Source organism: Hesperophylax consimilis, chromosome 27 (genome assembly GCF_061612785.1).
Source record: "Hesperophylax consimilis isolate HC1 chromosome 27, BYU_Hcon_1.0, whole genome shotgun sequence".
Taxonomy (NCBI): Eukaryota; Metazoa; Arthropoda; class Insecta; order Trichoptera; family Limnephilidae; genus Hesperophylax; species Hesperophylax consimilis.
Window position 1 is genome coordinate 21,418,045 of NC_142862.1, and position 67,353 is coordinate 21,485,397.

General features: G+C 33.6%; 2 protein-coding genes across 2 annotated transcripts; both read right to left on the minus strand.

Moving 5' to 3' along the window:
* Positions 1 to 16,676: 16,676 nt before the first annotated feature.
* On the minus strand, positions 16,677 to 27,022 carry LOC149410755 (carboxypeptidase B1-like). The gene is made up of 4 exons (XM_089648331.1): positions 27,000 to 27,022; positions 21,235 to 21,274; positions 18,582 to 18,881; positions 16,677 to 17,743 (listed from the first exon to the last, which is right to left on the minus strand). The coding sequence occupies exons 1-4, from the start codon at positions 27,020 to 27,022 to the stop codon at positions 17,165 to 17,167; spliced, it is 942 nt and encodes a 313-aa protein (XP_089504457.1). The 3' UTR covers positions 16,677 to 17,164.
* An 8,221-nt stretch (positions 27,023 to 35,243) lies between these two features.
* LOC149410756 (uncharacterized) lies at positions 35,244 to 40,739 on the minus strand. The gene is made up of 2 exons (XM_089647952.1): positions 40,680 to 40,739; positions 35,244 to 36,299 (listed from the first exon to the last, which is right to left on the minus strand). Exons 1-2 carry the CDS (start codon positions 40,692 to 40,694, stop codon positions 35,415 to 35,417), a joined length of 900 nt encoding a protein of 299 aa, XP_089504078.1. The 5' UTR covers positions 40,695 to 40,739; the 3' UTR covers positions 35,244 to 35,414.
* Between the last annotated feature and the right edge of the window lie 26,614 nt (positions 40,740 to 67,353).

Below are 67,353 nucleotides of genomic sequence, written 5' to 3' on the forward strand. Positions count from 1 at the left end.
CACTTGAATTATTAAATTCATTTTCGCCCGATGGTTCGGCGGCAATGTGCAACATTGAATGGTGTTTTTTATTACAAACCTGGCATGTAAATTTTGATACACAATCTTTTACATGGTGCTGTTTTAAACAATTGAAACAACGGTTTAAAGTTTTAATTTTGTCCCTCCTTTGATGGGGACTTAAAGATGTAAAAGAATGACATTTGTAAAGAAAATGTGCACCTTTACATAATGGACAATGAAGGTTATTATCATTCTTATTGGCAGATAACAACGTTTTAAACGAACCTTTTTTCTCTTTTGTAGTATGTGGAGATAACATTTCTAAAATACGCGTTTGATTTCTCAGAAACTCGAAAATTGAATCCAATTCTGGAATCTCTTCACCGGGCAATTTGGATTCAAATTGACGTTTAGTTGTCAGATCCATCGATCGTATCATAATATGACCAACAAATTTATCAAAGATATTTTCTATCTTCATCGCCTTTATAGCGGCGCAATTCTCTTGAAACGTACTGAGTAACCGCGCTATACCTGACGCAGACTCGTTTTGTAATATTTTGAAATTAAGAATTTCATCAACATAATGCGTGAAAAGAATTCTAGAATTTTGGTATTGATTTACCAGAATATTCCAGGCAATGTCATAATTCTCTTCGATAAGAGGCAATGATTGTATAAGTGCCAGTGCCGGCCCTGTAATTACCGATAAAAGATAATGGTATTTTTCTACATTAGTGTATGCATTGCTGTCATGTATAAGACTTTTAAATAATGAATTAAATGAGCACCAACTTTTAATGTTACTATCAAAAGTGGGCAGCTTTATCACTGGTGCACGAATCACCGAATTACTTGCCGTTTTTGGAATTGAATTTTCATTATTACTAGTGATAACGCTTTTTATTTGCATGATCTCGAAATACATTGAATCAACATTATTTGCAATGTTTCCTAGTTCTGACATTTCTGTAATCTTGTCTAATGACAGTAATTGTTCCTCAATCTCGTTTTGAACTGATTCAAATTCTTGTAACCAATCTTTTAACTTTTCACATCTAGCAAGAAACGTATCTTTTTTCTTACTATCATCATAAGTGCTCGCTATGAGCTCTTGCGTAATACGAATACGAGATACTATTCGCTCACGTCGGGATTGCAACAAAAGTACTTTTTTCTCAGCCATTGTATTGAGAAATTAATCTGCACAAAAATGCCGAGTGAATACAACAATTTATGTTAAATATTAACAAATTTGTCACCAGTTAAGTATTTTTTACTACCTACAGGCAATTTTCGCGAACAGCACGGCTGACGCGAATTTTACACATAGATCAACTTTTATGAACAATTTAACCTTGAAATAATTAAATTAACCACAATTTTTTCAATTAATATAAATTATCAGGCTCGAATGACCAATGTTGGGGACGGATATAGCACCGTCGCAACGCGGAACAATAGGATTGGAAAAGGTTCGGAATGCCGACTTACCCTTTTCTATTCTTCCACGGTTTTCACTTCTTCTTTGCGCTGGTTCACAACAATTCACAAATTTCACCATGCGCGAGCTCACGATGGCTTTGATTTCGACACGGTCGATAAAGGGGGCTCCGTAATCAAACGATGTTGACAGGACGAATATTTTTACTCAACTAAAGTCGGCATAGGAGAGGAGAGGAGGGGAGAGGTCGATAGGCCACAATAATTTTACAAAGGATATAAAGGTAAGTAGCACGATGCTAGGTGCCAACAATTGTATTCAACCATTATTTAACGTAAGTAAAATGTGGTAAAATGCATAAAATATTCGACCACAGATAAAGTCAGTCTACATAGAAGTTGGTCTGCGGCAGGACAACAAGTGTAAATATTAGTTTTTTCCATAGACTATATAGACTAGAAATTAAAGGTGAAGGGTAAAATCAACTGTTGAAGAACGAAGGGGGTAAAGCTGACTGTGATTCGTCAATAAATCAATCTGACAGTACATAGGCATCTCGCATTTTAATATCACCATTTAGTTCTTAAAAGTAAAATCTGCTTTTGAATGAATAGACATTTTTACATGGGAGCGCAAATTACTCGCCACGTTATGAACAAATTTGCGAAGTCCAAATTCGGCAAAAAAATTTTCTTCTATTTTCAGAGTCGAATATTTTGTTTACGTATTTAGTTAAGACACTTTTATAAGTGTTCATAATTTACTTCCCAGTAACAACGATGCGCACACTTGAGAATCGCTACATTCGACCAGATGTATATCGATGTAATAGTATATGTTTCTACAACTGATTCATATTATACGATGTGAATAAGCTTAAAATGATGCTAACATATGGAATGTAATATGACGATTGGGTTTATTCTCTTTTTCACATATATTTTTACAAGTTTTCATACCACAAGCCACTATTTTGCCGTGTTATTTCGTAAAATGAACCGATGATGCCTCGACCATAGTTCGCACAAGAATGATGACGTCACGTTTTCAAATTTCACTTGAGGCCATACGCGAGCACAGCCGGCTCCAATGGAACCGGTATGGGGAGTGGGGATAATACGCTTTTAATCACTTAGGGCAGGTCTACTAATATTCATATGTCTATGGTTTTTTCAAAATCTTAAGTATTCGAAAGTTCTTCACCGATTACTTTGAAATTTTTACGCGTGTGTTTTTATATATTATAAAGATTTCATATGTGATTGATTAAATAGTGGTTTATGAGTTATTTGTTTTATTTAAATAAAATTGCTATTATTGCGAAAAAATGAAATTGCGATTATGTAAGAAATAAAATAGTATTTATTTCTTCTAGGAATGTTGCATAAAGCCTTGTATCAAAGCAGGTATTTAAGTAACTCATTGGAAGGAGTAATTTGTTTTAACGGTTTTGTTGCAAAAGTTGGAATTTTTGGTTTCCAAGGTAACAAAGCTGAAGGAAGATTTCGAAAAACATTAATAATGTCAATGTCGTAATTATGGCTACGAATTAACGAAATGTTATTTTTTTTTGTTGGTTGAAGAAAATTTATTATTATCAATAAAGTATTTCTCATCTGCCTTCATCGAGGTCAATGAACTGTTAATATTACAAAACCGGTGAATAGAATTTAAAGCTTGTCTAGAAAAATTAAAAACTGTCTATTTTGCCTTATAACATAGTTTGCTGGGGATCATGTCGTGGGGATCATATTATGGAGATCATGTTGAACCAACTAGTCCAATCTTCTCGTCTCGTCTCCTATCGACTTTCTTATAACACAGTATGCTGGTGATCATGTCATGGGGATCATATTATGGGGATCATGTTGAACCAACTAGTCTAATCTTCTCATCTTGTCTCGTCTCAACTTTCTTATAACATCGTATGCTGGGGATCATGTCATGGGGATCATATCATGGGGATCATGTTGAACCACTGTCTATTTGCCTTAGTCCAATCTCGACTTTCTTGTTACATAGTATGCTGGGGATCATGTCATGGGGATCATATCATGGGGATCATATCACGGGGATCACGTTGAACCACTGTCTATTTGCTTTAGTCCAATCTTGACTTTCTTATTACATAGTATGCTGGGGACCATATTGTTTAGAGTCCAATGTTGCAATATCACAAAATATTACTCGAAAATTGATCCTTAAAGCTATGTACAAAAAAAATCTGCTATCCATCCAACCTGCTTTAAGGAATGTAATGTTATGTGTATAAAACAGCTATATGTCACTCAAATACTTGATGAAAGAACACAACAAACGCGTGAAACTAGAATTGGCTCTACATTGAACTTTGTGGCGGTACATACTAAAACTTATTTTAGTCAAAGAAACTATTTATTTCACGCGCCACTTATGTTTAATATTCTTCCAAATCATACTAAGGACGGGTTGTTTCGGAGAATTTGAACAATTCATCAAATTTCAACGTTCATTTCCGGGTTCTGTGAAAGTCCTATTCAAGTTCTGTTATTATATCATTATAGGCTTGACAAAACTGAAATAAAACAGAACTTGAAAAAATATTTCACAGAACTTGAAAATGAACTTTTAAATTTGATGAATTGTTCAAATTCTCGGAAACAACCCGTCCTTAGTCTACCAATTCCTTAGTTAAATTTAAAAAAAAGTTAATTAAGGTGTTTGTACTGATAGGCGGTTGTCTTAATATTTTTTCATCCTTGTCCTTTCTTAAATAATACGATTTTATACAAGTCCCATTTGCTAAAAAATGAATGTCACCCTAGCTGTCTTTATTATCTACTTGTTTCTTCTTGGGAATAATGATCAATAAGTTGTTATGGTTCAAATATTGTAACAATATACTGTCAAATTACCCATCTGGTAACTCATCAAATACACATTTTTTTCTTTCTGTTTGAAATATTTTGTGTTTAATAACTTTATGTTTGTGATTACCACATGTTTGCTTCACTCAAATGTAAATTGTTAACCTCGAAACAGGCTCAGTCCTAGTGAGGTTGATTATTATGAGAAAAAACGTGATTTATCTATGGTGAGATGCAATAAATAAATAAAAACGTTATTAAGACAAGACAATATCCTAAAACATAGCCAGAATTAGTGAAGCAGCCGTGTACAAAAATATGCGACGCGCGGCCGTGGTGTATTGGATAGACCTGCGATTGAATGTGCCCAATCAAATCTCTAAAATAAAGTGGGAATTTTAACGACATAAGTGATGAAGTCGCGTAGAAACGATATTCGGCGTGCGGCCCGGCGTAATGGACGCACCTACGGTCGAATTTGTCCTAGCAGACCTAGAAAATCGATCTTTCTGTGGGGTTTATTATAATATTTTCTGATGAATGTATTACTAAAATAGTAATATAATGTAGTACTAAAATATCAAATGGTTCTAGAGGGATCCCTCGTGATGTTACTAATTCATCGTCTAGAAAAAGTAAAATCTGGTGCTTACCGAAAATTTTTTAGTTAAAAAACCTTTTGTAAAATATAAATAACTTAAGCACGTAGGGATCCCTCTCAGAAATAATAATCAGAAATAATTCAAATGTGAGCGTCGAGCAAACCCGCGGCATTAGAGTCTAATGTCGCTTTAAGTGAAGTCCCTCGTGAAGTTGCTACCTAATTCATGATGATGGACACTGCAATGCTGTCCGAAACGTTGGCTAAAGAAGGAGTTAGCGCAACACGGCATAACACCCCAAAAACAAATAACAAAAATACTTTTGGCCGTGAAAATCTTAAATCATATTTTACTAATTCATCGCCTAGAAAAAGTAAAATCTGGTGCTAACCGCAAATTTTATAGTTGAAAAATGTTTTATAAAATATAAATAACTTACATCCGTAAGAATCCCTTTAGAAACATTTGAGATTTTAGTAAAATGTTCAACAACCCGCGACATTAGTCTTTTGTCGCTTTACTCTCAGCATTGGGCCTGGTGACAAACCAATATTCAGAATCGATACATTGCTCGTAATGTTTGAATTCCCACAGAAAAAATATTTTAAATCTTTCAAGTTTTCGATGTACAAAAACTTTATTCAAACAACATTTTATTTAATCTAAAAAAAACTTATCTGAATATTCACTCCACAGCGAAACAAAAACAGTCAATCATCTCAAACGATAAGCCAAAATGGTTCAACAAAATGGTTGGACATTTCAACAACCTTTAAAAAGCGATGTAAAGTCATTAAAAATATGAACAAAAAAACTAACCTATATGTAACCTATTTAATCTATTTTTTGTTTCATCACTTTTCATGACTTCACATCACTTTTTAAAGGTTTTGATTTGTCTTTGTATATGATCTGACGGCTCACTAGCAAACACCGCCACCAAAAACTGCGGTTTATATATGAAAATCTGAGGATCCGGCATCGAGATGTACTCCAGGTCTTACGGGGGTCGATGTTAGTAAAGCTAGTGGGCCTGACGAAATACCTATCCTGGTACTGCAGAAATAGTTCCAATTTTGACGAAGCTTTTCAAAATGACCATGAAGTCTGGCTCTATACCCTCTTTATGGAGCAAAAGCGGTCATTCACCGTATTCCAAAGAAGGGTGACTGCTCCAACCCGGCCAACTACCACCCCGTAGTGTGCACAGCTATTCTATTAAAGGTGATGGGACGTGTGATCAACGATAAACTGCTCATATACCTTGAGAAGAGCAAAATTTTAACAACCGTTTATACGGATTTTGGCGGAACCGCTCGTGTGGTGATCTTCTCGCGTATGTAACGCATATTTGGGTGGCAGTGCATGGAATTTTACGGTGAGATCCAAACAGTTGCACTTGACATTTCCAAGGCCCTTTTACCGGGTTTGGCACCGACGACTTGCCAACATACTGCCGTCTTACGGATGATTTCACCTCTTCCTCACACTCAATAAATGCTGACGTCCCACAGGGATCGGTTCTATCTGCGTCTTTGTTTTTGTTGCACATCTATGACATTTTGTCGTGTACATCAATTCCCTGCTACGCGGATGGCAGACAGTCCATGAATTTGTTAACAAGCTTCTTAAGGATACAAAGCTCGGAGGATTTTGAAGGAGAGAATGGACGGTTACCTAGAGAGTTTCCTTTTGGGGTAAAAATAACTAATCATGTCTGATTACGTCTAAAAGGCATATAAATGCTAACCTTGCCTTCTTCAACGGAAGCAATCTTCCCAACAAGCATTTAAATGCTTAGTGTAACTCTAAGTGACTAGCCAGAGTCATGTTAGCCTCATGGGAACTGGGTATACTGTACAGGGTCCACAGATACTTTAATAGTACAGAAAGCTAGAAATATACCTACCATATACAGGTTGTATTGGCACGTACCCGACAAACTTTAACCAGCTATTCCTTAGCACATTTGGAGTAAAAAATGTTATGGGTACTTTGCTGTCCGGTAACATTTAAAAAAAAAAATTATCATTCATATTTTTACCACAATACATGTCACCACTGTTTTATCCTTTGTCACAGTTTGAAAACCCATCTGGCAATATTTTATTCGAGTTTCGTTGAATAATATACGTACGTACCTACATTGGCGCGCTTTTACAATCACAACGAAATGGCATGGCACCATTCGTCTCATTTTTAACTATTATTATTTAGTGTGTATGAAAGAGCGAAGACGCTTTTTGACACACTTGCTAATAACAGCTGTTGAACACGAGAAACGACGCCAATGACAGTGACGGAGAGTGGATTTTTTTATAATTTTTTGTTTTTAATTGAAAAAAAATGTTACCGGACAGCAAAGTGCCCATAACATTTTTTACTCCAAATGTGCTAAGGAATAGCTGGTTAAAGTTTGTCGGGTACTTGCCGATACACCCTGTATATAAACACACTATCCAGATGGCACTCCCAGCAGGAAAATGTTGTACGGTGGGCAAGTACATACTCCCAGCCGATATATTTCAGGAGTAAGGCGAGGAGGGTATATGTCTCCCATCCTATTTAATGTATACATGGACGAGTTGTCAAGTCGCCTGGAGGGATTCCTCAAGGGATTGAGATTACTTCTAAACATTTGTGAAGAATATGGAAAACAGCATAATATGATGTATAACCCGAAGAAGACGGAATTGATTGCGTTCCACCACGGAAAAAATCCAGATATAAGTAAGATGCTCCCCGTATACCTTAACGAGGCAAGAATAAATACATGTTCAAACGTAAAATACTTGGGGCACATTATTAATCAAGACCTATCGGACGATGGCGATATTGAACGACAAAGGAGAAGCCTAAGCATAGTGTCTAATATGATTGCCCGTAGATTTTGCAAATGCAGCAATACCGTTAAAAAAATACTATTCAACGCATTCTGTACTGGCCTGTATACGTGTGAGACATGGTTTCACTACCGAACTTGCTCGATGGAACGACTCCGAATTCAATATAATGACGCCTGTATAATCATATTTGGATACCGAAGATACAGCAACGCAACGACAATGTTCACAGAATTAGGACTAAATGGATTTGCCGGCCTGACACCGGGTCACTGGAGCCAGGATGCGGCTAATGGCCTCCTCCAACACGTTAATGACCGCACCTACCAGCACCAAACGCCACTCTTGAGTGAGCGCTGGGCTCAAGCTCACTCAAGACAACGCCCTGCATAGTTGTACTCTCTTGTTAATTTATTCTTCTTCATATATTTTTTTTCATTTTTCACATAACTGTTGTACAAAAAATATGTATATATATATGGGACGTGTGGTATTTCACTAACCTCCCCACATCATCATATTATTATTATTATAATTGATGACCCTGTACAAATCACAAGTGCACCCCACTCGTGAATTTGGCACTCCAGAAATGGCCCCTGATACTGTCCCACAATATTCTATTACCTTTGGTCCCACGTAATGTATTTTCCAATTTAGTGTTTTAAAAATGGGTTAAAAAAGGTGTGTGTTTTTCTTTAATACTTATATCATAATATTATTTTTATTCTTTTAAATTTAATTTACTTCTCAAATATGTGATAAACAGTGTTTTCATTCGCAGAGCATTGTTAGATAATCGACTTATTTTGGGCATTGGCTATTAAAAAAACCCACTCAAACTTGATTATGCAAAGCGATAACGACATACCATAGTCAAAAGTGTTTTCTGCTTCTGGAATGTGGGAACGTTAACTCTTGACAGGCCAAGATGCCAAACCAAACGTTTCTAACCAAGTGGGTCTTCCGACGACCCCATGCAGTTTTCTGTCTTATTTATGGACTTTTAAACCATAGAAGTCCCAATTCTTACTAACTAACCATCACGCCGTTTCCCCGCAGGGGTAGGCAGAGAGAACGGACCGCCAAACAACTCGGTCTTGGCACACAGTCCTTGCCTCATTCACATTCATACATCGTCTCATACATACTCTTATTTTGTTCTGACTCTTGACATGGCCCGACTCAAGTATTTGATTCACTTGGTCGTGCCATGTCTTCCTCGGGCGTCCCCAACTTCTGCTACCATTCACATTTACATCGTATATTCTCCTTACACTCCTTTCTTCGCTCATTCGCTCTATATGCCCAAACCATCTAAGCGTCCCTTTCTTGATCTTACTCATTACGCTTACATCAGCCTTGCACTCTTTGCGGATCTCCACATTCCTCACACGATTATACATGGTTTTACCACACATACGCCTCAGGGATCTCATTTCAACAGCATTCAATCTACTTTCATCCTTTCTTTGCCAGTTCCATGCCTCACTTCCATACATCAGGGTAGGTACCAGCACTCCATTGTGGACTGCTAACGTCGCTTCTTTGGACAGTTTTTTGTTAGCGCCAACGTTCAGTCCTCCATTAATGGAGTAACCTGCATTTACTTTTCTTTCAATATCTCTGTCAGCCTTCCCATCTCTCGTAAACATGCTTCCTAAATACACAAACTCATCCACCTGCTCTAAGTATTCCTCATTCACAGCTATATTGCACACTGTTTTCGTACTCTCTCTTTCAAACACCATTACTTTAGACTTACTTACATTCATCATTAACTCATTCTTCATGCATACTTCGTTCATCCTAGACACGAGAGACTGCTGATCATTCATACTATTAGCAATCAGCACTGCATCATCAGCATACAAGAGGCAACATACGAGTACTTTCAAATTACTCAAATTTGTGCCCAATCCCACCTCTTTCAATTCTTGCATACAATTATCCATGTAGAGATTGAATAACCATGGTGACAATTCTTCAGTCAATTATAAATGGTATCTTATGTATTTGCGTAGGAATACGTAAAATACTAAAATGATATGTCAAGTATTTAAGCTAATATAAGGAGGATAGTAATTTTGGGTACTACCTATTCCCCCACTTGGCTGCGGGATAGTTAATGCAACCCCACGCTTCCCATAAAGATTTTAAAACATACATTTGTACAAATATTAGCAGTGAACATGTCCAGAAATAGTACTAATTATACAATATGCAATATACAGGGTGTTAAGGGACGCACTTGACTTATTTTAACCAGTGATTCCTGACGTTATTTGGAGTTTAAAATTAAATTGAAATTTTTTAATCTGGTGATATTTTTTTAATGATTTTTTTCAAGATAACATATATAAAAGCAGTACTTATTTTGGTTAGTTGGTTACTAGGCTGATGACCAGTGACGACGTGTGGAAGATATATTTTTTTGCTTGATTTAAATATATATTTTTGAAAAAAAAAAAACATTAATTAAGACCACATGACCAAAGGAAGATTAAAAAAACCAGCACTCAAAAAGCGGATCACGGAATAATAGTGTCATGTACGAGTATATAAAATTTAGAGTGATCCCTACGGATGTGAGTTGTTTATATTTAAGAGGAAACCGGGTGGTGTTTTTTCCATACAAACGTATTCCTCATTTCCCTCTCTGGATTTTGACACTAGAGAAAATATATTTTTTTAAATAATATGAATATTGACCGCAAGCGTGTCGGTACGTTTTGATTTTTTTGATAAGTTACTTTTTATAGGAGTTATAACCCTTCAAAAATTGTTAAAATTGCCTTTTTTTAACGCCATCAACAAACGTTCAGTATACAGACATAGAATGTTTTCTTCCAATACATTTGGTAAAAAAAATCTTGGAAATCGGTTCAGTTTTGGAGTAGAAAAATGAGGACTACAAAACCTCGATTTTGACAATTTTATTTAGGTATTATCAGGCTGAGGTGCATGTGTCCCTTTCTCTCAGTATTCGGGGGTGAGGGGGGGCGGAGAGGGTTTTGTTGAATACGTATACAGTCAACGAAGTGATGTGACATTCTCAATAATTATATCGATACACTAGTCCACTAGTGTTGTCATGTCCCGAGTTATCGATGTTTTTTTAAAATTATTTTTCTGTTTGGTGACTTATCTTGAGTGTGCCAATACTTACCGAGCTTATTTACTAAAGTTATTGTGACAAATTTAATTTGTTTACGTCAAATAAATTAATGGAAAAAAATTGAAAAAAAAAATACCTGTTACAGACAGACCCCGAGATGATTCCGTTCCGTATTGCCGAGTTGGATATGGAACACAAAAATTAATCAAAATATTTTTTGATAACTTTGAAGGTTGTACTCAACATAATATTAACCCTTTATAGGACACTTTTTTTAAGATACAACTACCGAACCAAAAAAAACTTTTATATTTGACTAAATATATTGTTCTATATATTTTACAAGAAAATGTGTGATGGTAAGTACATACACCACTGATCGTTTGATGGAATGCTGGTACAGCGTATGTTCAGTGGTACATGCATCTACCACATGTTGTTGAATCGATTATGTTATTATAATATCATATTATACAAATGAATATTGAAATCTATGTATGAGAGGAACCATATTGTTTATTGTGCTACATATTAGGTACATACACATAACTAGTTTAGTTTTTATTTAACTTTTTTAATACGTTATATTATTACAGAAAAATGCACTTTTGGGAATACCTCCTACATCACTTGACATTTTCAATCTTCTTCAATGATCTAATATTTTTTGTTTTTAAACGCTTTATTGTAAAAAAATTACTGTTTAACATGTACACAATGAAATTAAAACAATTTATGGTCCAGACCTTTCCCTCGCCGGTAAATTTCTTGGTATGCGACCGTAAATTATTTCTGGTAAAAGGCATTGGTGTTAGAAATTTTCTAACAGTGGAACGATTTTTTGCCAGATTTCATCGTCCCTCTCAATTTTTTCATACAGCAAACCTTTTGGACTCCACACAACAAAATAACAATAATTACGACGAGTAATATGTAACTGGCCTTGTACTTGGTAGAAGTAATTATGATTCCGTTTTAATGTTAAAGAATGGTCTTCCAATTTACAGTAATCAATTATCTTTTGTGCAATTCCCTCTTCTGGTGACATATTTGCTATACTATAAGGGCATTTAATTTCAATTATAGAATCCTCACCGATAAGGCCATCCGGACTTGCCGCTAAAAAGTTTTTGGTTTTATCGATAAATAGCCCACAAGCGGATACCTGCAAACTTGTTTTTTTTGAAAATTGCTCTATTGCTAGGCTTTCATTTTCTTTTCCATAATTTGTGGCCATAGTTCCTTTGAATTGTGAGTACAGTAAAGAGTTTAATACTCCCGTAACTGAAGTTTTTTGCCGAAGCTTATATATTTTTCCAAAGTTAGACGCCGTTATCCGCTTACGTCTTTCAATTGCCCACAGATTGTTACTGCTTTGGCCTACCGTATTCCGTTCGAGCTCTTCCTTATTCGTTGAAGATAATTCTTTGAGAAATTCCTCTTTGTTCGTTTCAAATATTTCAGGTGGCATATCTGGTTCTAATTCCAATTGACCATAATTTTCATCGGGCCCTGTAACTTTTTTTCTTTTTTCTGTCGTATTTTCAATATACTTTAGTTTTTTTTTTCGACACATTTGTGTATTCTCCTTCGAACGTCGTTTTCTCTCTATAAAGTGCTTCGTGTATTTGCCGGGACTGTGGCCTTGGATTTTCTTTTGTATTCTTGAATGGGTTGCCAATTCACTATTCCACGAAGCTACTGCTCCAAAACATCTTGCTTGGTAAGATCCTCTTGTAGTAAAATTTACCCTTTTTCCACCTATAAATTTGGCGATAACGTTATTGAATTGCTCCACAGTGTTATTTGTCACGTCAATAATAAGACTTTCTGCATTTGCTATTAGAGACAATAAGAATTGTTGGATATCAGTCCATATTCCAAAATTTCGAAGATCGCTTACTAAATTTGGATCATCAGTATACTTCTCCGGCTTGCAATAGTACGATGCATAATTTTTATGATCACCAAACACATGATTTGCGGTATTTTTTATGTCCATTTTCAATTTTTTTTATTTTATCACTTTGTACTGTGTTTTCTTGCTCTTTCCTGTAATTTACTGCTCCAACTACAGCTCTTCTCATGCGTAAAACGTTTGCTTCAACCTTTTTCCTTATATGAACTGGTACAAAGCCTTTAGCGTTGTTGGTTTTTTTTCCAAGTGCTTTCATTTTGTTGCGAAAATTGCGGAGTAAGTGATTTTTGCACTCTATTTTTTGTACTATAAGGTTAGGACCATATGGCATTTGTTGCATTATTTTTTTCATGATGCTGGAGTCGCCATCACCAACTAGTTTGTTAAATTTCAATCCATGCATTTCCATGCTTCTCGAGAACCCTTCTGCTATAATGTGAGCTTCCATGGCATTAGCACTGTCACGCCAGTTTATGAAGCACCTGTGCTCAGAAGCAACTATGTGTAGTTTAGTAGCTCTAGCACATATGCAGCAGTATGAGTTTCGCACTCCCAGAAATAAAACCTTCTTAGTTCGTAGTCCAACTATGCACCCTGCGCCAGATGAGGAGCTAAATCCACTTTTGTACGACCTCTTTGCCCAGGAGCCATCTGCAACCACCGTTACCAAAGGATAGCCACCCTCGTCTACGTCACCGTTTAAAATAGCAACCTGTATACACGCACCCACAAGTCTCATTTACTTGTGCGTGTGCAGAAGATGAGCTCGGAGCAGGGAGTCACATGTATATAACTACGCACAAGTCGCGATGTGACTGGGGTGATGAACGAACAGCAGGCGCTCTAGTTGCGAGTTGCGACGTGACTTTTTTATGTGAATACCGCACAAGAGTCCGAACTGCTCATGTCTGGAGCCAGTGAGATTGTGGATTCCCCAATTGGCGACTTAATTGGACTAGTATTACAAAACCCTGTAAGCTGATAGCTGATTTGGCCGTAACTAAGTCGCCGCGTGTATCATTATTTCTCCAGACAATTATTTTATATTATATTTAATTAATATTCTTTTTAATGAATATTATTTTTAATATTGTGAAACAACATAAATTAATTAAAATCAATTTACTTGCGCACGCCGTGATTTGAATCCGAGACCTCCGGACTCGAAGTCGAGAGCCTTACCCCTCAACCACGGAGGCAAAATAAATGTATCTACGTACATATTTGTAGTAAGTAATAATAATAATAAAGTTAAGTACAATACAATATTAAATAATGTAGACCTCGTTATTTTATTACGAATATGTACCTAGGCACCTACTTAATTTTTGGAATAAATGAATAACAGTAAATGAAATAATAAGAACTGATCGCGATAATATGACGCGAAGTCGCTATCGGGCGCGGCGCGACGATTCGTGCTTCCAACACCTCACACACGCATTGGGGTTCACCAATACACCGATAGCGCTTTTGCTGTCCCCGCTGAGATGAACGAAATAGAAATAATTTTTACAAATGCCTATCGTTAAAATTTCTCGGCGCTCCTGCGCGCCCTTAAGATCAATTAAAATCGTACCTTACCATTCCTTTTTTATGTGAAACGGTCCGAAAATTTTATGTAAGCACCAGACTTTATTTTTCTAGACGATGAACAAGTAACTTCCCGAGGGATTCCTGTAGAATCATCTGAAATTCTAGTAATATGTTCATCAGAAATATTTAAAATAAACCCATCGGAAAGATCTAGGCCTTCTAGAGCAAATTCGCACGTAGATCAATCCGTTACGATGGGCCGCGCGCTGAATATTATTTTACACGACTTTATCACTTATGTCGTTACGATTCCCACTTTATTTTAAAGATTTGCTAAGACAAATTCAACCCTAGGTCCTTCCAATACACCAGAGCCGCGCGTCGCATATTTTTGTGCATCGCTTCTTCACTTATGTCGTTAAGATTTCCATTTTATTTTAGGATATTGTCTCGTCTAAATGAAAAACGGTTTATGTTTTGCTATAACAAGTTATTCTTCAATAAATAACTTCACTTTAACTAAATTAATCAGTTTTCTTTTAAATTGGTGTTACATATAACACACTTAATAGGATTTTTGTATGGAAATTGTCATCATTCCTGTAACTACCTTAATTTATTTTTAAAAATTATTTCTAAAAACAAATCGGAGAAATCACTGATCAACGGAGCTCCATGTATTTTTAATCCTTAAAATTTATTCGCTTTGAAATCTCATCTCACGGAAACGGGTGAATAAATTATTTATTTATCCTTACGTAAACATAATTATTTTTAAGTTTACTGGACGACCTCTGATGAGTTTCGGTTGTTTCAATAATTATTGACTCTGAAATCAGAGGTGACACAATATTACATCTACTATTTTTTGGCGAACGAACGGCAAAAGGATAAGAGAATATTTTTATGACGTTATAAAAATAGCTATTTGATCAATAAGCAGATCGCGAAGGACATAGGAGTAATAGTTTTCATTGTTTATTTCAAACAGGTTAGGTTAGATCGTTCAGTTTCACTGTCCATTCCAATTTGGTAGGTTCATTGGTTTCATTGTCTATTTCAATTAGGTTAGGTTAGATCGTTTAATGAGTTTTATTATTCACAATGTACATTTGTTACTTTTAAATTTTATTAATTAGCGACCGGTTTCGACACGTTCGTGTCATTAACTAGCTATTTTAGAACTAAACTAGTTTATTTTTAAAAATAAAAATAGCTAGTTAATGACACGAACGTGTCGAAACTGGTCGCTAATTAATACAATTTATAAGTAACAAATGTACATTGTGAATAATAAAACTCATTAAAAAACAAAAAAATGACAAGAAATTGTTACATAGTGAATGCCAAAGAAATACAAAAAATAGATCGTTTAATTTCACTGTCTATTCCGATAAGCAGGTTCGTTGGTTTCACTGTCTATTTCAATTAGGTAAGGTTAGATCGTTTAGTTTCACTGTCTATTCCAATTAGGTAAGTTCGTTGGTTTCATTGTCTATTTCAATTAGGTTAGGTTAGATTGTTTAATTTCACCGTCTATCCCGATTAGGTAGGTTCGTTGGTTTCATTGTCTATTTTAATTAGGTTAGGTTAGATCGTTTAATTTCACTGTCTTTTCCGATTAGGCAGGTTCGTTGGTTTCATTGTCTATTTCAATTAGGCAAGGTTAGATCGTTTAGTTTCACTGTCTATTTCAATTAAGTGGGTTCGTTGGTTTCATTGTCTGTTTCAATTAGGTTAGGTTAGATCGTTAAGTTTCACTGTCTATTCCACTTAGGTAGGTTAGTTGGTTTCATTGTCTATTTCAATTAGGTAAGGTTATGTCAGGTTTAAAGTAGTGTTTTTACTGTCGATTTCAAATAGGTTAGGTTTTTTTTCTCATGTATATTCCTAGTAGCTTAGGTTTGCCGGTTTCATTGTCTATTTCAAATAAACCCATTTAAGACCACTCAATTTGGTTGGTTCAACTTTTGAGTGTACAATTTCGCTATTTGCTCATCTGGGGAACATACGCAGCATACCTTTATAAAAAACAATTTTCGACCGCTCTATCAGCATCGTTAACTATTAACCTGAAAAGAAAAGACAACCATGGGAAAAAATGGCTCATGGAACGAAGAAATTCTCTCATATGGTGCTACTAAAAGAATTAAAAATTGATTTTTATGGTTTCATTCGTTTCATCCTTTTCTCTACATTTTAACTGCTCCAAAAGGATCACACGAGCTTTGCTCCAGGTATCTCTATCAGAAGAAAACTTGCTTGTGTATCCCATAATTCAGTTAAATTCTCATATTATGTAATAAAATTCTTAAAAACTTCACAATCATCAGTTATGCCTATCATTTTTTATTTATTTTCATTCGTTACAAACAAATACGCAGTACTGAGTAAACTTGGTCCAACCGTACCACCACGCTACAGACGATTCAATTTGGTTTGTCGTTGTTGGATGGTGGTTGGAGTCTCTGGCGGAAAAACCGTTCAACTCACGCCCCCTTATCGCATACAACGCATCTTCCACAAGGTTCAATTTTACTCTAAACCCAACCAGATTAATACAACCGCTAACCAACTTGAATGGTCTGTAGCGCACTCCAGGTTTGTTTAATTTCATTGTCTATTTCAATTGCATATGTTATGTTAGGTTTTTTGGTTTTTATTTATATCAATTATGTAGGTTAAGTTAGGTTTCTATATATTTCAATTGCATAGGTTAGGCTAGGTTGTTTAGTTTCTATCTACTTCGATTTCATATGTTAAGTTAGGTTGTTTGTTGTATTTGTTTTCATCAATTAAGTTTGATTATAGTTAAGTTGGGTTGACACAAATTGGAATCTATTCGAATAAACGTTTAATTTATTTTTTTAAATTCTTCAGATATCAGAGCCCCAGCCGTTTCGAAAATGGCGGACATCTCGTGATAGAGTTCCGTCAGCTTTTGTGCGGGGTAATCGAAGTCATACCCATTTGTAATTTCCAGAGTGAAGGAGTATGGAATTCCTACTACGCCATATGCGTAGTCATCACTTCCACCGGCGGCAGGATACCACTGCCCAGCACTCATAACATTGTAAATATAGGTCTTGTTTAGACTCGTTGCTGCATCTGTAACAGTTTTGGCAAATTTGTGCATCTTCTGCCATTCAGGTGGAAGAATTTCCGCGGTGTACCCAAAGGGATGGACCATGTACCTCCCGTAAGTGTGAATGGATAGATATAGTTTTATACGGCGAGAGTATCGGAACATTACGGATTTGACTGCTCTTGTTTCGAGTTCAGAGAACGCATATAATCCGGCGAAAGTTTCCGGATCACAGGGGTCTTTGCTGACTCCAGACTCTGCCCAGTGATAGTCGTAATTTCGATTTAGGTCTGTACCAAAGCATTTGTCCTTGGGGTGAGGGGACCGGTTTTTCCTCCAAAAGCGATCCTGCAAAGAGTACAGAGGGGTTTAGAGCCAAAAAAACCAACAACAGAGAGATATGCGAATGATTGTGAAAATAATTTTAAAAGATTCATTCAAACGATGATCAAAAATTGAATAAGTGAAGGACTAACATTGGATACAAGCTGGATAACATTAAACGATCAAATTTGAAAATATTAGATTTTTCACGAACACTGGACAATAAATGAACAAGGATTGGACAAAAATTGGACAAACCTTAGTCAAACATCGGTCCAACATTGAACGATCGTTGTCAAACAGTGGGCAATTATTGGACAAATATTGGATAAAAATTGGACAAAACATTGAAAAACATTACACAATTAATGGACACGCATTGGATATTTGATGAAGATTGACCGAAGATTGAAATTTTTTTAAACAGTGAATGGAAAAATATTTAGGATGGGTTGTTTCGGAAAATTTCTACTATTCTTCAAATTTCAAAGTTAATTTTCATGTTTTGTGAAAGCTTTTTTCAAAGTCTGTTATTATTTCAGTTCTGTCAAGCAACTAGCCTATAATGATATATTAACAGAACTTTAATAGGACTTTCATAGAACCCGAAAATGAACGTTGAAATTCGATGAATTGTTCAAATTCTGTGAAACTATCCGTCCTTAATATCCGATAATCATTGAAAATTTGACAAATAATGGCTAAACATTGGACCAAAAGAATGCTGCGTATACATATGAGAAAATTTGCGTGATCCGAGCTATGAATTATGGGAACGAATCGAAGCAATAGTAAACTTCTTGAAACACCGCTTGCACCTTTTTTTCATGTCTCGGCTCGCACAAACTAACATAATACTAACAGTGTTTCTCGAGTACTCATACCCGTCCGGGTTGACGTTAGGTATGATGTACCAGTCCACTCCGTCCAAGAGGCCGTTGATGTCCCACACCAGGTCCTGCAGGAGCGCCAGCCCAGCGGCCACCGCTGCCCACTCCCGCGCGTGCGCACCGCAGTCTACTAGGATGGCCGGGTTTTTGGCCGCGAAGTTATTAGACACCTTCACTAATACCAGATCTCTTCCCTCGTAAGTCCGGCCTATCTTACGTATGATCACCCTCTTGCTGTTTGCATGGGAGAGTTCAATAACGTGTCTTAATATCTGCAAAAGAGTTCCCGGTTAGTAGCTGAATTGGCGAATGTATCGGGTTCTTATACAGGCGTTGTGGGTTCGATTCCTCGGCCGGCTAAGTCCTGATGATGGAGTTATTACCGTCCGGAGTATACATTTAGGCCCAATCAAGTTTTAAAAATAATTCACCTAAGTTTGGTAATTAAACATAACTTGATTGACTGCCGTAATATAGTACCATATTATGAATACGAACCAAATTCATTTTTAGAAAACGAATTTTATAAAATATATTGTGATAAAACTATACTAACAGACCGAAGGACTAGTCATAATAGACCCGATATAGTTTTACATAACAAATGAAAAAAAAAAAACTTATATCGTTGATGTCCCTATTCCAAATTCCTTTAATATTCAAAAATCTGTTAATGAAAACATAAGAAAAAATACACAGTTTTAGGAAATGAGATAAAAAGAATTTGGCATTCTCAGACTATAAAAATATTACCATTTGTTATTTCGGCTACTGGCATTATACCTAGCTCTCTCATTCAAAATTTAGGCGTATTAGATCTAACAAAAAAATTATATTTATATAAATTTTATAAATGCAAAAATCAGTCATTTTAAATACATGTAGGATTACGAAATGTATTTTAAATATTTATGTTGAGGGATCAGTAGGATTTATAGGCCCTGTTTGAAGTTCTACCGAGCCGAACCCTCTGATATGAAAATATCTGGAGTCGGTGAATTATTTTCCCATTTGATCTCTGGTGAGTTGACGTGTTGTTCTTGTATTGTTTTGAATTTATTTTGCTTATATAATGCACTTGCATAATGTTAATTGACTAGATGATTATTTGTGGAAAAGTGTGTGGAAGGGTTTAGTTTTATAAAAAGAGATTAAAAAATTGTCAGGTCATTATTGAATTTCTTCGTAGGAAGCAAATACATTATATATTAAATGAAAAAACACACTTTTTTAATTAATAACTGACAGCAAACCAGGTTTCACTTATATCAAGCTTCTTCGGGGCTATTATATTAACTAATCATCGTCTTGGTGCTTAAATGTCCAAACGAACAATTGGCTAATTTTAGAGGGAAGAATATTCTAATTGGTGCTTTAGACAATTAAACACGGAGACTGCCTGTTAGTTATAATAGTCCTGATGAATATTTACATAAGCGAAACCTAGTTGGCTGTCAGTTAGTAATTCAATAAAAAGTGGTGTATTACAATGTGTCTTTTTTCATTTAATATAAATGATTGAATTTTTTATTGGCTTTACAATTCGATAACTTTGAAATTTAAAAATTAGAAATAGTCTACTAAATATTATTAATAACCAAATATTATAAAATAGCAATACTTTACATTTTATTTTCGCATCGATACCTATGTTGATAATATTTTTTCAGACTTTCTTGGTTCTGTTGTGTTAATTTACAAAAGGTTTTGATGTATACATAAATGGGTTACGTTACACATATGCCCTGATGATGGACACTGCAATGCTGTCCAAAACGTTGGCTAAAGAAGGAAGTAGCCCAACACGTCATAACACCCCAAAAATAAATTACCATAATTCTTTTGTTTTGGCCGTAAAATATTCTAATTAAAGAAATATAGTTTTTAAATTTTATTCATAAATGCAAGAATTGCCTACATATTTTATGATAACTTTATTTTTATTTAAAAAAAAAAAAAATAACTAATTAATCATCGCTCATTGTAATATTTTTTCTTTAGTACTTATTTGTCCATCCTTGTTTGTCTATTCTAATATATGTTAATTTTTATTATACGTTTATCCTGACGAAAAAACCATTGGTTTTGAAATATGTAGATGCATTTTGATTAAGAGGAAGCTACAAGACAAAAATGTGTAAATTCTTGGTATACCTTATATCGTAGGTAATAGGCATTAAAATCGCTATGCAAACGGAGTCTAGAAACGTTCGATTTCAAGCAAAAAACTGGTTTTTACTTAATTTGTAAATATTTTTTTAAGAAAGCAAAAAAGTTAATCAAGTGAAACTGTCACAGATAATCTTAGCTATAAAAATGTATTTTTTTTAAGTTGTTTCCTTTACGCGTTCATACATTTCTATAGAAAAAATATTTTTTGAAGTAGTTTGCATTTATATTTTTTATTGGGTAATTTATTTTTTTATTTGTATTCTACTCGAGCGAAGCGATAGGAAAACCTTCAATTCAACTAAAGCATATTTTTTGGTATTCATAATGTACACCAATTCGTTATAAAGATTAATCAAAATAGTGATTTGGCATTAAGCTTCGCCTTAACTGGTGTTATTTAAAAATTAAATCAAGCAGTAATAAATAGTAAATAAAAATATTGGACTGCCTTACCGTATTGTACGAATTGTAGTTGAATAGATCGAATTTCTCTCTGAAACAAAAAAAATAAAGTCATAATCGAGAGGGGGCATCGGAATAGTAATGGGAACAGACGAGACAGAACGCGTATCACATGATCTGTTGCAACGTGTGATCAGGGCTACAATAAAATGAAATATATATTTTTTTATTACAAATATGTTAAGGAAGCGCTGGTTAAAATCCTTCGGGTATGTGCTGTCACACCCTGTATATCTCTTTTAGCTCTAGTCAAGCGAGTCATATTTTTAAATGGGAAATTCCTTTGAAAATATATTGAGGTGTAACTTAGATGAATATAACTGTTAAAAAAAGATACCAAATATCGTGACCTATTCAATTTCCTCAATTCAAAATGTTAATTCAAAAATATATTAAACTAAAATGATGCTATCGTCTAGCATGTCTGTGTTCATGTGTCATGTGCAGAGATGTGCAAAATGGGTACCCAAAACCATTTGAAATGCAAAATGGAAATGGGTCAAAACTTTTCCATTTGAAAATGCAAAATGAAAAATGGTTTTTAGAAAACCATTTCAAATGCAAAATACCTATTTTCAAAATGCATTGAAAATGCAAAATGGTTTCTCAGGTCAAACAATTAATATAATTATTGAATTTTTTAACAATTTTGTCATTTAATTATGGACATCAATGTAGAACAAACATATTACATGATGTTAAATCCAAAAACACCACGACTACAGATTATGAAACCACAAAAAATTTGCGCGGGACTAATGTTGCCAACGTAAAAACATAGAAACTGCTATCTAACATTTAATATTACAGCGTCATGGCCCCATGTTCAGTATTTGAATCAGTATTTTTTGTAATGGTATCACTCAATTGCCAGGGCTCCTACCAGGGAGCAACTTGTAAATTATCTCTCATAGCGAGGTTGAGGACCGACTGATATTTGGGGCTTATGAAATAAAGATGAGTGGAGATAGTAGGAAGAATGTTGCAAAAAAGCATTTAAAATGGAAAATGCATTGAGAAAAGCATTTAAAATGCAAAATGCAAAATGGTTTTTAGAAAAGCATTTAAAATGCAAAATGGGAAATACCCATTTTGCATTTTGCATTTCCATTTGAAATGGATTTATTTGAAATAAAGCACATCTCTGGTCATGTGTCATGTGTCATGGATGTGTTAAGATGACATTACACAAAAAATGGTTTTATTGAAGGGTTTTATCAAAACACAGTAGATTACGTGCTCTTTCAACTTATTCTCACTTATATTTTGTTAAGTTTCTAATTTGTTAGTTACACATTCATATTAAAATGGAATTTCATCACAAATAATAGGGTATTTTTATTGGACTTGATTACAAAAAATCGACTTTTCTCTACTTTCTTTAAATATATAGGGTTTTCCAATAAGAGGTGTTATGTGTATTTAATTCCGGCCATAAAATGATTTTTTATGGCCGGAATTGAATGGTATTGATCTGGACAACGTTTAATTTCAACAAAACGGTGCTACGTGCCACACAAGCAACGAAACAATTGATCTTTTACGGGAAAAGTTTCCGGACCGTGTTAAGAGGTGATCACATTTGGCCACCGAGATCTTATGATTTAACACCTTCCTTTGAAGCCACGTGAAAGAGAAGGTCTACACCAACAGCCCAGCGTCGATTCGAGACTGGAAAGATGGAATTCGTGAGGCTATCGAGGACATAAGGCAGCAACTTTGCGATTTGGTTATGGAAAATTTCATGAAAAGGATATGGTCCTGTAGGCGTGGTCGTGGTGGTCATTTGACTGATGTTATTTTTCACTATTAACGGCATACCTTCTTCTTTATAATGAAATCAACATTCTATCATTTATATTAAAAAATAGCATTTTTCTTTGAATATCAAAATAACAACTCTCATTGGAAAATCCTATACTATGCATTTATTATATATATATAAACCTTCCGGAAAAAATTCTCTACGTGAAAGTGAAAACCCTATCAAAATCCGTAGCGCAATTTAGAAGAACTAAGCGTACAAATAGACTACGCGAATAGGGACTTTGTTTTATACTATTCAGAGATGATCAGAATCAGAAATTAAACTTTAAATCTCTTTACATTTTTAACGGAATTCTTAGTTTGTGAAAATAACATAATATCAATTGTTGCAAAATTATTCATGGCGTCTATCTCAAAAGGAAGCTACAAGCCAAAAATGTGTATATTCTTGGTATACCTTATATCGTAGGTAATAGGCATTAAAATCGCTTGACAAACGGAGTCTAGAAACGTTCGATTTCAAGCACAAAACTGTTATTTATTTTATTTTGTAAATAATTTTATAAGAAAGCAAAAAAGTTAATCAAATGAAACTGTCACAGATAATTTTAGCTATAATGCTGTATTTTTAAAAAGTTGTTTCCTTTACGCGTTCATATATTTCTATTGAAAAAATATTATTTTCATTTATATTTTCTATTGAGTAATTTATTTTTTTATTTGTATTCTACTCCAGCGAAACGATAGGAAAACCTTAAATTTATCTAAAGCATATTTTTTGGTATTCATAATGTAAACCAATTCGTTATAAAGTCAATCAAAAGAGTGATTTAGCATTAAGCTTCGCCTTAACATACTCTCTCCACCACTTGTCACTTTCGTCTCCTTTATTCTCCTTAAACTCCTCTCTCTGCCATTCCTTTAAAAATAATAGTATAGTTGTTTTCCCCTTTTCATATTTATGATCTATCTATATTTTTTAAATGAAGTACTTAAATTATGCATTTATGTTACCAATATTTTACTTAACTGTGTAAAAAATACTTACGATCCTTCCCGAGTTATATTTTCATTGAAATATCTTGCTTCCACGAAGACGTAACCTGAAATAATAAAATTCTAAGTTCAGAATGTATTTTTAGATACATATACTTGTAGATTATAACTGTACGTTGGCTAAAGTCCCGAAAGGCGTTATTTTTTTATTTTTTTATTTTTTTTTATTTATTGAAACATATAAACAAGGTTACAATTTTTTTAACAATATAAACAAAAATATATCAATCACTCTCCTAATAAAGCAGCTGCTTGTGTTTAGGAGAGGACAACAAAAATATTTTTACATTTGTTTAAATTAAACAAAAAATATTAGTAATAAAACAAAAAATAACACAAAAAATAACAATAAAAGTAATAAAAATATAGGTTAGTTAATAAATGATTCAAAGAATTTAAAAGGCAAAAACATATTTCTAAACAATAAGTAAAGTTATGAGGTGGTACAAGAGTATTTTAATTTAATTTTTTTTTTATATTTTTCGTAGTTTTCTTCCGATCGTATATCAAGGGGTAATTTATTAAATAATTTTACACCCTTGAATATATAGTGATGTTGTGCTGTTGTGGTTCGTGCTAGTGGCACGGTTAGTCCTCCAACAGATATTATTCTTTTGCTAATATTCAATTGTGGTAAATTATTTTTACTAAAGAAATCTTTATGTATTTGTAGAAGTGCAATTTTGTCATAAATTTTTGTAAGTGGGGGAACCGGGAAATCTTGAAAAACATTTATAGTTGGGTAGTAATATGGCTTTTTTAAGATGATTTTTATTAGTATTTTTTGAATAGTTTCCAGTGGGAGTAGGGATGATTTATATGCACCCCCCCAAGCCACGATTCCATATTGTAGGACAGAGTGCGCCAATGCATAATAAATATCTTTTAGTATTTTTAATGATACAATATTTCATAGTCTAAAAAATATAAAGATTAGTTTTCTCATTCTGTCTACTGTGGAATTTATTTGACTTTTCCATTTAATGTTATTATCAATAATTATTCCAAGATATTTTATTTCTTTTTTACTACTAATGTTTATACAGTTTGAATTACAGGGTGCGAATTTAACCCTAGAATGCTAAACATCGCCTGTGAGGCGAAGCAATTTTTTTTTGGAGTGATATCTCCTGATCGCTCACTCGTATCAAAGCATGCGCTCGCGCCAACTCAGTTGAGTGTTGTACGAGCTAGCGCACAGACGTTTTTTGGATTTGCTCGGCTGCGTTGTTGAGATACAGACACGTGTGGCGCCTGTGAGGCGAAGTTTAGCATTAAAGGTAATTTTTTTGTACATATATGTTTGTGGTTTTTTTTTTGATTTTTTGCTAAAAATTAAAGTTTGAGTATAATTTTTATAGTTTTATGAAATGGCAACGTCTGAAGCGCAGCTACTTAAATGGCTGGAGGAAATATCGGTAGATGGAAGTGAAGAGGACGACGATTTAGGAGCGGATTTTGATTCAGATGACAGTGTGGATGACCCCAATTACGTCACTGAGTTAGACGATGACTTGCAGAATATTCATGTATCAAATCAAATTCATGTCGATGTACAATCCACACCGACTCATGTTCAGGAAGCTTTAGCCACGGCGCAAAATAGGGAGCAGCCGGCTTGTGAGAATCGGATAATTACGCCATCGGCATCGATTATGAGGGGAAAGAACAAATATATTTGGTCCTCAGAACCTTCTTCGTCACAACAAAAATCGAACAGAACTCCTTCGAGAAACATAGTCCATATTGTGCCAGGCCCAAAAGAAGGCGCCAAGGGCATTGTTGATCCCATGAAATGTTTTGAACTGTTTTTTACTTCGGAGTTGATGGACGAAGTACTTTTGCGGACTAATGAATATATTATACAAACAGCTACCAAGTATAAAATTCAGAATACTACTACATCACAGGTCAGAATAGAAGAGCTTCGTGCGCTTCTTGGCATATTTATCTTGAGCGGAGCGTTGAAAAATAATCACTTGACAACAAATGAGCTGTTTGATCCTACGATTTGTGGATCCCAAAATTTAGCTGCAATGAGCTGTGAACGGTTTGAGTTCCTTGTAAAGTGTCTGCGTTTCGATGATCGTAACACTCGAGACGACAGAAAAAAAACTGATAAGTTTGCGCCTATCCGAAATATTTGGGAATTTTTTATCAAGCAATGTAGAGATCTGTATAAACCAAGCTCATACGTGACAATAGATGAACAACTTTTGGCATTCAGGGGACGATGTCCATTCCGTATGTATATTCCTAATAAGCCGGCCAAATACGGAATAAAGATTGTTTTAGTGTGCGATGTTAGATCAAAATATATGTTTGATGCCTCACCGTATTTGGGAAAAAACCTCGGTACAGCTATAAACGAACCATTAGGCTCTTACTATTGTAAGCTGCTTACAAAGACTATACATGGCACAAATCGTAATTTAACTGCCGATAACTGGTTTACTTCTATACCGCTAGCTGAGCAATTGCTTCGACCACCATACAACCTTACTCTTATTGGAACAATTCGAAATAATAAGCAAGAAATTCCACCAGAGTTCAAACATAATTCATCACGCCCTGTTGGGACATCTCTTTTTGGATTCCACGAAAAGCTCACTCTTGTTAGCTACAAGCCAAAACCTCAAAAGACCGTTCTTTTGCTCTCTACGATGCACGACAAGCCTTCTGTTGACTCCGTTTCCGGTAAGCCGACAATAATTCATTCTTATAACGAAACAAAAGGTGCTGTGGATACTTTTGACCAGATGTGTGGTCACTCAAGCTGTAGCCGTAAAACTAGGCGTTGGCCACTTTGCATGTTCTATGGAATGTTGAATATGGCTCTACTCAATAGCTTTGTAATTTATGTATCCAATTGCGAAGCTTTGAAAATAAAGCCAATGTCAAGAAGAGAATTTCTCAAGATATTAAGCAAGAACCTATGCAGCGACTGGTGCGCCATCCGTTTGGAAGAAAGGCCACGTATGCAGAAAAGAGTCCGTTCTGCAATTCATGACGTGGTTGGTCATAATACTGACACTGATTCAGATGAACCATGCATAAAAAAGGGAAAAAGATCAATGTGTGACTTCTGCCCCCCGAAATTGAGGCGTATGAGTATTTATTTCTGCGCAAAATGCAAGTTAACATACTGCTTAGAACACCGGTCTCCAAACTGTTGCAAATGCGACAAAAAAAAGTAGGTGGAAAAAACCGAAACTTTATTTTGGTCTCAATGAATATTTTTAAGTTGTAAGCTGTGAAATATATTTTTATAGACTTAGTACATCTCAGGTCTATAAGACCCAGAAGTTTTTTTTTTATTTCCAATTGTGAATTTTTTTGATTTTTTTTTTTTTGTAAAAGATCTCTGTATACCACGAAACAAAATATATGATCTTAAAATAAGCTTTTAATATATTTAATGTATTTAAAAAATGAATTGTGTTATTTTTTTTTTGTTACCCAATATGTAATAAAAGTGTTTTTGTTTTTGTTTTAATATGTTGTATTTTTTTAAGTAAAATATGGTTTTTTTTTATAAAAGTCGCCTCACAGGCGAAGTTTAGCATTAATGGGCTAAAAAATATGTTTAGTATTCTAGGGTTAAGGAGGCAATTTCTTTCGTGAATTTTTATGTTTAGATTTACATTTGAGTTATTCCCTGTTAGGCTATAAGGTATAAAATGGGTTTTTTCGACATTCAGTGTCAATAAATTTTCGTCAAACCATAGTTTAACTATATTTATTGCATTATTAGCTGATACTACGACATCATTCCATGAATTTCCTTCAATAGTTATAACTGTATCATCTGCGTAAGATATGATGTTTCCAATGATTGGGAGTTGAAAAAGTTCATTAACATATATTATAAAAAGTAAAGGTCCCAAAACAGTTCCTTGTGGAATTCCAAAATCTATATTTTCTATTTCACTTAATTCGTTGTTTACTTTAACCTGTTGAGTTCTTTGATAGAGATAACTTTTTAACCATGTTTTAGCTTTGCCAGTAATTCCTATATTATTTACTTTATTAATTAATTTTGAATGTGAGACACTATCAAAAGCTTTACTGAGGTCAATGAATATACTTAAGCATTTTTTGCCTCTATCTAATGTTTTGTAAATAATCTTAGTTAATTCTGCAATTGCGTCTTGTGTGCTAAGTTTATCTCTAAAACCGTATTGACTAGGGTTAATACTTTTTTGGTTATCTGTATAATCAGTAATTTGTTTTTTTATTACTTTTTCGTGTATTTTTGCAATGTTGGATAATAAGGATATTGGGCGGTAATTGTTTACTTCTTTTGGATCTCCGGATTTATATACTGGGATTATAATGGCTTTTTTGTAGTTAGACGGGAATATTCCGTATTTAGTACTTACATTAATTATATGCGTAATCGGTTTGGTTAGAAAATTGCAGTATTTTTTCAAGATTTCTGTAGTTATACCGTCGTATCCTGGCGCACTACCATTTTTAAGTGATTGTATTATGTTTTCAATATTTTTTTCTGAAGTCGGTTTAAAATTTGAAAGATTGCTATTTGTTATTTTATCTTCATGTATGTCATCAGGTTGATAATTTTGGTCAATTTTATATGCAAGTTTTTGACCGACGGTAGCGAAAAATTTGTTGAAAATATTTGCGCACATTTTTGGTTCACGGATAGCATTTATGTTAGTTCCATTATTGTTTATGACATTTATTGTAGACTTATTTTTATTATTTTTATTCATTATTTCATTTATAGTGTTCCATGTTTTTTTAGGGTTTTCTTTTGTGAGGATTATTTTCTCCCTGTAATATTTTTCTTTTGTGTCTTTGATAATTTTAATGAGTTTGTTCCGGAATATTTTGTATTCGTTTTTTACTTGGCTACTGGTAGGGTTTTTTTTTGTGTCTATGAAAAGTTTTTCTTTTTTCCGGATAGATATGAGTAATCCTTGCGTAATCCATGGTTTGATTTGCCTTAATTTAGAACTTGGTTGATTATTTATAAAGGTTGTACAGTCTGCGATATGAGCATTTAAAGTTTCTTCAAAGAAGTTTGCGCACATGTCTGGGTTTTGGCAATTTAGTATTGAGGACCAAGATTCGTTACTTAATTTATTGTTTAATTTTACATTGTTCAATTTGGAAATTATGTTAATATTTTTTCTAGAGTCATTTAATCCTAAGTTTTTATTGAAATCATAAATAAAAATATTTGTATGGTGATCTGTTATATCATTTTTCCATATAATAGATTTAATTTTTTCTGTGTGTTTAATATTGCTCCATATGTGGTCCAGGCATGATGGCGATTGGTTTGCAAATTCTCTTGTGAAATTATTTACACATGATATAAAGTTCATTTCATTCATAGCATTTATATAATCTAATTTATTTTTACAGTGGTTATTAGGACCAATATTAATATTTAAATCACCTATTACGATACAATTTAGATGGTTTTTGTTACATAGTATTTTTTTTTAATTCTTCTATAAATAAAGGTACATCAGAACTGTGTGTTCGATATATTGCGATTATATTGAATGGCATATTATTTAAAACAAAATTTAATGACAAACAGTTTGCTTTGCATATGTGTATTTCGGTAATATTGATATCAGTAAATTTTTCTTTAGCGTATACTACAATTCCACTATTTTTATTAATCTGATAATTTGTATTGTAATTTTTGTAGTTTGGGATGATTGGTATATTTATGTTTGCATGTATGTGCGCCTCGGATAGTATTATGAAATCTGGCTGTGAACATAATGTATTTAGGGATACCAAAAGTTCATCCATGTTTTTATTTATACTTCTAATGTTTAGGTGCAAGATTGTTAGTCTATTTATTATATTGTCATAGATCTTATTGCATTCACTGGCTGCTTCACATACGTATTCTTCTATATTTAGATTTTTATCAATTTCGCTTAAGTTAAAATTTTCCATTGTATTTATTTAGGTGTGATAAAATATGTATATAAAATTCTACGAGTAAATGAATAAGTAATAATGCTCATAATTAGTGTAACACTATTCTTGCTCGATTTCAGTTCATATCTAAAATTGTAGGTTTTGATTTTTTCTATAAGATTTATTTTATGTTTAGATAATACTCGGAGACATAGTGAGTGTTTGTTTAATTGACAGCAATAATTAATTTGATTCGTTCTTCTTTTTATAATAATTACAATAAAAAAAAGCGTTTGTAAGAATATATCAATAGTACAAGTGAACATATAGTGTAGAGATTTATTGCATATAGAATATTGGCAGCATGATATATGGATTAGTAATGTATATAATAATAATTTTGACAAATTAATATATCTATAATTAGACTTTAGTATTCTGTAATTTACTAGCATTCGATAAATGCAGTTGTGGATTGTTATTGTATTTTCTATTTTCTGGTAGGAATATACAAATGTAGAACGTAGATGTAATGAATTGTAAAAATAAACATAAAAGTGTAGTAAGTAGAGATGTGTTATCATGAAGAAAATATTTAGGTTTTTTATCTTATATATAGAGAATGATTTAAATTTTTTGGTTTTAAATACATATATCCTGACTTTAAAGTATGTAGAATGATGAAAGATTTGTCGGTTTTTTAATGTATAGACTATATTATTATTATTTTTTATAGCTTGTGGATATTCAAAAGTACATGCGTATTTGTAAGACATTGAGAATAGATATGAAATATTTTTATAGACATCTTTAAAATTTATAACAATATTCCAGTTTTTGTTCCGTGAGAGCAAGTATTTTTTTGTAATATTGACAGTTCGTTTGATTATGGACATTTTTTTTAAATTGTTAGTATCATTTTTGAATATTTCTTAGAATTTTCAGTTTTAATAGTAAGTATACTTGTTTTATATACTGGAGATTGATAGGGAACATCATGTTTTTTTAAAGAATATGTCATAGCATTATTAATTTTGTTAGTTTTTAAAATTTTGAAAGTGCAGGTACATGCATAATATATTGACAATAAACATGAGTTACTATGAAAAATATACCTTGAATCCAAATTAGTATTCAATTTTCTGTTGTGCGAATGCCAGCATTTTTTTATAATATAAACAGTTGGTTTTATCATTCGCATTATGATTGGTAGGAAATGACAGTTGAAATCTCTCATTTTGAAAAGTGCAGTTTACACACCTCGGTTGATTTGTTGAGGCACATTCTTTGAACAAGTGAGCAGCTCCACAGTTATGTTTTTATGTCATCCATGTAGGTTGGCAAAAAGGCCCGAAAGGCGTCATGTTTTTATGTCATCCATGTAGGTTGGCAAAAAGGCCCGAAAGGCGTCATGTTTTTATGTCATCCATGTAGGTTGGCAAAAAGGCCCGAAAGGCGTCATGTTTTTATGTCATCCATGTAGGTTGGCAAAAAGGGCCGAAAGGCGTCATGTTTTTTATGTTATTTATTTATTTATTAACGCCCTTTTTAAGGGATTTTACATGAGAATATTAAGCAATATACATTATTTGTTGTACGTAAGTGAATTGCTTCATTAACAACATTTTATATTTGTTTAAACATAACTTGAAGATGTCCACTGACTTGGTATAATTGTTTCCCTCCATTAGTATTCTGGGCAAAGAGGAATGTATAAGGTAGTTAGTCCCAGAATTTCTGCATTGAAATAAATCCTGACTTCTAGTATTACGTTGTGGAATCCGAAAGCTTAACAATTCTAGCAATACCGGAATATCAACTAAATCATTTAGAATTTTATATTTATTTCTCCACGTATGTTAGCAAAATGAGTCATGTTTTTATGTTATCGATGTAGGTTGGTAAAAAGGCCCGAAAAGCGTCATGTTTTTGTGTTATCCATGTAGGTTGGCAAAAAGCCCGAAAGACGTCATGGTTTTGTGTTATCCATGTAGGTTGGCAAAAAGGCTCGAAAGGCGTCATGTTTTTTTATATTATCCATGTAGGTTGGCAAAAAAGCCCGAAAGGCGTCATGTTTTTTATATTATCCATGTAGGTTGGCAAAAAAGCCCGAAAGGCGTCATGTTTTTATATTAGCCATGTATGTCGGCAAAAAAGTCCGAAATGCGTCATGGTTTTTTGGTCATTTCTAAGTGAAATTATTTGATCTTTTTGAGTGGTTTTGTATGTAGGTACGTATATAAGATTAATTTCTGAAATTATGTTATTAGCAAAAGCGCTATTATGCTTAGGACTCAAGGACTTAGGAAAAAAATATAACTATGTGTCTAAAACGGCATTTAAAGATACAACCGTTATCTGTTTCTTACCTATAATATGTTAAATAACAGATCAAAATGTTTTACATCATTTTCGGAGCATATTTTGGGATTTTTTTTATATCGAGGGATTTTCAAATACTTACATTTCTGCTCGCAAATGAATATATATAATGTTATTTTTTAGAACTTAATTAATCAAGGGAAATATATTATAGACCGATGGAAATTTGGAATGCGGGATTAATTTCAAATACATACATTCAATAATATTTCTCTATACTCCAACGTTGACATTTTTTCAGATTCGCTGCCCATATTTAAAAGGAACATCATGTCAATGATATAAACTGTTCCATGCGCATATATACATATACTATACACACACATCTGTACAATTGGGAATGGTGTAGTTCCACTAGCTCCAGACGGTTGGGAACATTTAAACCTTCAGGCTAATTTGTGCGCTTTTGGAAACAGCTTACATAAGTCTCATGGAAATCGTTGTACCTTTCTTACTATAGGTAGTGCTGAAAAATATGATCTAAAATAAAACTAAATTGTGAGAAAGAGAAAACACCAGAGAAGTTAACCAAAGTTTCAGACCACAATTTGAGAAAAATTTCGGAAACCTCGGGAATTTTGTATTAATTATTTTTTTATATGAAACGACAAAAAGTGAGAAAACAATAATGTTTATAATACATTTGTCTAATAAAATGCCATTTTATGTTTCCATTAAAAAAAAATACCTAAAAAATGTGCATTTCAAATTATTAAATTTGAAAGCGCATTTGATCACCTTTCAAAAACAGTTTTTAATTTTCGGATATGTTCAGAAATATTACATTAAATCTTATTGCAATGCGGAAATACTCCAACCTTCTGATAAAATATGCCAGATGCCAGAGGAGGTCAGACTCTTCTTGCACGTAAGTCACTTAAAAAAATGACGACCGTTGACCTTACTCAAGTTGAAGAGGCCGCCCTTGGTTAGGCTACCCGCGTTCATGGCACACATTACTCCTAAGTATTGCGTTGGTGGCCCTGGAGGATAAAAAATAAATATCTTTTCTAGCGTTCTCCGTTCTAGGAAACAATAAATAAATTCAAGGAGTCAAGACCTTAAGGCAATATGTGAAAATTTACTAGCTGCTATTAATAGTACTGTACCGGACAGCAGATGGATGCATCTAAATAATGATCAAATAATCAAGAAAATGAATATTCTGATATCACACATTTTACGATGCCGAATCCTTTGAGGCTTATCTCGCATGATGAGTCATCTTGCTAAGAATTTAAAACACCGTACACGTATCATATCGCCATTTCAAGGATGAATTACTCGCACGATAAAACTGTGGGATCTTAGTAATTAATTCTGGGTGCTATGACGACTTATAATATTTCTGTTTAGATATAAGAATAATTGCTACACATTAACACGTGTAGAAACTGTATTTTAACCCAATAAACAAACAACAAACTGGCCCTACAAGTGAGTTGTCCGACAACATTCGCAAGTTGTATTTGTTTGCAAATCCTTACCCAAGGTACCCCCAGACGAACCGGCATTTACAGTCGATGTCACTGGCGTAGGTGTCCAGTACAAATACTATATTAGAATTAAGGACGGGTTGTTTCGGAGAACTTGAACAATTCTTCAAATTTCAAAGTTAATTTTCAAGTTCTGTGAAAGATATTTTTAAGTTCTGTTTTTATTTCAGTTCTGTCAAGCAACTAGCCTATAATGATATAATAACAGAATTTGAATAGGACTTTCACAGAACCCGTAAATGAACGTTGAAATTCGATGAATTGTTCAAATTCTCCGAAACAACCCGTCCTAAGGAAACTTCAGAATTAAATATGATCCAACCGGGGAAATGACAAATCCATGACCGGAGCATACCATGATCGTGCTATGAACGAGCCACGACTTACGGGAAACAAACAAAGCACCGGCAAACGGCGATTCGCGCCGTACTAATCGATCAAAAAAAAATGAATTTAGTTTCTGTTCCTAGTTTGAAATCAAATAACGAAACGCATAAGAAAAGAATAGCCACAACAAATATGTGTGAATGAATTAAATGGCTACAAATAACATAATTCATAACTAAATGAAACGGAACGCATTAGAAAGAGAGCCATTCAAAGAATATGTGTATGGGTGAAACAGCTATATTATTATGAACGTCCCTCAATTCTGTATGCGTTCCTCTCGACACCAGTTGCAAGCTTAAGCGGCCCACTGACGAGCGAGCATGACGACCATTTTTGTATTGATGTCCGCCGGATAAATCGCGTGTCGACATGTTCAGACTGATCGCCTCTACTTCTCTATGAACATACGAGCGAGCAGAGTAGTAGTATACGACGTATGTAATGTACTAGCTTGATACACTTATATGTTTTTGCGTTCGCTGTCTCACTTTATTTGATTCGTCGTTTAACGTTTTCGGGTAAGAAAAAGCATTGTGATTAATTGTATTTATTGAAATAATAGGTCATTTTTGAGTATATGCAAAAAGAAATAAAATCCATCATATTTGGTTTTTGCTCGAGAATAATCTCGATCCGTTTAAGCTTTTGATCAAATTTTTATTAGCTGTCAAGCACAACGGTCGTGTTATTATGCTTCTCAGCTAATCTGAATTTGTTGAAAATCTGAAATGCACCCGATAGTCGGCGTACAAAGGGGACCGTTCAAATGCAAAATATCAAAATGGTGCTGATGGACGATTTGTGGTCAGCAAATGTGATAAAATAACAATAAAGTTTAAAACAACCCAATTCAAAACATATAATTCTAATTCAAATAAATATATTCATAGACATACTCAATTAATTAATTTGATCACTTTCAATAGATACCTGTTTGCTAACGTCTACCTTTCATGGACCAGAAAAAGATTATAAAAAAAAAGAAATGGAAAAAGGTAATAAAATCAAGAAATTTCTTTTTATTCAGAATTCATTCATACAATTTCGCCAACTGTTTCCATATCTGACTAAAGAATCAACAAAAAGACAACAGTTCGCCACACCTTACTATAGCTTAACTGCAATGCACATGCAAATAAGATTCAAAACAACGGGCCACTGTTGTCCAAATTAATTTTCTTGATTTTTAACATTATTTTTGCTCTTTAAATTATTTGCGTCGAAAAATTTTTCAACGTATGCTGTTTTGTCCCCTGTTTCTTGGTTTTGATCATTTCTTGTTGGTCCTTGGGTATCTTCATTTGGTGATGAATTGCTATCAATTATTACTCTGGTTGGTGGATTTATATTTTCGCCATCATAGTCAACAGTATCTCCCGATACTACAATAGATTTTAATTTTTTGGTTGATTGTTGGATTGATTGTATCCTAGTGTTATCTACAAGCTTCAACTGGGTGATGTCTTCCGGCTTCAGTTGTTTGAGGTCCGAGTTGACTTGCGACTCGGAAACTTGCGGTGTTCTGGCTATTTGAGGATCTCCAAAGATTCTGGATTGGTCCACTCCCTCGATTATAGCTTGGATGTCTTTATCCTCGTTGTATTTAACGACGATAACTTCTGGTTTTTCGTCTTTGAGTTTTTTAAGATTTGGTAGTTCAATGGTTTCAGGGTCTTCGGGTCTCTTTACCAGTACGTAGACTGAAGTTTTTTCGTCTGTTTTGGGTTGAAGTTCTATTTCTTCTTGTACTTTGGGAACGAATGGTGGCACTTTGACGAAGATGATATTGTAACGTACTTCATCGGGTACTTCTCTGTATTGATGGGGCTCATTCTGTACCGTATCGAGGGGCGCTGAGAAATAGTAGTGATTGGTTGGTTCTGTGTCAACCATTGTGTTTGATGATGATTCCCTTATGTTTACCACAGCATTTTTTCTCTTTTCAGAAGTAAACTTGCTGAAACCGATGACGCACGGTTTATTGGCGTCCTGTGGGTTGTCCCTTGACTGCGGAGCTGCGCAAGCGGTCGCCAATATCACAAGCAAAAGTAAAAGCTAAAACAATAATCAATTATTAATTCAAAAATGAAAAGCAGAAAATCTATGGATCCTCAATGTTTGGCTGCTTTATAGTCACTGAAGAGATACACCAATAGGAAAGTGGTCTCGGGGGAGATTCCAGTTCTATTTAAGGATAAGGATTTGTCCTTGATCTTAAAATTATTAGCGACCTTAACGTTATCTGTGAAAAATCTTAAAGTTTTCTCGGATGACAAGGAAAAAGGCATTAATTTTAAGGTTAAGAACAATTCCTTATCCTTAAGTAGAACTAGAATCGCTCCCCTGGGCATTGAGTAAATAACCCCTAGAAATGTGATTTGAAAAGATAACTGAAGTCACCAATATAACCCATAGGGCAATGAAATGATTAAATACATATATAATATACATAAAAATATTAAAATACAGTCAATGAAATTGTTTTTCTGCCCAAAAAAGAATTTCGGTATTAGAAAACGAGTGGGGATAAATTGAACGTACTTGTGCACACAGTTACGCGCACAACAAATTGAACGTACTTGTGCACACAGTTACGCGCACAACAAATTGAATGTACTTGTGCACACAGATACGCGCACAACAAATTGAACGTACTTGTGCACACAGATACGCCCACAACAAATTGAACGTACTTGTGCACACAGATACGCGCACAACAAATTGAACGTACTTGTGCACACATATAAGCCCACAGCAAATTGAAAGAACTTGTGAAATATATAAAAAATACCGAAATTATCTGTTTAACCTCTCAGGCCTCTGGCATATTGATCGTTACATTTACGCTGTCAGAAAGTCGTGGGGAGAGAAGAAGAATGGGGAAGAAGAATGCGGGGAAGTTCCTGGCTATTCAATTGTCACCAAACACGGTTAAAACCATTTCAAGCAAAGTGTCAATTACGAATGGTGGTCTTACACTAAGGCGATACTGAATCTATCTTCCACACTGAAACGTGCCGAAAATATACCGTATATTATTTTTAGTGTCTAAAATGTTGACCCGCGACCTCCGGATTCCTAGTCGAGAGCCTTACCCTCGACCACAGAGGCTGTCAAATCAAGATCGTGTCAAAGTCGGTAAAGAAGAAGACTAATTTGTGATGTAGGAATAAAAGTAATGAATACTTTTTAAGAATGTTGTTAGGCTTAAGGTAGCAGGTAAGTTATATATTATCAAGGCAAATGCAGGTGCATGAACACACGTTCCCATATATTATGAATTTACTAAAAGTTTATCAGGAAACGGCATGCAACCCTGCGTTTAACCGGATTGAAAATATTCTTAATAAATTATCAATTCTCATTTTTTTCCGTGTACCTCTATTCCTAATCAACGGCTTTACCTAGTTAGTAAAAAAGAGTAGTCTAGCTAAAGCACTATGTCAATAAGATAATGACTACATTCGGGATTTATAATCAGTTAGTTATTCAGTCAGTCAATTCGTCAGTTAAATTTGGGTGACATTTTTACGTAAATATATGACGTTTAATGATTCGGAATGTCAAGTTACTCTAGTGTTGTCAGTATATATCAATAAATTTACAATATCGGATCGATAGGCGAAATTACCGACGAATTTGTAACGATTTAGCTCTAGCATGGTCGTAATATTGATAAGCCAACCGATTTCGTATTGAAAATTGAAATACGCTGGAAATACTGGTAGCTGGAAACTGAATTAACGTCAGATGGTTATGTACAAGTAAACAAACACTAATAAAAACTTTAACATAAGGTAATTCCGTAAATGGAAGACTGAACGCCTTTGGCGCTAACAAAAAATTGTCTCGTAGCAGTCCACAACGGAGTGCTGGTACCTACCTTGATGTATGGAAGTGAGGCATGGAACTGGCAAAGAAAGGATGAAAGTAGATTAAATGCTGTTGAAATGAGATCCCTGAGGCGTATGTGTGGTAAAACCATGTTTGATCGTGTGAGGAATGTGGAGATCCGCAAAGAGTGCAAGGCTGATGTAAGCGTAATGAGTAAGATTAAGAAAGGGACGCTTAGGTGGTTTGGGCATGTAGAGCGAATGAGGGATGATAGGAGTGTAAGGAGGATATATGATGCAAATGCGAATGGTAGCAGAAGTCGGGGACGCCCGAGGAAGACATGGACATACGATCAAGTGAATCAGATACTCGAGTCGGACCATGTCAAGTGTCAGAATAATAGAAGAGTATGTATGAGACGATGTATAAATGTGAATGAGGCAAGAAGTGTGTGCCAAGAACGAGTTGTTTGGCTGTCCGTCCTCTCTGCCTACCCTTGCGGGGAAACGGCGTGATGGTTAGTTAGTTAACATACATTACAATGATAATAAAAATGGAGTTAATGAAGTCTTTGGTTATGACTAGAGACACCCATTCATCGCATTAACGATACTTTCGCGTATTAAAGCGATAAATGGTGTTTTTAGCAATAATGAAAAATACATTTTAGTCGCTATAATCTTGTATTGACAGATCGTAGAACGAACATGACACACTCTGCTGTAGAAACATGTGCCATGTTGAGTTTCAATCAATAAAACAATAAACATGTTTCAAGTTGCTAATTTAATTGTTTTTCCCCTCTTCCCGACTCCCATTCCTTGACGTTATCGTATTTGGCTATAAACAATATGAAAACGCAAAATTAATTCAAACATTTTCAATAATTAATGCTACACTTCTCAAAAATTAAAGCTATGAATGGGTGTCTCTAGTTTTGACTAACAACTTTTGTTCCTCCAAGTTGGAGCAGAATCAATTGATCCCGTTTCGATCGTCAATGGATCGTACATACGATTTCTTTTAACTTAAGGGCGTAGTTAATTCACCTCCATTAATTATTTACCCAGTTATTTTGCGTAACGAACGACATTATCCAAAAAGTCGTGCATATTAATAGCTTATCCGACACCTTTGAGGCCTCGCTAAAAGCAGCGGCTTTTGTCTACCGACTGTCGGAATCATGATTTGACCAAAGATGATGGGTTTTGTTAATTTCTTATTGACATAGGGCTTTAAGAATCGCTATAAAATCATCGAGATATTGTAAAGTTATCGATTTCACTGTGCTAGAACCCAAGGTCTGAATAGGCAAGTACTGCCCAAACTTCCTTTTTCCTATCTACATCTCTTCTCCTCTTCTTTCTGCCTCGAAATATCCCGTATAGTGCTACTGGGAGCAGTTGGGACTTGGGACTCTTTTGTGGTATTCACATTATTATAAAAAAATGGTGCTGTAGCGAAGGAATCATTTTGTTGTGTATTTTTGAATCCACAATATAAATAGTTTGTCTTAAATAATAAATATTACATCTAAATGTATTATTTAAAAAATATATTAAAAAATTATAATAACTGTAAAAAATTACAATAACTGTAACAAATTACAATAACTGTAAAAAATTACACTAACTGTAAAAAATTACAATAACTGTAACAAATTACAATAACTGTAAAAAATTAAAATAAGTATAAAAATTTACAATAACTTTAAAAAATTACAATAACTGTAAAAAATTACAGTAAATGTAAAAAAAAACAATGACTGCAAAAAATCTAAATAAAACTACAGCCAACAAAACTGTTTTTTGTTTTGTTAATGTTTTCTCAAAATGTTCGAAAAATTACATAGTTTTAATTCTAAACTACCCAAGATTAAAAAAAAGGATTTATAAATTTTTGGGGTAATGTTTTGATGTTGTGAATTCTAGAATACCAGACAACTGGGTGCATTTTTAAGGCGTAAATATGTATTATTAATTTAGGAATAAGGACGAGACAAACAAATAAACATTCATTTTTATATACGAGTACATAGATAACAAAAAAATAAAAGATGGGCAGTTTAAATTATGGTTTTTTGAATTTGCCGATTGTTAAAGTATGCATAAGAAAAGTAAGTCGCCAACAAAGAAATAAAACACATTTATATAAATCTAATATCTGGCCATTAACCGGATGATAAATTTTGAAAAATAAAATAAAATAAAATTTTAGGTTGAGTCGAGAAAATAAGTCATTCTTTGAAACTGATGAATATTTAAGGCTTGTATTACGAAAAATATATTACGTGTATTAAGTACGCACTATTTTTAATACAGTCTTACAATAAATATACGTGTCAAAAATAATAAAATATTTTCCAATTGTTCCAAACTAAATTGTGTTTATTTTGGAAAAAAAAATATTTTTATTTTATTTTATTTGGTTTTGGATTTTACACGAATTTCAAGAACAGAATATACCCAGTGAGCTATCGAAAATTATACAAAAAAGTCTTTTGTGTGCTATTTCTAATTAGAAGAAATTTAATTTTTAGGTTCATTTAAAATATTGAATAATATATCGACAATAAGTCATAAATGTATTAAAAATACGTACCACAAACTTCGTCATTTTGAATAAATTTATTTAGTACCAAGCTTATGAATCTTCTTCAACTGAATTTTTATGTCCGAGTATCAACTATTTATATGGTTTCAGAATTGAAACGACCACAGGATGTTCCATTTTAAAATTAAATTTTCCTTAAAATTTTCACGTTTTCAACACGTTCAAAACAACAAGAACGGCTTCAGATCTATCGGATGCCAGAAAGTGGGTTAATTTCGGTTCCATGATAACTCAACACAATGACAATTCAACACACCTGAAAAAAGTGATATAAAGTCATGAAAAGTTATAAAAGGTTAAATAGTGTCATAGGTAACTATTTATTTTAGTTTTTGTTTCATCACTTTTTAAAGGTGTGTTGAATTGTAATTTTGATGAGTTATGCGGTCACCATACGATCCATATGTAAAGGTGGACACACACGGCAGAGCCATTTGGACCCGAGTAACCGTTTGGCTGAATCCATTTGGACACGGTCCAATTTAGAGGGGGACACATAATCGAACCGAACCTTGCCAGTTTGATCTGTGTCACCATCAACTTGAATTTGTGAACGAAAATCATACATTTGTACATAAAATAGATTATTATTTCAAAAATATTCAAAAAAGAGTTATGACTCGAGGTCTAAATTCAGAGTAAATGGATTTTGGCTTGGGGATTGCACTCACACGGCAGAGCCAGCGAGCCACTACCGAGCCATCTGAGTTTCGCATCACTCTAATACTAACGTTCCATCTCTCGAGTGGTTCATGCTCTCAGTATTGCCCTGCTAAAAGACCTACATTCAGAATTGAAGCGTTATTTGAAATGGCCTCATATAATAATAGCCTCAAAATTCGCTTTGATACCCTGATAATGCTTTAGTCTCACCGGCTCAAGACGGTTGGGGACTGTTGGGTCTTTTGTGCGGCATTCACATAAAACATTTCACTTGTGTGTCGGTCTGTAACTCCGGTTCAATAAACTCTAGAACTCGCATATGCTTTGAATGTGTCATTTTCAAAATTGGAACTGCTTGTTCGAACAAATTCAGAATAGCAATTTAGTAGGTACCTACCAAAAATTTTAAAAGAAGATTATTTTTATGGTCCTTTTCAATGTAGAATTTGTAATATCCCGTCTGCACTATTTACATAATATATGTACCACATTATATTCGCGATTTTATATTAAAAAAAAACCATTTTGGAAATATGATGAAAAAATTATGAGATTGCTAAAAAGAAGGGTTTTAGTGGGACGAAATTGGAAATTACAAACGACAAATTTGTGTTCAACATTTGTAATTTCAAATTTTAAAAAAATTTCGGGTTTTTTTAATTGTTTTTTTTTTTTATTATTTTTCATCCACATTTAGAAAGTTGCTGGAGTGACGATTTAACAAAAAAAAACTTGTTTTTATCGTTGTCAAAAATTATTACTAAACCCAAAACGACCTGTATGTCAAAAACAGGAAAACTAATTCTATCGCTTTATTACGAACCTAGGGTGACCACCGATTATATAATAGGTTTGTTGCCGAGAGTATATTAAAATTTTAATGATAATAATTCTTTCGCATCTGCTAAAAGTTTTTCAAACACGAACTATTTTTAAACATATCTATTTGAATTACACTTTTGTTTCAGGTAATAAATAAATGACAAAACTTGAAAACTCAAATTTGATTTAAATTTAAGCGTCATTTTCAAAATTGGAACTGATTTTTTTGAAGATTTCAGACAAGCAATAAAGTAGCTACCTATGATACAATGTTTTTAACAGAAAATTGTTTTAATCGTTATTTTAAAATTCTTTCCTGTGATTTTTTACAGGTCTGCGCTGGTACATAATGTTTTTTACATAATGGACTGTAATTATCAACGAGAAAATAAGATTAAACAATCGTGTTTATCACAAGGAAAATAGGAGTGGGAAAGGAGGCCTTTACTTTATGAATGATCTTGCTTCATTTGGAATTTTGACGTTGGTCTTAAATGTTCTGTGGGCACTATAGTTTATAGATGTACCCACATCTAGTATTTTTTCACAACATGAAAGGTTTTTTGATCATTCTCAATAATATATAATAATATGATTGGGGCTGATATGTACTGTTTTACGGTAATTATAATGAGGGGGCGACAAATATGCAACTATATGCAACAACGACAAAAATAACATAAAAAAAACAAATGACACTTGCTTTTGGCTTCTATTTTTCAAATTTTTTTGCTTGCTTGAAATGTAATAAAAACAAGGGAGAGGGCAATTTAGGTAGGAACCGGATTGTTGCAATAACCATAAAAGGCTTTCAATATGAAACAAAGATTAGTATTGAATATTATTTGTGTTATCGAATAATTTATATTTAAAAAATAAGAACAATTTTACCGAAAAAGGTGTGTCAACCAAATCAAAAAGAAATATGTTATAAGTTACCAAAATGAATCTTGTACAAAATTAGATAAATAATTTGAGGTTAAGTTCTTGCACGTGTCCAAAAACACATTTCGCTAATCGTACTTATTTGTATTTCTATTGCATTTGAAGATGTCAACTTTCGAAAGAATGGTTTTGTAGGCAGAAGTCCTCATTTATGTTGTGAAGCAATAAAATGAATTTGAATTTGTGTTGCAATGTTTTATTGGGAAAATGTTATTGCGTTCACTGCGTAGGCACACTAATTTGAAATATTGGGAGATTGCAGGTGAACTATCAAAACGATTGATCTCCGATTTTTATTTTTTATTAGTGTCTATTTAATTACAGGTTTGATGAGAGTTACAATATATGATAATCTATAATATTTCATCTGTTTGTTCTTAGTCCTCCTCACTAGGTAGTCCTGTGCTGAGGCGGACTGGTAGATTTCTTTGATTTTCTGTTATTTAGTTTCTATGATGTTTTTAATACATTTTCTAGTATGTCTGCATTAATTTCTTTCACCCATGTTTTGATTTTTTCCTTAAGCTTATTTATCTTTTTCAAACTTGGAGGAAGGATGTTGTAAAGTTTGGTTGCCAGATATATGTGGTTTCTTTGGCCAAAACTTGTCTTGAATTTTGGAACATCTCGTATATCACTTTTTGAGGCTCTTGTATCATGTATCCGAGTTTCATTAGGAGATTTTCTGTTTTTAAAATGATGTATTAAAATATTCTTTGCATATATTTGTTTTAAATTTAGAATGTCAAAACACTTAAAAATATCTTTTGAGGGGGGGGGGTTCTGATGGGTAATTTTAGTATGGTTTTTATAATGCTCTTCTGAGCAATATCTAAGTGGTTAATATTATTTGCTGTAACAGATCCCCATACTAAAATTCCGTACTCAAGACGGGAATGAACTAAAACATAAAATACTTTTTTGATATCTTTCCTAGGTAGTATGTTTCTTAGGTTTTTGAAGAAATATACAAGTCTCGTAAGCTTTTTAGTGATTCCATTTATGTGTATGTCCCATCTAAGGTTTTCGTCTATTTCCACTCCTAGATACTTAATACTTTTTGCCTTTTTTATAATAGGGCAAGAGCAATGTGACTTATTGTTTTGACACTCGTGCAATTTCAGAGTGTATTCTTTACCCGGTTGACCTCTTGAGTTTATTGAAAAGGCTAGATAATTAGTTTTAATTATATTGAGCGTAAGAGAGTTCATCCGAAGCCAATTTTGAAGTGCAGTTAGTCCGTGTTCAGCCTCTTTATAAGTGTCCATCCAGTCCTTTTCGTGGAATAACATAACAGTATCATCGGCAAAACTAAATATGTTTCCATTGATTGGAAGTTCTGTAATTTCATTTATGTAGATGAGAAATAAGATTGGTCCCAAGACACTTCCTTGATGGACGCCGTAGTTTATGGAAGAGAATTGCTTTTTTGTTGGCCTATTTGTACTTGTTGTGTTCGTCCTGTCAAGTACGTCATCAGTAAATTTAGTGGAGTGCCAGATATGCCAATTTTTTTAAGTTTTGTGAGAAGAATTTTGTGATCTATTGTGTCAAAGGTTTTTTTAGGTCTATAAAAACAGCCAGACATTTTTTTCCATCGTCTAAATTTTTTATGGCTATTCTTGTAAAATGTTCAATGGCGTCCACGGTACTCAAACTTTTCCGAAATCCATATTGTGTCGGGGAATTTTTTTTTATTAAATTGAAACTTTTATGTGGATACCACGCAAGAGGTTCAACTGCTCCTAGCCGTCTGCAACGACTATGCCAAACCCCGATATTTATTAAATGGGGAGAGCAAGAAACTGGAGAAAAGGAAAGCAGGAAGTAACTGTAGTCGTTGTAAACACGCTTATAGCCATTTTGATTTTGAATGGTTGGCAATACTGAGAGCATCTTCCACTCAGTTAATTTATCAAAATGGTAATTAAAAACTGTGTTTAAAAAATTGGTGTTCATGTATAATTGATAAATTGATTCGGTTATGATTTATTGCGCAGAACTAACTATCTAACACGGTTTTCTTGGCTGTCAATTGAGTTTTGGTTGACCGTTGATATAAGCAATTTGTTGAATGTGTCGTTCATTTTGCCAAATGGTTTATTAAAGGACGGAAATTCCACATACAAAATTAATTACTGGCTTATTGACGAACGGAGTTCCTGAGAATAGAAATAATTTTATAATAGTTTATCCGGTCGGGCCAAAGATCCTACATTTGCATGGGCTCGAGGAAACGAAATTTGTTCACCTAACAATTTGTGAATAAAGAACTTATTAACTCCCTTTTTAGCGCCAACAAGTAAATACGGACCGCCAATGCATATTTAGGTTATTATTTCAATTAAAAATTCCATATATATGCCGTTTCATGTTTAGAATTGTCAAATACTTTCAGTGTTGCAAGTATATATCTATGGATCGATAGGCAGAACTATCGACGATTTTGTAGCGATTAAGCTAGCATGGTCGTACTATTGATATGCGGACGTTGATGTATTATATTCTATGTATGTAGACCGATATTGGTAATGCAAATTAACGTAAAATTAAAGAATACTAATTAATTAACAATTTCGAATTGAAATAATAACTTTATATACATTGGCAGGCCGCATAATATATACTTTCTTACTCTAAAAAGGGAGTTCATTAGTTCGTGAGGTCTTTAATTATGACTAGTACCCATCAAAGCTGTGACAAATAAAAATTCTAGAGCAACTCATTATTAAAGGCAAAACTATTAAATTATCATTATTTAATTGATTACATTCGTTTTTATCACAGTGTAGTGCTTGCAGGTGGTTAGTGTAAATAATGAGAGTTCATGATTGTTTACAGAGGATACCTAAACAAACCATTTTGTGAATACAAATCAATCGGCTATTCAATTTGGAGGTTGGGTGATATCAATTGTATTTTTTTATGAAGTTATCAAGTATCATACACCTTCCGGCTCGAAGAACCATGTTCTTAAATGTGGGGTCCTTTTAAATTAAACACTGTTATTTTGAGAGACAATATGAATCACTTTATTTACAATACACCATGAATAGACACTTTTTAAAGGATATCAAGTATCAAACACTTTCCGGCTCGAAGGACCATGTTCTTAAATGTGGGGTCCTTTTAAATTAAACACTGTTATTTTGAGAGACAATCTGAATCACTTTATTTACAATACACCATGAATAGACACTTTTTAAAGGATTTTAATAAACTAGATACAGGCCGGTTCCCGATCTTCTTTTGGAAAGGTAAAACATTATTTATTTGATTGTTTTGGAGCAAGAGAGAGTTTTTAGGGAAACCTAACCTATGAAAGAATATTTACAAATATATGGACACTGTCAAATTCAACTGGTAGTGGAACATGACACTGTTTTTACCGACGTGATTTAACAGCAAGTAACTAGCAGAGGCGAGAAACTTTCATAATTAATATTACCTAAAATTCACAGGTGGCACTAATGGTATATAATCAATTCAATATACTGCAATCAAAAGAAACTTAATTCACTAATTAAGGTTCTTTCTAATAAAAACAAAAACATATATAAATACACATAGCCATTAATATTAGCTCCAAAATTATAAATTCTAAAAATGATTGCAAGAAAAAAAAACTTAAATAAAAAAATCAAAAAATAAAAAAGATAAAACTATACTTTCCGCGGTTGTATTATATTTAAAAAATTGACAACTACGTAAAACAACGATGACATATAAAAGTTGAGTTATAATGAAAATGCTTAAATCATTCTTAATAAAATAATTTTATTTCGCGTAGTGCTTTTTGGCCTTTTGCGCTAAAAATACTTCACACGACTTACAAACTTTATTTTGTAGAAAAGGCTTTGTTAGTGCTAAATTTCTCACTAGATGGCGTCGAGACATATTAATAAATTCTTAAACAACAAATAAAATTTACTTACGCACGCCGGTATTTGAGCCCGCGACCATCAGATTAGTCGAGCGCCTTACCCCTCGACCACATTAGCCGTTGATATAAAACATAGACAGCTCAAGAAAACATTGCACGTCATTTATAATAAGTGAACAAACTTTTATTGTTGACATTCTCGACACCTCGAAAGCTAAAACCGGGAAGCTAGAAGTTGTAACGGAATCAATTGATCGCGTCTCGATTATCCATGGATCAAATATACGAAATCTTTCAACTCTAAGAGCATAGTTAGTTCACCTCCATTCATTAATTAGACAGTTATTTGAATAACGAACGACACTATCCAAAAAGTCGTGCATATTGATAGTTTATCCGACACCTTTGAGGCCTCGCTAAAAGCAGCGGATTTGTCTACCGACTGTCGGAATTATATTTTGACCGCGCTCAAGAATATCGCTAACCATTGACTAACATCAATGTCACTAATTGACATTAGATAACATAGATGAGAGGTAAAATGGGTCGGTATAAAATCATCGTTTGCTACGTCGATCCGTCATTATAAAGTTATCGATTTTAATGTGCCAGACCCCCTAAACAACTTACCTATAACAATTTATGCCTGTAAAAGATTCAAAGCGTAAAAAACAATAACAAAATAATAAAATAACAATAAAAATTATTCACGTGGATTCTAATTAGGGTTACCCTAGCTTACGAATAAGTCTGAATATTTTATAAAATATCAGAAAAATGCCGTTCTGTGACCAAATCGGTATTTACGTTGCAAATGGATTTATAAATATAGATTCGATTCAAAGCTGATAAAGTCGTTCACCTTCAACACATGTTTTCCTGAAGGTCCAACAAAAAATGACACTAATACCCGTTTTACACGATACCTTTTTTGAGAGGAAGCTACAAGCCGAAAATGTGTATATTCTTGGTATCCCTATTGTAGGTAATAGGCATTAAAATCGATTGACAAACGGAGTTTAGAAACTGGTTTTTATTTATATTGTAAATAATTTTAGAAGAAAGCAAAAAAGTTAATCAAGTGAAACCGTCACAGATAATCTTAGCTATAATACTGTATTATTTTCAACTTGTTTCTGTTATGCGTTCATACATTTCTATTGAAAAAAAAAATTTTTTGGTAGCTTACATTTATATTTTTTATTGAGTAATTATTTTTTTATTTGTATTTTATTCAAACGAAACGATAGGAAAACCTTCAATTTATCTAAAGCATATTTTTTGGTATTTATAATGTACACCAATTCGTTATAAAGATTAATCAAAATAGTGATTTAGCACTTCGCTTTTGAAAAATTCTAATCGGAATGAAAAAAGGGAAGTGTTCTATTTTGGTAGTTGGTATCGTGAGTGTCGTTTGTTGGTATTACCGATTTTCGTACATTTTAAGATGGCGGACATTATTTGACAGATGCCATCTCGCGTTGTTTTACGTAACTATATAACGTGAAAATTTTGCATGTTTATTTTTTATTATATATTTCAAATATTAGTAAAAAGACTACAATATCTATTTATTACTGATTGTGAATGTGTATTAGTTTTTTTTATATATTAACTCCACACAGGAGGCCCTGAAGAAAATAATTTCCCTCAGGGCCTATGTCATCTTTGGGGATGCTGTGTGGAGGGTCTTTATGTGGAGAGGAAGGAGTGAACATGGGTCTTGAAGAGTCCCATGTTGTAGGAGGGAGGAAACACAGAGGCCGGCAGTTCGTTCCACAGCCGAGCTGTTGAACTTAAGAACGAATCGTAGAAGCGACCCGTTCTCATGTGACAAATGTCAACCGTGTACAAATGTTGGGCGCGCGTTTGGCGTGTATCCTGACTACGCACCGGTGCCGAAGGGATCAATGACGCTAGTTCCTCAGAGCATCTTCCATTGTAATACCGATAGAACAAGGACAGCATACCTACCTGACGCCTGTTCTCTAAAGATTGCAGTCCGTTTGTTAAGATTGGGGAATCAATCAAACGGACCGCCCGTTTTTGCACAGAGTCAAGGGTTTTTTTCAGGTATTTCGGGGCTCCGGACCAGAGATGGCTGCCAAATTCGACAGTAGGGCGCACTTGCGATTTGTACAGGGTCAACAGTTGTGTACTATTAAAGTATCTGCGGGCCCTGTACAGTGTTAGGTATTGTGAATTTCACACGTATATTTGACTTTTTATTTCTGCCATATTACGTGAAAAATTTGTATTTCTACTGGCGTAAAGATTTAAACATCTTACTAGAAAACGCAAAGAGAGACTTAGAAATAATTAAGAGTTGGCTCCAATCAAATATCCTAACAATGAATGTTAAAAAAACAGGATACACGATTTTAAGCTCAACTCGTAAAATCATTCCTCCTCATGTACCTTTAAAAATTGAATATAACAACCTGCAAATCCTGATACAGGAGAAATATCTTGGGCTGTGCATTGATAAACACATTTTAAACAGCATATTCAAGATATTACAGATAAAATCACTCCCATAATTAGCGTATTTAGCCGGTTGTCATTTCTGTTTCCAAATAAAATTTAAAAAGGTCTATATTACAGCCTCGTACATTCACATTAAAACTACTTGATTAAAATCTAGGGAAATGCATATGAAACATATATAAATGAACTATAGGTAACACAGAACAAAGTAATCAAAAAGCTTTTTCACTTCAAACCTAGAACATTTAAAAAAAATTATATATGGAAACAAAACTATTAACATTGAGAAAATTATATGAACATAATACATGTCTCCTTATAAACAAAATAAATAATAAACTCATACTCATTAAAACGTCCTAAGTACACACACACTTTACACGACAACACGATAAAATACATTTAAACACCATACATACTCATTATGGCAAACAATCCATTGGTTACGAGGGGAGCAACATATATAACTGCCTCCCAGACAAAATTAAAAACGAAAAAAGTGTAGGAACATTTAAAAAAAAATTGTTCACTTTTATGATCAATCAACAAAACAATGAAAGTGAATAATATCGGTATGTTATGTGTGATATATTAGTTATTTCTAGTTAAATAAGTGAAAATGTAATTTTATAATTATCTAGAGTAAAAACTCATAGAATAAAGAATATCTATGTATATTAATTTCATATTTTAACATACTTTTTAATTAATTAATAGAGAAAGGGTTGTGAGAGGTATTGCTTTAGCATCTGCGCTGCCGTGTTTTGGTATTTCCACTTGATATAATATACGAATATTGTACCGATTAAGATACGACGGTCAGGTAGGCAATTTTGCCAAGACATAGGTACCTATAAAATCATTCTCATAAAGGTTTAAAGACGAACGGGTAAACAAAAACATAGATTGAATAATAATAAAGATCCATCAAATCTTTCCTGATTGTGATCTATGGTTATGTTCAAGGTGTTGCCATTTTTTGACGATTTAATACCGTCTCCAAATAATATTATTTCTTCTCTAATAGCAACTATCTGTATGAAATCGTAAGTATAAAAATAATGTTCGTGTAAAGCAAGCATTTTTCGTCTGGCTATTGTAACTCTATATTAAATGAGTCCTGTTAGATCGTAGGTGTTTAGTTTTAATAATGGGGGGAAGGGGTGAGGGAGATGGGTAGGAGAGGGGGGGTAATTCCAAGTTATTTAATTTCTTTTCCTTGTCTCATGTGTGTGCCATCTCATGTAGCGCCCGAAAAAATATTTTTACGACTTGATTATAAAACATCGACTTTTCTCCAATTTCTATAAATATAATATTCATGCATTATATATGTAAGCCTTTCGGAAGAAATTCTCTAAATGATAGTGAAAACTCTATTCAATTCCGTGCCGTGGTTTAGAAGAACTAAGCGCACAAACAGACAGACGCGGATATATTTCTCATAGCTCTATTTTGTAGTATTGTCGTTTATTTTATTAATCCGTCGTTGGCTAACAATATATTACTGCTGGTTTTATGTCAGATGATGCTTTAACGATCCGTGGGACGGCGGCCTTAGTTTATTGTTCGTATTAACCACTTTAGTTGCTGGAGCACTGTTAGCAACCTAATTTAAATTATTTTGTAATTACCAGCGATAAGGAAGGTAAGAATTTACAATGGGTGATTAAAATTATCGACTTCTTAATGAGGTAACTACACTTGGAGTAGGTACTTATAATTATAAATAGAAAACAATTTCCTTTAGGGACCTATTATGTCTTCCCAGGGAACGCTCTGTGGGAAATGAACCGAAGTTCTGAGAACGAAAAAGTCAAATCATAAAAATCGAAGTTTCTTATTATTAACCATTTACTTTATAATGTCTTTTTAAAATAAATAAAAAGGTTTTTACTAAGGATTGAACCTTCCTTCCCAGGGACTATAGTCAACTGCGCTAAAAACTTTGCCGTATGCCGATCGATTAGGACCAACATTTATTTCGTAAATCAATTGCTGTAATGTAACAAAAAAATAGAACAATCCGATGTACAACTCGAAAAAGACAAAAGACAAAAAATCCAGTATATAAGTAAGTATACAACAACAATATACAAGTAAGATGCTCCCCGTACACCTTAATGAGGATAAATACATGTACGAACGTAAAATACTTGACGCACATTATTAATCAAGACCTATAGGACGATGGCAATATCGAACGACAAAGGAGAAGCCTAAGCATAGTGTCTATTCAACGCATTCTGTACCAGCCTGTATAAGTGTGAAACATGGTGCCACTACCGAACTTGCTCGATGGAACGACTCCGAATTCAATACAATGAAGCCTGTAGAATCGTATTTGGATACCAAAGATACAGCAGCGCATCGAAAATGTTCATAAAATTAGGACTAAATGGATTTGCCGGCCTGATGAGACACCGGGTCACTGGAGCTAGGATGCGGCTAATGGCCTCCACTAACACGGTGGTGACCGCAGCCTACCAGCACCAAGCGCCACTCTTGAGTGAGCGCTGGGCCCAACCTCACTCAAGACCACGCCCTCCATAATTGTCCTAAATTGCAAATTTATATTTCTTTATCTATTTTTGTATATCTATATGGGACATGTGGGATTGCACTAACCTTATATAATAAAAATGTTTATTATTTCTATTTTAGAAACTGACAAATCATGGTGGAATTCCACTATGATATATTATAATAAAACATATATAAAACTTTTTCCACTTTAATTTGATTGACCGTAACCGGTTTCAGTTCGTTAAAGCCATCTTCAGACTGGTACCTACAAATTATTCTTAGTCTATGGTTTATATAGATAACATATGGGGGTCTACAAGGGTTTTTAATCAATTATATTAATTACATTTGTTACTAAGTCGTTTTAGACTGTCGAATTTCTAATTATTTTGGTAATTCTAGTAGGCTTATACCTTAGGTTTGTAGCTCACTTCAATATTTTTCAGGGAAAAACCTTTTTTTAATTTTTTCATTGAATAAACAAGTCCTGCTAAGCCAATTGAATTGGCTTGTCAATAGGTGCTTAAAGTTTAGTTACATATACATTTTTATAAGTTATAATTTACATCTTATATCTACAGAATCAACAATTTTTTCATACAATTTTTCATACATATTAAAGTAAATATTTTTAATCCGATAGCCAATTTTTCACCATATATTTAACCTTATTCATAGATTTACATTGCTTTATAGTGTCAGGTAATAAATTAAATATCTTTGATATGTTGTATGGTAACGTTCTCTGTCCGTATTTATTATTAAATTTCGGAACTATTAACCCGTCATTGCGCGTGAATCTAGTACTGTATTTATGTTCTAATTTTTCTTTATGCTGCGGGGTAAATATATACTGAATTATGATTTTTTGCCATAGAATAGCCTTAACAGGTAAAATTTTGGCACTCTGAAACAGCAACGGTGTATTATGTCTCTGTTTAAAAATATTAGGGACGACTAGTAATTTTACAATTGCGTTTTGGATAACTTGGACTTGTTTCAGATTGGTTATAGTAGTATTTCCCCATATGGTTAATCCATATCTTATAATAGATTTTGCAATTGATATTTTAAGTGTTTCAATTAATAGGAAAAAATTTAATGTGTACATTCTGCCAGCAATTTCGACGGCCGGCATAGTCCAGTGGTAATGCATTGGACTGCCATTTCGAAGGTCGCGGGTTCGAACCCGGCGTGCGCAAATAAATTTTATTTGATTGATTTGTGTTATTTCACAATTAATTAATTAAAATAATATATAGTATATTTGCAGCACGTTCCAGAGTGGAAGATACTACCAGTATCGCCCTGGTGTAAGACCACCATTCAGAATTGAAACGTTGCTCCAAATGGCTTTAGCCGTGTTTAGTGACTAGATATGAATAGCCAGGTACTTCCCCACCTTCCTCTTTCCCTTCCCCACTTACCTTCAGCCTCCCAACATCCCCCCATTTGGGGATGCCATAGTCTCACTGGCTCCAGACGGGAGCAGTTGGGACTCTTGTGAGGTATTCACTATAAAAAAAATTGATCTGAGTCTTTTACAGGTTTTTTTAATGTGTTTGTCACATTTGAAAAAACAATCTACTGTAACACCAAGATTCTTAGCAATAATTCAAGTAATATGAATTATTAATGACCTAATTTTATTGTTAAATCGTTATTATATTTATGATGTATGGGATTTAGAAAGATATTGTTTTTTTAGAGGTATTTTGAATGTTTACATTGTGGTAGAAATGGTCATTATATAAACTAAATACATATTTTAATTTGGAAATCATTATACAAATTACAATGGATAAAATAGCGTAGACTTAGCAATTGATTCTAATTGCTTATTCATTACAAAGTTAGGGTCTATTTTTTTAGTTAAGAGGAAGCTACAAGCCAAAAATGTGTACATTCTTGGTATACCTTATATTGTAGGTAATAGGCATGAAAATCGCTTGACAAATGGAGTATAGAAACGTTCGATTTCAAGCACAAAATTGGTTTTTTATTTATTTTGTAAATAATTTTATAAAAAAGTTAGTCAAGTGAAACTGTCACAGATAATCTTAGCTATAATACTGTATTTTTTAAGTTATTTTCTTTATGCGTTCATACATTTCTATTGAAAATATATATTTTTTAGTAGTTTACATTTATATTTTTTATTGAGTAATTTTTTTTTATTTGTATTCTACTCAAGCAAAACGATAGGAAAACCTTCAATTTATCTAAAGCATATTTTTTGGTATTAATAATGTACACCAATTCGTTATAAAGATTAATCAAAATAGTGATTTGGCATTAAGCTTCGCCTTAAGCGGGTAATTCTAATAACTAAAACAAATTTTGAAAGTCATCCTAAGAAAACCATCGATATTTCCAACCACGCAGCTGTTTGACTCGTTTAGGGTTCTTAGATTAAACATTTTTTTAAAAATAATGCACTGTTACAAATTCATAAAGACCATTTCAATTCAACGATTTCTACAAAAATAAGTAACCGATCTAGATCACGTGGTAACTTAGAAATTCCTAAATGTAAAACTAGTGCTGGTCAACACCATTATACTTATCAAGGTGTAAAATTGTTTAATGCCCTTTCAGATAAAATTAAAACTGAAAAAATTACAAAACTTTCAAATCACAAATCAAACAACTTTTAGATAAACCCAACGGTAATCACAAGTTTTAATTTCATTGGATACATTTTTTAAATAATTGTTAATATGAACTCATTTGTAATTTTTATTGATTAAATTTTCCTAAATTCACGTTATGAATTTAGGAAAATTGAATAATGACTAATAAAAAATATATATAAATAAGATTTAATATTAAAAAAAAGCTACATATATATTTTTTTACATATCCTCTAAAGTTATATTATGCGCTTCCTAATATGCGTTTATTGTTGTTGCATTTTATTAAGTACCCATTTCATACAAGATTGCCAGCTCGGTCTTTGAACAATTTACAACTAGTACTGTACCTATCTTCTATTATTTCGTACCTAATAAGTACATTTTTATTTTTATATTTGATTTTTTCTAAGTTTAATAACTATTATATTATTTAAGTTATATTTCTTAGTTTGTAATTAAATGTCTTATTTTCTTAATTATATTGTGTTATCAAATTTATCATCTAGTTTAATAACTATTTGTTAATTTTTAGCTACATCAACTAGTGAAATTTTACAACCTATAAACCATAATGACTCACAACACTCCCCAACTCAAACACGAGAAATAATTTCTCAATTGAGTTGGGCAGCTTTCGTTAAAAAATTTCAAATTTTTTCGCAATCAGCCTCGAAATATTTACATTTGTAAAAAAAAAATAGACCATATTACAACACATTCAGTAAACAAACATATTCGCTTACATCTTTTAGCAATATATAGACCGCCAAATACAAAAAAAAAATTATTTCTTGATGAGCTGGAGACAATATTGGGAAATATTGATATAAAAGAATCCGTATTGGTTCTAGGTGATACGAATATTAACTTATTAAATGTACACGAACCCATAACTATGCAATATGAAAACCTCATGTCTCATTTTGGAATGACCAGATGTATAAATGATGTGACTAGAGAAGCGATATTGACTAATTATGTAACGGCTTCATGTTTAGACCATATCTATGTAAGAGTGAAGGAGACGACCGAAATCAGTTCATGCGTATGCGATTCAATAATAGCTGACCACTACCTAACTGCAGCTAGTATTAACTTCTGTTACTATGATAAATGTACCGTCGACAAATCGCACCAAGAGTATTACACTGCACTATCGGACAAAAGGATTGATTTATTGATCGAAATCACCGATTGGAATGCAATGTTAAAATTGTCTGAACCAAACATTATTTATGCAGAATTAAAATCGATTTTTAAAAATATTTATGAAAAAAGTACCTTTACAAAATTAAAAACAAAAAAATTTCGAAATAACCAAAAAACTTGGATGAATGACAGTCTCGCTGAAAGTATTCTAATACGAGATGCCATGTGGAAAAAGTGGAAAAACACGCCTAATAATAAAAAATATGAAATCTCTTTCAAAAAATATAGAAATAAACTTAATAAACAAATATTAAACACAAAAAAGGCATACTATAATAACAAATTTAATCACTGTTTCAAGAACATTAAAAAAACATGGAATGAAATTAATACAATTTTGGGTAGGAAAAATAAATCTGGTTGCGATGAAGTCTTATCTAAATATTTCCTAAAGTCACAATCTTCTGATGCAGTGGCAGAAAATTTTGCTAACTTTTTTGATGAAGGAGTTAATAAGTTGTTACATGAATGTGATTTCCGAGCGTCTAATCACTTGCAAGAATCCCTACCGCATTCAATGTACTTACCTAGAGCTAATGCTAAGCAAATTGAATATATTATCGGAGGTATGAAAAATTCAAAGTCACCGGGCATAGATCTAATTCGTATGTTTGATTTAAAAAAACATGTCAAATTACTTAGCCCTGTTATTGCTCACTTTATCAACAGAATAATCGATACCAGCCTCATCCCCGATGAATTAAAAAATAGCATTGTAAGACCTATTTTCAAAAATGGAGATCACTCCGAAATTAACAATTACAGGCCAATTTCTATTCTCCCGGCACTAGAAAAAATTTTAGAAAAATATATTTCGATAAATTTAGATAAATATTTGAATAATTTGAATATTATAGATGAATGCCAGTACGGGTTCCAGAAAAAAAAAAAGTTGTGATAAATTGCTGGAAAAATTTTCTGATTTTATAAATTCTCAACTTAATTCTAAAAAACATGTACTGGTGCTTTTTATTGACTACTCAAAAGCTTTTGACACTCTCAGCCATATACAATTAATTAAGGTTCTTGAAAACATTGGAATCCGGGGTAAACTCCTCTCATTCTTTAAAAACTACTTAACTAATAGAAAAATGAACGTAAAGATTTTAAATGATATGAGTAAAGGAAGACATATTAAATCAGGAGTACCGCAAGGATCAATTTTAGGTCCAAAATTGTACATTATATATGTTATTGTTATGTCAAAACTCTTTAAAAAGGCCTTTAGATTCATTTTTGCTGACGATACTGCACTTGTAGTATCCAATGAAAATCCTATCATAGCTATTCAACAATTGCAAAGTGACTTTAACGAGCTACTTAAATGGGCTCATGATGTTGGTTTAATTATTAATGTTAAAAAAACAAAATGTATGTATGTAAAATCACCAAGCCTGGGAATATGGAATATACCCAAAATAATTGCTCATAATTCTGAATGTATTCATAGAAAAATTGAAAATATTTGCCACTGTGAAACAATTGACTTTACTAACGAATATACTTATCTGGGACTAATAGTAGACAATAAATTTAAATGGGATAAACAAGTGGCTAAAATCTGTAACCAGCTCCGATCTTTTGCAAGTAATTTTTATAAACTGAAATTTGTTTTGCCTCATTGTACTCTTAAAATAATTTATTTTTCTATGGTCGAATCCATACTCAGATATGGCATACGAACTTGGGGGCACTCAAGCAATATTTATATTAAATATATACAAAACTTACAAATTGCTATAATAAAAAAAATTGTACCACCGAATATCTACAGACAAAGAAGTAATCTAAAACTACTGTATGGTTCTGAGGGCCTACTTCCAATAAAGGGTCTTCTTTGGTACATTATTATAATGGATAATGAGGGAGATAGCAAATATAAAAAGCAACCGGTGCATAATCACACAACAAGATTCACTGAAAATAAGGGCCTCATTATTCCAAGAGTAACAAATAAGTATGGAAGCCGAACGCTTAAATATTTAATACCAGAGATTTTCAATAAATTTAATAATTATTTTAAACCTCAGAATAATGAGAGACCCTGCCCCAAAAACACTAAGCGTTGGCTAATAAGCGACGAATCAATGTATCTCTGAACATTATTATTGATGTATTCCTGAACATCTCAACGTACCTGCCTAAATAATTTGTATATAGGTAGGTACTTTGATATATATTATTTTGTGATATTGTTTATTGTATAATTTTGTGTCATACATGTATTAAAAATTAAAAATGTTTTATATAAGTATATTATTTGTAGAACCTACAGACAAGCCGTCATGTGTGACAGCTTTGTGGGACTGCATATACCTGTATCTTTAAAAATTTATAATAAATAAAAAAAAAAAAAAAAAAAAAATTACACAATACACGAAGTGAATACAAGGAAAAATATTACAATACAGGATAATAATAAAAAAACTGCTATGAAAACAATAGGGCACATAAACAATAAAGATAATGTAAAGTTAAGACTGGAACAAGGTTTTGATGGAGTTCACGACTTCTGCAACATTCATATAATATATTACTTGTGTAAACACTGACAAAAATCATTGAGGCTTACACCGAAAATAAACAGAGTTGACAAGTCTTGATATTCTGGACATTGGTGAATTGGTGAATGTCTGTAGTGTCTACGGGAAGGACATCGAAAGGCATACGTTGCAACAAAGTAGGTGAGTCAATCATACTGTCAATAATTTGGAAAATACAGATGAAATCAAAGACCTTCCAACGTTTTTCTAAAGAAGAAAGAACTAATAAATGTTACTTCAAGTTCATCGTATTAGTAACCGCTTCTTTCACATGATTGATGTGAACATCATAGAATGGAGACCAAACAACGCAGGCATTTAAATAAATAAAAGGCGAAACAACCGCAATCGAAGACAGCCCTCTTAGGGCGATGAAAAAAATTTGAAATCGGGCCGCTAACAATAACATTCATTATGTACAGGGTTTTCCAATAAGAGGTGTTATTTTGAATAGCCCGCTATTTCGGTAGATGTTACTTTTGAAGTTGTCATTTTTTGACATTTGACAAGTAGAAACTACGCCATTAATAAAAATGTAACGATACACGCTTCAACAACGCACTGAAATTATTAAAATTCTCTTGAGTGAATCAAATGCAAATCATCTTGAGTGATGAGGCCCATTCCACCTCGGTGGATTCGTCAAAAAGCAAAATTGTTGCCTCTGGGGCTCGGAAAACACAAGAGTTATTGTTGAAAAGCTTCTTTATCTTCAACGTGTGACTGTTTGGTGCGGTTTATGGTCCGGCGGAGTCATTGGACCTTACTTTTTCGAAAATGAGGCTGGAGCAACAGTTACGGTGAATGGATTGCGCTATCGAGAGATGATTAATGATTTTTTATGGCCGAAATTGGATGATATTGATCTGGACAACGTTTACTTTCAACAAAACGGCGCTACATGCCACACAAACAACGAAACCATTGATATTTTACGATTGAATATCAAAATAACACCTCTTATTGGAAAACCCTAGAGATGGCGATAAGGATTAAATTTCCGCTTAGCCCCAGCCTGCTGTTTTGATTTATACAAGAAAAAAACATCGGCCAAGTTTGTGTTTTATTTTAGGCACAAATATTTAAATGTTTTAGCTTCATTTTCTAAACAACTTATTTTTCCACATTGTACAATAAAACCATAACCGAAAATGAGTTCTTAAGTAGGAGTTTTTGAACGATAATACAGTTTTTAAAGGCCTGATGCTTAATTTTTCTGTGGGCTTATAAAAAGACTTAAATCTTACAGACAGACTCAGACTCAAATATCAAAATAGAGGCTCGATTATTTCAAAGTCCAAGATGTGTTCTACTAGCAGTATTTAATTACAGCATCTAAGATATTTCTAAGCAAACAAATTTTCAAACCAAAAACATAGAGCAATAAATTTTGATTAAAGCTAAAAATATTAAAGTGTAATGAGAATCAAAACAATATTTACATCTTGGCACGCTTAACTTTAACTTTGCAGTCAGTGGTTAGATTTACGATGTCGTAGGTTTTTAGGAAACGGAAATACAATAAATAAAACACGAAACAATTCCGTTCGAAGACGAAGACTGCCCTCTTGCAAGTCTTACTGCGATAAATTCACTGTAAAGCTGTATGCTTATTAGAGAGCCTATAATGCTAAAAAATCTTTATAACGTATCAACATAAATTCACGCCTACCTGACAAAAGCAGTAAAAATGTCAAACAGCTGGCCATCTTGTGTAGGACCTAACTTGACGCAAGCAGTTGTTCACCTAACATACCCGCATAAACTAAAAACTAAATATCGTTGACGTAAATACGTCTTTTGAGATTTGCCTTTGGTGCGATAAAAATGTTATTATTTTGAACCCAATACCGCAATCATGTCGTTAAATTGAACAGTTTTAACCAAACTTATATAAAAAGGAACAAGAAAAAATAATACTTAAATAAAAATACCTAAAACCTAACTTTTTTCAAAGATACATTACAATTTGGGAGGCGTATATGGGTACCACCGTCCCGGACACCATTTATTGGATAACCAATACCTCTGCCATAGTTTTTCGCTGCGTTTTGTAACATATTAGCACGGGTTCATGGGTTGAGGTTTGTCTAGTCTGCGGATGCTTCTGCCCACTTATTACATCACATCTGATATATTATCAGGACTTCCACGTTCTTTATTTCTTTAAAAATACCCTCCTCACAGCATCTCTAAAGATGTCACAGGCTATGAGGGCAATTATTCTCCCAGGACTGTTTTCAATCATATGTAGTTTCCCCAGTATAGATACTTGTATTCAGAGAAATGTATTTTCTCTCTTTATTGTTATAAAAAAATATTTATTTATATACCATACACCATAATTCATGTAACAGAATAACAATTTACTGTGGCATTTAGATACAAGTACATAAAAAAATATTACAACAAGTATGAGTAGACTTACGTTATATTAGTAATGATTTAGAAGATATGATAGTATAGCCTTCTTGTACCTAGCAAACCTATTACTAACTTCACGTAATCTAGGTACAAGCGAGTGTTTGAAATGCTCAGTCTTGGAATTGTTACAATTAAATAGGTTTTTATACAGGGTGTATCCACACGTACCCGACAAACTTTAACCAGCTTTTCCTTAGCATATTTGGAGTAAGAAATGCCTATGGGTACTTTGCTGTCCGGTAACATTTTTTTTCAATTAAAAACAAAAAATGAAAAAAAAAATCCACACTCCGTCACTGTCGTTGGCATTGTTTCTCGTGTTCAACAGCTGTTATTAGCAAGTGTGTCAAAAAGCGTGTTCGCTCTTTCCTACACACTAAATAATAATAGCTAAAAATGAGACGAATGGTGCCATGCCATTTCGTTGTGATCGTAAAAGCGCGCTAATGTAGGTACGTTCGTATATTATTCAACGAAACTCGAATAAAATATTGCCAGGTGGGTTTTCAAACTTTGACAAAGGATAAAACAGTGGTGACATGTGGTGAAAATATAATTTTTTTTTTTTATTCAAAAAAATGTTACCGGACAGCAAAGTGCCCATAACATTTTTGACTCCAAATGTGCTAAGGAATAGCTGGTTAAAGTTTGTCGGGTACGTGCCGATACACCCTGTATAATGAAGTGTTAACCCAGGCCAATTCAACAAATTTTTGAAAAAAGATACAAGGGCTGCTGCCAAGGTATAGTATCTATGTGAGGATATTGTGTCAACGCTTTATTTGCAGCAGACACATACCTGGACGGATGACGAATCTCGTGTTGGCACTGTTGGTGGACACAGTGGACTCTCTCGCTGCAGCAGCTGGTCCAGTTTCTTCACCACCTAGGATTCTTGCTTCAGAGTCTCCATCTTCTATATTCGTATCACCTGTTCCTGTTCTTCATTTTACTTACGTTCACTTAATGTTTGTAATATTTATATTTTTTGTAATACCTGCATCAACTGTAAAGCGCCCCTGAGGTGATATTTCACAAAAGCGGCGCTATACAAACTGTCCAATAAATTAATTAATTAATTTACAGAGAAATCTTACTGATATAAAATATTGCTAATTTATTAAGAATCTCTTCAAATTATTCGGAATACGATTAAAACGAGATTTCTGGCACTTGACGAATGAATTGGTAGGTTTACTAATAAACTGTTAAAAAAGTAAGCTACAAATTGCAAATTTCCTGAGTTGCCCGGTTACCTTAGTAAAGAAATACGAATTGCAAATGTCCTGAGTTGCCCGGTTACCTTAGTAGAGAAATACGAATTGCAAATGTCCTGAGTTGCCCGGTTACCTTAGTAAAGAAATACAAATTGCAAATGTCCTGAGTTGCCCGGTTACCTTAGTAAAGAAATACAAATTGCAAATGTCATGAGTTGCCCGGTTACCTTAGTAAAGAAATACGAAATGCAAATGTCCTGAGTTGCCCGGTTACCTGAATGAAGAAATACAAATTGCAAATGTCCTGAGTTGCCCGGTTACCTTAGTAAAGAAATACGAATTGCAAATGTCCTGAGTTGCCCGGTTACCTTAGTAAAGAAATACGAATTGCAAATGTCCTGAGTTGCCCGGTTACCTGAATGAAGAAATACGAATTGCAGATGTCCTGAGTTGCCCGGTTACCTTAGTAAAGAAATACAAATTGCAAATTTCCTGAGTTGCCCGGTTACCTTAGTAAAGAAATACGAATTGCAAATGTCCTGACTTTCCCGGTTACCTTAGTAAAGAAACACGAATTGCAAATGTCCTGAGTTGCCCGGTTACCTGAATGAAGAAATACAAATTGCAAATGTCCTGAGTTGCCCGGTTACCTTAGTAAAGAAATACAAATTGCAAATGTCCTGAGTTGCCCGGTTACCTTAATGAAGAAATACGAATTGCAAATGTCCTGAGTTGCCCGGTTACCTTAATGAAGAAATACAAATTGCAAATGTCTCGAGTTGCCCGGTTACCTTAGTAAAGAAATACGAATTGCAAATGTCCTGAGTTGCCCGGTTACCTTAGTAAATAAATACGAATTGCAAATGTCCTGAGTTGCCCGGTTACCTGAATGAAGAAATACAAATTGCAAATGTCCTGAGTTGCCCGGTTACCTTAATGAAGAAATACAAATTGCAAATGTCCTGAGTTGCCCGGTTACCTTAGTAAAGAAATACAAATTGCAAATTTCCTGAGTTGCCCGGTTACCTTAGTAAAGAAATACGAATGGCAAATGTCCTGAGTTGCCCGGTTACCTTAGTAAAGAAATACGAATTGCAAATGTTCTGAGTTGCCCGGTTACCTGAATGAAGAAATACGAATTGCAGATGTCCTGAGTTGCCCGGTTACCTTAGTAAAGAAATACGAATTGCAAATGTCCTGAGTTGCCCGGTTACCTTAGTAAAGAAATACGAATTGCAAATGTCCTGAGTTGCCCGGTTACCTTAGTAAAGAAATACGAATTGCAAATGTCCTGAGTTGCCCGGTTACCTTAGTAAAGAAATACGAATTGCAAATGTTCTGAGTTGCCCGGTTACCTGAATGAAGAAATACGAATTGCAGATGTCCTGAGTTGCCCGGTTACCTTAGTAAAGAAATAAGAATTGCAAATGTCCTGAGTTGCCCGGTTACCTTAGTAAAGAAATACGAATTGCAAATGTCCTGAGTTGCCCGGTTACCTGAATGAAGAAATACGAATTGCAGATGTCCTGAGTTGCCCGGTTACCTTAGTAAAGAAATACAAATTGCAAATTTCCTGAGTTGCCCGGTTACCTTAGTAAAGAAATACGAATTGCAAATGTCCTGACTTTCCCGGTTACCTTAGTAAAGAAACACGAATTGCAAATGTCCTGAGTTGCCCGGTTACCTGAATGAAGAAATACAAATTGCAAATGTCCTGAGTTGCTCGGTTACCTTAGTAAAGAAATACAAATTGCAAATGTCCTGAGTTGCCCGGTTACCTTAATGAAGAAATACGAATTGCAAATGTCCTGAGTTGCCCGGTTACCTTAATGAAGAAATACAAATTGCAAATGTCTCGAGTTGCCCGGTTACCTTAGTAAAGAAATACGAATTGCAAATGTCCTGAGTTGCCCGGTTACCTTAGTAAATAAATACGAATTGCAAATGTCCTGAGTTGCCCGGTTACCTGAATGAAGAAATACAAATTGCAAATGTCCTGAGTTGCCCGGTTACCTTAATGAAGAAATACAAATTGCAAGTGTCCTGAGTTGCCCGGTTACCTTAGTAAAGAAATACGAATTGCAGATGTCCTGAGTTGCCCGGTTACCTTAGTAAAGAAATACGAATTGCAAATGTCCTGAGTTGCCCGGTTACCTTAGTAAAGAAATACGAATTGCAAATGTCCTGAGTTGCCCGGTTACCTTAGTAAAGAAATACGAATTGCAAATGTCCTGAGTTGCCCGGTTACCTTAGTAAAGAAATACAAATTGCAAATTTCCTGAGTTGCCCGGTTACCTTAGTAAAGAAATACGAATGGCAAATGTCCTGAGTTGCCCGGTTACCTTAGTAAAGAAATACGAATTGCAAATGTTCTGAGTTGCCCGGTTACCTGAATGAAGAAATACGAATTGCAGATGTCCTGAGTTGCCCGGTTACCTTAGTAAAGAAATACGAATTGCAAATGTCCTGAGTTGCCCGGTTACCTTAGTAAAGAAATACGAATTGCAAATGTCCTGAGTTGCCCGGTTACCTTAATGAAGAAGTTTTATTATATTTTCTAGTGAAATAAAAATTCTTCACAGTTAAAATAAGTAGTATGAGGCTTTCCTTTAAATAAATACATTTTGAAAACAAAATATTATGAGTGTTATGACAGTTGAGGGGACTGCAGGCACAAACAATAAGGTCCTAAATAGGTCTAAAATCTTTTTCCAAACTTTCGACACTCTCGGTGTGGACTAACCTAGGACAAATAAAAACAGTAATTTCGGTTACCTCCATTTCAATGAACTCTAGAACAAGGATTTGCTTTGAATTTAAGTATCATTTTCAAAATTGGAACTGTTTTTTTTTAACAAATTCAGACAGGCGATAAAATAACCTATAACCATAATTAGATGAGACATGAAGCCAAAAAATAAGTTCCGATTTTTTACCTCCAACTGACCTCCAACTATCCCAACCCTCTGACTATGGTAACTGGTATGGTACCTGTTATGTACGGTAATAAGTTGGGTATTCAAACGATAGATGGCACTAGTCAGAAAGCTTACTCCAGAGTCCGACAGATGTCGCTAGAGTGCAGCAATTGCATGTGGGGTATCCTTGTCAGACTTCAAGCTTCTAGAAAGAGAGAATTACCTACCCTCGGGTAATGAACAGTGTAGTTAAATCCAGACTTATATTTATTGAAACGTAAATACACGAAATTATTATTAATTAAAGAACCTTTTACTTCTTCACAAGAGTTCCCAACACACTAAACCTGCTAGTAAGCAGAGATATAACACTACCAAATCCCCCTACCCGCAGAGCTTATCGCGTTCTAATAGTGGAATAAGTTCCGACTAGATATAAATACGCAATAGCAGAAAAGTGTAACGCTATTACATTTACACGTGAAAAACCGCCGATTAATTATACTTACAAATTAAACCATGTACCCATACAACGAGTAGAATCAATCAGAGATCTTGGAGTACTGCTAGATTCTAAAATGTTATTTAAGGACCATATTGAACATATTTTAGAAAAAGCTTACAAACAATTTTGATTTATTATACGCATTACAAAGCCTTTCACTATAGCACACACTAATCCTGCTATATTTGTCATATGTAAGGTCACAACTCGAGTTTGCTTCAGTCATTTGGAATTCTCAATATAAAACATACATCGTATTGAAAATATCCAATCCAAATTTATTAAACACCTATCGTATCGCTTTAGTGATCATCGGTTTGACCCCACCGCTTTATTTAAACGTAGAAAAATTTCTGATGCCCAATTCTTATACAAAATCGTGAACAGTCTTGTTGATTCATCATCTCAGCTGGAAAATATTGCATTTCGTTGCACTGAACACAACACCAGATAGAACGACTTATTTAGAACACCACACTGTAAAGCCAAATTTGCGCAAAACTCTTTAATAGGACGTATCTGTAAAACTCACAATGCCTCTAGAGATGTAGACATTTTCAAGTATAACTTGAAAACATATAAAATGCAACTTACTAAACTGATAACTTTATTTTTTAGTTAATTTTATTGTTTTTTTTTTATTATAATCACACGAAAACTGTATTACTACTAACTGTCTTTAATTATTCTTATAACATTTTGTAATTCCTGATAATGTTTATTCTTCATATTTCTTTGTCATTTATAAATATATTGTGTAGCTGCAAATATTGAATTAACGACTAGAATTAATGGAACATTATTGGACTAATATTTTAGATAATTGCTGTTTATGCCAAATATATGACTGTTTGTTTCCTAAATAAAATAAAATTTAAAAAAAATCAACTGTAATTGTAGCTCTATGCTATAATACAATATTTTAACAGATTTTTTGTCTTATTCAAAATATTGTTTTTAAGTGAGCAGGCAGCATTCCTTTGATGCGCTCATATCTGATTTTACAATAAGTTTAAGACTAATTGAGTTGTTTTGAATTTAAAAATAAGTTAATCCCATAGACATATGATATGTCTGTGGTTAATCCAGTCTTTTCCCCAAATGAATTCAATCGAGTTTCAATATGTTTATATTAGTAGCACCGATGAAATGTTTCGTAAGTTTGTTCCATGCAACCACTACTCTATTTGCAAGGAAGTGTTTCATATCGGCTGTATTTTTATATCTATTAGGATTAGATTCAAAAGGTATTTTGATAATTTTTTGAGGGTCGGTGAATATTTTTGCTATCGATGAAGATTTTTTATATGCCAGGGCAATTATAATGTGCATTTTTTTCACTATCAAGTCACCCTTTTCTGTTCTGTATTTTAAGGTTAGTAATCTTAGTTCCTTGAGTCAATCTTTATAATATCTCATAATATTTCACGGGTTGGAGATTTATAGCTTCAATCTTCGTATTATAGCCACAACTCCAACACGGAATCACAATTGTATACTCAAGTTCGTCGTATAAAGAATTTGGGTAGTGATTATTAGTTAACGAATCAATCACTAAATATAAACAGGTATGAGTAGAATTTATATCAGCAAGCAGACCGACAAATATAATTAAACAAACTGCCTAGCGCTGCTCCGACTTATTTCAGTTTCGCAACCGTATTATAGCCACAACTCCAACACGGAATCACAATTGTATACTCAAGTTCGTCGTATAGAGAATTTGGGTAGTGATTATTAGTTAACGAATCAATCACTAAATATAAACAGGTATGAGTAGAATTTATATCAGCAAGCAGACCGACAAATATAATTAAACAAACTGCCTAGCGCTGCTCCGACTTATTTCAGTTTCGCAACCGTATTATAGCCACAACTCCA

Coding starts and splice junctions, on each gene's coding strand:
- LOC149410755 (XM_089648331.1), bottom strand. CDS start 27,022: ATGGCGCACCAGTCGCTGCATAG. Junction 21,275..26,999: donor GCGCACCAGTCGCTGCATAG/GTTCTTGCTTAA, acceptor TTTTTGTTTCAG/AGAGAAATTCGATCTATTCA. Junction 17,744..18,581: donor ATGAGTACTCGAGAAACACT/GTTAGTATTATG, acceptor TACTCTTTGCAG/GATCGCTTTTGGAGGAAAAA.